At 34.6% G+C, this 72,089-nt stretch overlaps 1 long non-coding RNA gene and 1 pseudogene across 2 annotated transcripts; one reads left to right on the top strand and one right to left on the bottom strand.

Annotated features, from left to right (window-relative positions):
• Nucleotides 1-26,018: 26,018 nt before the first annotated feature.
• LOC133199792 (uncharacterized) lies at nt 26,019-27,058 on the bottom strand (annotated as a pseudogene).
• Nucleotides 27,059-43,025: 15,967 nt separating this feature from the next.
• On the top strand, nt 43,026-47,556 carry LOC133200065 (uncharacterized). Of its 2 annotated transcripts, none has more exons than XR_009722886.1 (3): nt 43,026-43,064; nt 45,901-45,972; nt 47,169-47,556. It is a non-coding gene; the product is annotated as an uncharacterized LOC133200065 (long non-coding RNA). The 2 variants fall into 2 exon arrangements; XR_009722885.1 differs by lacking the exon at nt 43,026-43,064 and adding an exon at nt 43,466-43,519.
• The last annotated feature ends 24,533 nt before the right edge of the window (nt 47,557-72,089 follow it).

The following is a 72,089-nucleotide window of genomic DNA, read 5'->3' as shown; positions in this document are numbered from 1 at the left end:
ACTGGATTCTGTTATCTATTCAACAATGGGGGAAAATGTACCCACAACCCCTGCCCTTTTGCCCACAAATGCTAATCATGCTCCCGTTCGGTTTCCATGCAAGAGTCAATTGTAGAGTTAAAAAGCAAACACAAACGGAAGTCCAATACAACCACTATGTCTTCTAAAATCACCCAACAAGCTACCCTCCTCAGTCAATCCAGAAAGTTTAAGTGGATTTTTAATTAAATGTAGCAGTGATAAAGCGTCATACCTGATGAATGCCTTTACAGATGGATTGAAATAAGAATGTATATCTGCTCCTTTACCATGTGTTCCCCAAAACCACATTGGAAGGCCCAGAAATTATTTAAATTATCTACAAACAGGATAATGCATACGATAATTCTGTTGAATCTCCATTAGGATTGATTCCAAAGGGCAATACAGTGAAAATTAGGGTAATTCATGACCTTTCTTTACCAAAAACAAGTCAGTCGATGCAAACATCCTGAAGAAAAATTAAACAGTGCAATGTGATTCCTTAGTCCAAATTGTTTTATTTAATTAAAAATTTGGGCAAGGTTGCTTAATGGCAAAGACATATTAAAGATGCATTTCGCGATTTTTTTTTCGGGGGGGGGGGGGGAGAGGGAGGGATATAACATTAACAAAAAAATCATGGAAATATGATTTGTATGTTCATTGTCCACAAATACTTATTTAAAAAAGTGAAGAATTATCTTAAACATCAAACAATTTATACAACTGATTATAACAAGCGTATCTTGTTACTTGCTTACAATTAAATTTGCCCTGAAAAGATAAGGTTATATAGGGCCCCCATTCCACTTGCCAGGATTTATATCATGCCAATTATTACATCAGTTACATGTTAACAAAAGTTGCTTCAGTCTGTAATGACAGCAGAATGCACAGGTTGGCGATATTAGTGGAGCAATTCACACATGCCAAATCAAACTGACTGATTTAAAACTTGCATAAATTAACCCTTGTTAGAATAAACTTCTTACTTTCACCAGGATATGATAGCCGACAGGTGATCTCTCATGTTCAATTTTTAAAGCGCTCTTCTGACTTGGACCAAGTGTTGACTAAAACATGAACACAGAAGAATATTTTTCCCCAAATCTTAAAATCGGAATTAAACATGTTAAAGAATCCAGAGTGTTTTGTACGTTTAAATTTGTTTAAAATAATGACAATTTTTTTTTTACTGTGCAATTGAAAAGATAGAGACTTGTGGCAGGGGAGGGGTCATGTTGAGGTGATTTGCTAGTTAAAAATCTAAATTTACGTTAAAGTACGAAATGAAATTAGAGAGAGGGAGAGAAGTTCAATCAGCATTTTCGCTGAAATAATAATTAAATTATTTTTGGGATGGAAGTATATAAAATATTTATCTTTAAAAAATGATAATTTAATAATCAAATCCATGCTGAAGTGAAAGGACGAGGAATAAAAAAAATGCAATTTATTACCCTGATAATCAAATCCATTTGATATGGATGTAAAGAGAGATAAAGATAAGAAACGGATGAAAAGGTAATGGCTACATGAAAAGAAAAATGAACTCATGAAGATAATGAACAGATTTCAATCTCGAAAGTAGAGTCTCAGGAAGCTCTTGCATTATACGATCTTATATGCAAATGAGGTCGGCCAACCAAATGGCCAGGATTTAGAGACTGATGAATCGGTAAATGGAAAGACTTAAAATGAAGGAGAAAATAAAATGTAAATTATATATACCATATATATTGTTTCAATTTAAAATTATCGTTCACAGTAGCTCAGTCGGTAGATCGGGAGGTCGTTGAGTTCGAATCTCGGCCGCGACAGTCCTAAGTCGATAAAAAATGGGTAGCAATTGTTCCTTCGCCATGCGCTCAGCACTTTGAAGTGAAAGTTGCGGGTCCTTCGGATGAGACCTTAAAAACCGAGGCCCCGTATCACGGCAGGCGTTGGCACGATAAAGATCCTCACTGCTCAATGGCCCTGAGTGTCGAGTAAAGGTCAAAATTTGAGACCCTTCACCGGTATATGGTGACGTCTATATATGAGTGAAAAATTCTCGAATGGGACGTTAAACAACATAAAATCAATCAATCAATTTAAAGTTTGAATGATGTCTATCAGTTGAAGTGGATAGAGTCTAGTAGATTCGTGTCAAAATGATTTCAGAATTAATTGTTCGCCTGCGTGGGGCAGTAATAGAAGGTCAGCTCTAGAATCGCGGAGTAAGGAGTTAATCCTTGCGTCGCGGGTTCGAATCCCACTGTGGGACGTGGAGACCGGTTCTTTGGATGAGAACGTATAAACCGAGGTCCCATGTCGCAGTAGGTGCTGGCACGAAAAAAGATCCCTCACTGCTCAATGGCCCTCCACCGACAAGTGGTGGCGTCTCCATATGAGTGAAAAATTCTCGAGAGGGACGTTAAACAATGGACAAAAAACAAACATGTTGCGCATTTTGATGACACTGTCATATTTTCTGAATCCTGGACATTTCATCAAGAGAATGTGAGGGGGTGACCATAGAGCAAACTCATGTAAGCACACAAAAACAAAATGTAGATATTGTGACAAAGTGGGGCATTTCGAGAGGGTGTGTCTGAAGAAAGAACGCGAAAATGTTTGAAAATTTATTGCTTTGATAGAGATGATAACGGAATTGACGACTATGAGAACAATGGTGGTTATCTGCTGCATTTCTCATACTACTGCAGAGATGTGAACAAAATCTCAATAGACCCAATCATTGTGACACAGAGAATTTCTGGATCAAACATTCCTATGGAAGTTGACACTGGGTCAGCTATCTCGATTGTTTCCCAGACTACATTGGACATTTCTTAAGACATACACCCTGGAGGATGCAGATACACGGTTAAAATTTGTACCTGCTCGTGGTGAAACAGGAGGGACCAACTCTCATGGGACTAAACTGGATGAAATTTCTACGACTTGATTGGAAGAAAATCCAATCAATCAGACTATCTAATGACAAACAGAACATTGTTGGGAAAATGACTGTCCACGAAATTCTGGAGAAACATAAGAAAGTGTTTGAAACAGGAATCTGGAAACTGACAGACATCAAAGGAAAACTTACCATGCAAGATGGTGTTCGACCAAAATATTACGAGGCCAGAGAAGTTGCATATTCACTCAGACCTCGGGAAGAGGAACTTGATCGATTAAAGCAAAAAGGTGTCATTTCACCTATTGAATTTAGGGACTGGGAAACCTCAATAGTGTCCTTACCCAAGGCAAACGGCAAACTGAGAATTTGTTGTGATTACAAGGTGACAGTTAATCCTGCTATGAAAATCGAACAATATCCATTACCAAAGATAGCAGATATCTTTGCGTACCTTAGTGGAGGACAGACATTTAGCAAAATAGACTTGACGCAGGCGTACTTGCAGATGGAAATTGATGACGCGTCAAAGAACTTACTTACCACTAACACTCACAGGGGACTTATCAGCTTTAATCGACTTTCCTTCGGAATCGCTTCCGCTCCTGCTATCTGACAAAGAGCCATGGACCAAGCCCTTCCAAACATTCCAAAAACTAAATGCATTTTGGATGACATGATTATTACAGGCTCGACAGATGAAGAACACTTACAGAATCTCAGTATTGAGAGACTCGAACAACAAAGGTTAAGGGCAAATCTGGAAAAGTGTGAATTCTTTTAAGGACAAAATTAGTTACTGTGGGCATGTAATAGACAAAGATGGTTTACATAAATCCAATGACAAAATAAATGCTGTCAAGAATGCCCCTAAACCTGAAAATGTGTCTCAACTGCGCTCATTCTTAGGCCTGTTGAACTATTACCATAGGTTTCTGCCAAACCTTGCTACAGTGGTTGGATCGCCGAGCAGCTGGAATGAGGAACTACTCAACAGAGTGGACGTGTGTCACCGCCTGCAGACAGTCCCCGTGTATCTTCACTAGTCTTATGGCATGCGAGCTAGAGTAGTTAAGATGATTAAGATGATGTGTCAGCGAGGACTTGGGAATATCGCCAGGCTGAGTCAGAACCTCGCTGAGCTTCATGAGGAAGAAATGTTGAGGAAAGCTCGCTACCTCAGTGACTGTCAGACCTTCACGAATGCGCAAAAGAGGGAATTCCTGTCTAATATCAAGTTTCCGCCAACCCTGACACCCCAAAAGATTCCATCTAGCCATTGGTTTCTTTCCATCTTCTGCCAAGATGTACTCGTCCGCTCAGAGGAAGTAACGGCAGCCAACTCTTCGGTATTAGGCAGGATATTGAAAGTCGATTCAACCAAGAAGGTAGTAAAAAAACCTGCAGGGTACAGCTGCAGAGACCGTTACTTGTGCCACTAATGTCGGAAATGAGCATGGCCAGGTGCTCATCTCCGTCCTTACAGCTGGAGAAGGAGCAGGTTTAGACATGATGTCTTTCCTGATACACTTTATTTTGACAAATAAAATATTCAACATGACTAAATTTTATTTAGCAAAATAAAGTACTAGTATATCAGGAAGGACAATGATGTTCAAGGGTCTTCAGGCCAGCTATAAAGACAGTGGCCTCTTCATAAATCCTCTTCAGATTTATACTCATGTACAAAGTGGTTGAGGGGTTGGTGCCTTCACCGTCTCCTCATTCATTCATAATAAGTGCCAAACCTAAACGCCAAATTAAACCGAGACATTTCAGGGACCACCATACAACAAACACGTGTGTGTGTAACAACAGCAAAGGTCTAGTGATACATAAATAGAACGTTCTATCGTTAAAATGATATTGTCCTACGGACCCGGTTTAACGATAGAATTCGTTCCGTGTATTGGCAATGTTGCAAAATAAACATGGGCGATAACTCGTACTCTGTGCATTTTCTATGAACAATCCAGAGAGTTTCGAATGTCAACATGGCGTTAAATTTGAAGCGAGGAAAAAACGCTGAGAAAATTAGTTGACTTTTCGTATTTATATGGCTTTTTTTTTTTAGGTTAAAAGACATACATTATCTCAAAAAGGTTTGTAATGATTAATTTGGTAGTTATTTTCAGTGCAACTCCTTTTGTATTCTTCAAAATCATTTCGGAGTGGATCCACTCCGATTTGCTACACTGTAAGTATATGGAACGTATTCTAACTGTGGTGAAGGCTTGTCCCGAGACACAGTTAGATTATTCTAACTAAGTGATACACAGCAGCAGAACGCCACAGTACCAATACTCATTTTTTTGTCGACACGTGTATACACTGGAACCACCTACTAGACTCGGTCGTGCATGCAAAAACTCTAAAGGGATTTAAGAACGTCCTATAAGAACATCGACGCGAGTAACATCGTGCGCTCTCTCTACCGTTGTAAAAAAACATCATTGGATTCTACTAAATGAAGAAACTATTTAAAGAACGAGTTAATTACCGGCTTCTTTATTCATATTTGTCAACTCGTTCTTTAACTGACTCTTGGCGAAATAAATGGAGACAACAGTAATCAAGCTCAAAAGTCCATTCAATACAAATTTTGGAGCAGAGCAAACACGGACCCCTAAATCATCAGAGGTGGGATTAGGTACCATCAAGAAACGTCAAATTTGGTAGGCACGTAGCTGTATTTTGGTTAGGGAGGGGGCTTTCAGGAAAATCCAGTGGACTGGTTGAAGGTTCACCAGGATGACACAGGCCAGGTGCGGTTGTTGATCCATGTCCGTTGGACATAGTCAACAACTTCCCTCAAGGGTCCCTCCTCCCCCACGGAGTTGCTTAACCTCTGGAAGGCATGAACGATGTGCTCCTCAGGGATGAGAAGGAGGGCCATCAACTTCCGGACACACTTGTTGACGTCGTCTCTCTCTCTCTCTGTATGCAACCTGATTAAAATAAAAGCAAAATTAATGTTCTGAGATTGAAATTTGAAGAGTGTCTTATGTCTTGAAATTTTATATATCCTTTTTTATATCATCTATCTTCATATATATATATATATATATATATATATATATATATGTTTAAAACATTTTTTAATTATATAATATATATTTAATTATATAAATAATATTTTTTTTAATATTTTACCTGTAGTCCATTCTCCTGGACCTTGGTGTACACTGCCTTAGACCAGTGGAAGACGAAACCACGGATCCTGGCCTCGAGGAAGACCTCCCGTAATCCCTTCCATATACCACGCTCAAAATCAGCCGTAAATAGCGTCACTGCAGAGGGTGTAGGGAGGCATTCCACAATGGACTGGAATACCTGAAATAAATAAACGAAATTAAAAGTGTGTCTTAAAAGTAGTAAGAAAAAAGTATAAGAATCTTATCCTATCAATCTTCTCTTAAAATTTTTTTAATAGTGCGTCTTAAAAGTCATAACATTGATATAAAAGTATAAGAATCTTATCTCAAGACTTTAAATATTAAAGTAAATTAAAGATGGATTATGAAAAATACCTTTCTATAGTCCTTTGCATGCTTTCCTGACATCAAGGCAAAAGCAGGTGGCACCTGCTTCAGGGCATCCCCGCTCCTGATGTAGGCATGGATGGACAGCAGCTGGGTAAAGGGCTTCCTGACCAACTTGAATGTGCCGTCCACAAACCACTGCTTAGACGAGGCGAGGACCTCCAGCTGCTGGTCGGTGGCAAAGACAAGGTGCCTACGGTCCTTCACCCGGATGTCCGCCCTGAAGAAACCGGTTTCGATGAAGTCCTCAGCAAACTGCAAAATGAAAGACATGTTATTCATTTTACAGATTCTTCTCTAAATTTTTTTTAAATACTTTAACATTAAAATGTAGTTATGTGCTGATAGTCTTATTCTGGTAATTGTCACTATTTCTTAATTTTAACCAGTATTTAAGGATTTTCTTTTTCCTGACCAATTCAATAGGAAATTTACCTTATTCACAATATACCATACTGTTATATGTATTCTGTCTAACCTTAAGTATTCTTTTACAAAATGAAAGGTGTACTTTTTCTATATCTTTAGCTTTGTGCCATTCCCAAATTTCAGATGCATAACACAGTACAGGGCTAATATAATTCTTCAATTAACATTTAACTTCACTTTATTATATCTCAGTCTTAAAAGTTTTTCTATTATTCCTTACTTGTATACTATATTTTCCTTGTTCAGTTATAAATATATGATCACAATTTTCTTGTTAATCCAACGAATTGATGTAGTTAATAATGTTTTTGAACTAAGAGCTATATATTAACTTTACAAAATGTTGTTTTCAATCTCATTGAAAACAACATTTTGTAAAGTTAAGATAATTTGAAGATAATTTTATCTTTCATCTTTAAGAGAAAAAATAAAATTATCTTCACTTTTGGCACAATACTGTATGAAAACCACATTTCACATCCATATAAAACTATTGAGCTAATTCTTTAATATTATTGTTAAATGATTGTTTACAATGTTTACAATATTTGTTAAATACATTCAACTTGTATTGTTTAGAATTCTGGTGTTATACCAGGATAAACCTTTTACATTATTTGAATTTGACTATATTACATAATAACATTTATTTCATGGAGTTGAACGCTTTCTCAATATAGATGCGTCTATATGTCAATATTCCTGAGTCAAAAAACAGTAGCAATGTTGTCATCTTATCATTTTTCAGAATTTTGTAATTACTTCAGACCAGTTGAAGAGGATATTTACTTAATTCATTAATGTTATATTAAATGTATTAAGAATAAATGCTTTAAAAGGTTATTTAAACACTGACATGACAGAAAAATTATAAAGAAAATTTGATATATTAAATGTATTAAGAATAAATGCTGTAAAAATTTTATTTAAACACTGACATGACAGAAAATTTAATTATTAAAGAAAATATGATATATTAAATGTATTAAGAATAAATGCTGTAAAACTTTATTTAAACACTGACATGACAGAAAAATTGAATTGTTGAAGTTAATCTATTAGATTAAAGAAAATTTGATAATCTAATCATAGTGACTAGTGTACACACTACATCAAACAAAATTATCTTTTTAAGGTCTTCCGTTTCCAACGGAAGACCTTCTACTGATTGTGATGATTAAGATTATTCTTTTTTTTTCCCTAGACGCCAACTTTGACGCTTCATATCTTCCTCATTTTTAAACAGATTTTGTTCAAATTTTCAGAGCTTTTAGACTTTACAAAACACTGTCAGAATACCGTAACACAATTCGGAAATTACCTTCTGTTCACGAGTTATTCCCCTTTGATTGAATTTTGCATGCCTCCGATTTCCAGACAAAGGCTCAGAAATGGTTATAATTGGAGCATAAAACCCTTTGAAATTGAAAAGAGGAAGCATTGAAGTTGTGCACATCGGTTTTTGTTTTTTGCATTAAAAATGGCGCTAGAGAGGGGTCAAAAGTTAGAACGCGGAAAACAGCAAAAAATTTGACATATTTCCTTTATATCTTGAAAACTAGAAATATTTTGTTAAGACATGTAGAACAAAAGTTGTGCATAATTGCAAGGGCTTTCATATTATACTATTTAAAAGGGGCTGGCCCCTATGATCAGGGATCTTGGGCCCTTAAAAGTTTTTGCTTTATAACTCAAAAACGGTAAATATTTCGATCTGGATCTTGGGAACAAAATTGTTCTTTTACACCTTTTTGATCTAATGAAAATGTTGTTTTGTTCGAGTATACCATGGGTATTGCATAATACGTATTAGAAAGCAGGCCAGGTAAACAGGTAACGTTTTTAATTCTGCAAGGAAATCAGACCTCTTCATGTGTATAACTGAAACAGACTTGCTATCAATAATATACCCTGCGGTATTTAATGTTAATTTTCTTTTTAATAAGGTTTAAAACGTGGTTTATGGTTCACTATTAAATTATTTATTACAACTAGTCTTTCTTTTCTTCTTTTTTAAATTAGGTTAATAGTGTTCAAAAGCGGAGAATATTAAATCTATCTTTCTACGTTGATTATTACAACAAACTTTGTAAGTGATTTTAAACTGTATGCATTGAATAATTCACGATCAATAGCTGTATGCATATTACGGTCTCCATGTTCAGCTCGATGTTTAGTTATGTAACCCAACGCGCGAATCCCACGCTGTTGATCGAGGTCACCAGTGTACTAGCCACCTGTGGCCATAAACAAAGCTAGTATTTGTGATCGCGTATAATGTCAATTTTGTACAAAGAGCTATTAATTAATGGAAAGTTATGTTTTTAATTATATCGAATCAGTAAGATTACTTTACCGACCTTTTATAACCTTAATTCCAAACACTGGTGCATAAAAATCATTTTGAATTTTAATCGCTGTTTTTGTCTGTTCACGCAATAATACATTTAAAAAAAGTATTGCTCTATCCCGTGTTGTTGTATTTTAATTCATCTGCAATTGTAATTGAATGGGGGCTTCGGTAAATAATTGTAATTACTACGCATGCTACGCACATATTATTTTTACCATTACTCTTGTGAATGTCCATTTATTATTTATAGAATTAAATAAACATTAACATAAATAAAAATTCCTTCAAATATACATGTACTATAATTCAAGTCTTTGTAATATAGCAAACAGTTTCATCCATCTCTGTCGCTTTGTGTCTTTAAGTGTTGTAGTCCAGTCCTCGTTTACATACACGTGGCCACAGAGAGCCGCGGGCACTTCGATGTTGAAATACATTGTTGCTCTACACCGCACAAACAACTAACGTGTACATGCAGTGTAGTAATTGGCAAAGATTGTTTGAAAAATATAAACTCGCATGTGTTCGCTACGAAGCATTCATTTTAAAATTTTATTTACATGTAGATACCTTATAAGAACAAAATAAAGTAAATGTATAACACCTAGAACAATGTTTAAAAATTAAAATACAAATATCGTGTGCTCGGAAGGGAAGATGGCTTGAAAGGGTGTGTCTGTGAATGCTTAGATCTAGCAACACACTTCGCAAAGTTAAGCATACTTGTGTCCAAATCCTTTAAAAGTGGGGGCAATCCCAATCCTCGCACCCTTCCTTTTTGAATCTAAAAATATATACCATACTGAGAGTTGTATATAGAGCGGGAATGTTATTTAATTAGTCCTTAAAGGCACAACTTAAGAAATGACTTATAAATTTTTTTTAGATAAGATTGTTTCGCGATACAGCTGTGATAAATCTTAGGAACTTCTAAAGTTATAACTTAGGCATATCTTAAGATAACTTAGGAAACGTTTTTGAAACAGGCATGTCAAGCATTCAGTCAGATCTATTACGACGTCCATATTACCATATAAGTGAATGAAATTTTGTTTTGTATATAAAGTGGTTATTACAAATATGCGTGTTACAAAAATGTATGTTGAAATCTTCAAAAGCTATCGAATTATTTGCATACGTGTACTCGTACATATGAACATTGATCAACACTGATCAAGTGTATACCGGGACCCGAGATAGTCTTATTATAGCTCTTGCTTTGTCAAATCATTACTTTCATACCCCTTGCATTTAAGAAAAACAATGTTATAAAAAAAAATAATAATCTGACATATAACAAGTATACATGTAGCGTGTGCAATTTATTTGGCTAGGGGCATGTACACACGTGGTTCGAAACTGTAGGGGGCTACAAATGCGGCCATAACTAGTATATTTTTGAGGTGTTATAAAAAACAAATAATACTCACAAAAGCTTATAAAATTGCCGTTCTATCGATACCTTATATGCCATGTTTCATCCACCAACAACGCCACGACATCGATGAGAAATACGTTTCTACACGGGCATTTTCTTCGAAAAGGATAGGAAGTTAATGAATTAAAATAATTAATTCTTTTAGTTAACGCATTATGTTTACCTCTTTATTTGTTGTATGCAATAAGTATAGACCTTACTAATAATGACTGTTTGGTTGTCACACCTGTGCATGTGTCGTGCGAGGTACAGCGGTAAGGTAAATTACCGAGAGTCGCGATGTGCGGGGTGATTCGGAATACCCTAAATGACTGTGGTCCATTGAATTTCTACTAGTAAATCAACCTGTCAAATCTAACACGGGCCCACATAATACGACTAAATTCGTTTCATGAATGAACTGGTTCTTAACAAATATATGTACAATATACAATATCTTTTCTTTAGATCTGTTTGTTTATTATTTTCAACCACAATCTGCAGTACATGTATAGTTACACGAAATCCATGCACAACGGCGCTACACCTGTCAATCAAAATCACTCGATATTGTTAACTCAGTCTGGTGTTACGGCAGCATTTCCGAAGTGATTCAAAATATTCTATCGGCTAATTCTAATTTTTCGCGTTGAATAATAGTATTTTGGAACAAAGTTGGAATTAAGGCTGGAGCTGCATGCTGTGAATTTATCACACCTGCAGTCTGCAGTCTTCCCTTACATGTATATGAAGCATCTGTTGAGTAATGAATCAGAGAGCATAATATGCGGAACAAGTTTGATTGAGATTTTTACTTTTCCTTTAAGATAAAATGATTAATAACATAATTTATGCATCTAATAGATACATATAAATGTACATGTATAGCTTTTTAAAAACAAGAATCTGCAATTGAAAATGTGGAAGTGAAGAGTTTAGGTAATAGTTCTTAACCAAAATTTAATGACAGTTCATTCCTTCCTAGTCTCTATATAACTTTTAATTACGGCCGTGCCCTCTCCCCTTCAAAAGATGTCTGATACATGCTTTTAAATTCTGTTTATGTATCAAGAAATTTCCACAGGTACTTGTGGACAGGATCTCCCCCCCCCCCCACCCCCCAATTCAACCCCAATGTTTGTTGCACATTTTTTTCCACAAATTATATTTATTACACTTATTCATCATGTGTACCATAGGAAAAAATCGAGTACAATACCTGTGGAAATTTCTATTTGCCCCCCCCCTTCCCAAAAAACTGAAATTGTTTTCTACGGGCTTGACAACAGGTACTTGTGGACAGAACCCAACCCCCCCCCCCCCCCCCCCGATATTCAACCCCAGGGCTTGTTGGACATTTTTTCCACAAATTATATTTATTGCACTTACTCATCATGTGTACCATATGAAAAAATCGTGAAAACCCCAAAATAATCGTTCCACACAAAAAATGCCCGTATTACATATCACTTGAATTAAGCATAAAGCAGAATATCTGTTCTGCGGGCTTCAAGGCCAGCTCAGGAACCTAAAGATGTCCTCATTTTCCAAGTCCAGTACAGAACGTAAATTAAATGAAATAAATCACACGATCACTGGGAAGAACTCAAAGAAAGAAGACTCTTGAGGAAAAGATATTTTGATTCGACTTATAGACTGAAATAAACCGATATTCTCTTTTTGCCACTCTTTCCTGGTGCCCTGGGACTCTGAATGTAGGATCAGTATTTTTCTCACAGGTCCGTTGTAGAGGGGAGGGGGGAAACCTTCTGAAAATAGTCTTTTGTTGTAGTTTTAATATGTAAATTTTGATTTAGTTGCTGCTTGCACCCTCCCCACTCTTTGTTTCTCTACGATCATACATAGGCGAATCCCAGCAAAAATGTAATGACCCCCCCCCTTCCAACACACACTTTTTTTTTAAATGTGTATTGCGATAGGACTTAAAATTGGAAAACATTTTCTGTATATCTCTACATCGAAAAATATAAAACAAATATTTTTTTTGTCATATTTCCTTTTTAAAACAACATAGCTAATTAAATACTGAATTAAATATTTATCTTTGCAGACAATATGCTCTGGGTTATAGAACATGATGTGAAAGCGTATTGTAATGCACCTTGTAATCCTTTGGATTTTCAGATTTAAGGCCAATGCGAAAACCCAAAGACGCCGACATTTTATTATGCTACTGTAATCGAAGATCCGGGGGGCATACAGTTTTTGTCCTGTCCACCTGTCTATTTGTCTGTTAGACTGTGTTAGCCTCTTTGTCCGCAAAAACTTGAACTATGCCCATAAAATTTGATTGGTTGGAACTACTGCTTTCATATTTCTTATGTGTATTCCTAGTAACAAGGATTTCCTTCAGGTACCAACATATTTGACCTCTTGACCTTGAACTTGGAGTTTGATCCTCTTTCGCAAAATTTTACCAAACTATAACCTTGGCCAAAACTTTTGAACAGTTGGTGCTATGGCTTTTATACTTCACATCTGTATCGCTTGTGATAAGTCTCCTCCTTGGGTATAAATATGTTTGACCTTGACCTTGGACTTTGACCATCTTTTAAACAACTTTAGCCTTGACAATAACTTTTGAATGACTAGTACTAGGGCTTTTATATTACATGGGTAATTTTCTTGTGACAAGGCCTGTCATTGTATATCTTTAATTTTGACCATTTTACCTTGACCTTTGTTTATGTCCTACTTTTGAAAAACTTTAACCTTGGTTTTAACTTTTGAACAGTTGGTGCTAAGGCTTTTTTAATACCACATGTGTATTCCTTGTAACAATTAAGACCTTCCCTCAAGTACAAACAATTATGATCCCTTGACCTTGGAGTTTGACCTTTTAAAGAAATTAACCTTGGCCATTACTTTTAAACTGTTGCTGCTGTGGCTTTCATACTAGTATATATTTCACAGTATATTCTTTGTTCAAGACCTTTATTTGGGTAATAACATTTTTTTTTTATCTTTTGATCTTGACCATGGAGTTTGACTTGCATTTGAGAAACTTTTAACTTTTGCCATAAGATGCCATATGGGGGCATCAGTGTTTCAAAAATCACACGTTGTTCAGTATCCAAATTGGACATAAAACATTTACAATGATCCTTTAAAGCAGTGGGTTGAACCTAATAAATTACGACTATAGAAATTATGATAATTTATTTCGATGTATGGTCTAAAAAAACGTTTATTATACCTCTGTGAAAACTAGCTTACAAGTGAAAAATCACTAGTAAAATAGAATTTGATTGGCCGAGAAAGTCACGTGTCCATCATGTTTGCCCTGCAACAAAACGTCGTGTTTCACGATTGTGGCGTCACAATTAAACGAGTGAGGAGTTAGATTGTTTATAGCGACGCTGCTAACTTCGTTCGCGCGGTAACAACAACTAAAAATTCACCCCCAAAAAATCACCTTAATTAATGGAATTGCATACAGATAGTAGATTAAACGTTCTTTGTTAAAATGTTTGCACTTTTCAAAATTCGTTTATGGAAATACAGCTAACATACGTCATGAGACGTCACAGTCTAGACGTTCCAAATGTCTCGTGCTGTTTGAAGAGGCGGATCTTAAAATTAAGTGAACAATGCACTCGCCCAACGGTCGCACCGTCAGCATATTATCGTTGATTGATTGTGTCGATTTAAATGTGTAAAAATGTAATGGTGTTTGAATGTTACTGGTGTGATCACACAAACTTGTCACGTAGGAATTTTTTTTTTTAATGAAACGAAGCTATTGGTGTACCTGTAACTTACATCTCTTTCATATCGTTCTCATCAAATGCATGTTTGCTTTATTCATTGGATCTCCTTTGTAATTCCTGAATTTTGGTTAATTCGGCATTATAAACAATTTATTGCATAATAGTGAGGGAGACATAAAGATTTCTTCGCAAATGAAAAATCATATTTCTCTCGGGCGTTGCCTTCGGGGAGTATGATTTTTCATGGGCGAAGAAATCTTCATGTTGCCCTCGGGGAATATGATTTTTTTATGGGCGAAGAAATCTTCATGTCTCCCTCACTATCATGCAATAAATGCAAACTGTGAACTTGTCAATTGCGAAACACTCAAAAGGGTATCACTGATATCATACAGAGTGTATCATTGCCTTGATCAGGCCCATAGGAAGCAAATTCAGGGGTTTTTTCTTTGGGGGGGGGGGGTCACAGCCATACATTTTCAGTTGACAGTTGAGGGGGCACTACTACCATAAATTTCCTGACAAGCAAAAAAAAAAGGTCACCCACTACCAAAAATTCCTTGACAAGCAAAAAAAAAGAAGGTTATCAGACGTTTCTATTGAGGTGGCACAAGCTATAGTATCTATGTCTACTATAGTAATCTATATATCGGCAAAATTATTGGGGGGCACGCCCCCCCCCCCTCCCTCGGTTCCTACGGCCATGTTGATTAAATTTAGGGTCACTAAGGAAAGAATGTTTTGACTGGATGAATGGTCTGAAAGAACATGTGTTAACTTGTCGAGTCGGTAACACATAGATGGGGTTTGCTTATAACCAGAGTGTGTCATGGTTTGATGCAAGGTCATTTGAACGAGGTCATCAACGCAGAAACAACATTCCATAACTGTCTTTCTACTGGTGAGACATTGCAAGTTGATACCCCTTACAAGATTGCTTATAACCTTAGAATGTGGCATGACCTTGACTCAAGGTCACTTCTTCCTGTTCGCAGCTCCAACGGAAGACCTACTCGTTGCTTTGCAACGAGCTCTGCTCTAGTTTTAAAACTAATTAAGTATTTTGTACTCATATTGACTTGTGTACACACCTATTTGATATACACACAATTATTTTTACTGATAATTTAGTATTTATACCCTTCATTGAACAAAATAGAATTCATCTCTAACATGATTCAACACATAAGTAAATCTTAAATAAAGATATAATGCAAATAATAGCACACACACATATAACAGTCATATTAAAATAATACTGTAAACAAAAACGGTATATATATATTTATAGATCTTAATCTAGCTTAATGTGACTATACACATCAAAGACACATTGCTTAACTATAACATATTCTCTAATTGTATCAACATTTTGGCACATGAGTTAACTAAATCAAGATTGTCAAATTCATTCTTAATTCTTAAATTAATTCTTAAATAAACGGAATTATCTTAAATAATTCTTATATTGTAAATTTAAATTCTTTATTTGTTAAATATGTAGTTGAAAAACTTAATTCAAATGGATTTCTAATTGTCAACAGAATTGATATACGTAGTTTTTATATTTCTAAAAAGTTTTCTGTTATGCAAGTAATGCATGCTGATGTAGAATATAATATTTTATAGCATCCTAATTTATTATGTTAAATAGATATATAGTGTAGATAGTTAATTCGATCTAAATACATGGTAAGAATTTAATGGTTTACTGTATAACACATTTTTCTTGCACTTATCTAAACTTAATTAAATGAAAAAAGTTTTAAAAACTTACCGTCTTGCTGCAGGAAAGACAACTCTCTCGAACCATGGTGAAGTATAAGGAATGAAGAAACTTGGAGACGTTTTCGATACATATAGTATCTCATAATTAAAGGATACCGAATTATGAGCATAATTAGCGTTTGTCGCAGATCCAAGAAACCACCGCGCGGGTGTTGGTTTAACAATACTTCTTTGATGTTCCTATCCTATCAGGGAAGTTGAATTATTTAAATATTTAGGGAAAAAAACTTTAAAAACTTAAAGAAAAGTAACACTTCGTGTTATCAAACATTATTTGTATAAAATTAAATCATAACGATTGTATATAAATGTTGTGTACGAGTTGACTTCTGGTTTTTGTGTACGAGTTGACTTTTTGTATACGAGTTGGTTTGTGTACGACTCGGTTTGTGTACGAAGTGACTGGGGTGGCAGAGGATAGTTTTTTTTTAATGCCAAACATGTGTCGAGGGGTTACACATATACATGCCATCCATAAAAACATGTACATGGGGACAGTCTTCCAGGGGCTAATTAATTACACTTCATATGCCCATGGCTCACAAATTATGTCAACAAATTACATGTAATCTGCCTATTAGAGTGCACATGTACCAAAAATGCACCTGGGGACTCCCCAAATTTTGGCTTGTTTTTCCAAGATTTGGGCCTTATTCACACCCATACAACCCACCCCTAGGCCCGAGCAAGCAGGATAAAACACCCAGTAGTCTGTAAATCAATGCAAGCCCTAATAAAAATTCACCAATTGATATGGGGCCATTCACCTTCCCTCTGAGATACACACCTTCTTCTAAGGCCTACTGCCTTTCAGCTGAATTTCCTCTGCAACTGACCACGTGTCTTAGTTTCGCATTTACAACTCTGTATATGATAAGCGTCATAGTGACACCTACATGTTGCACATCATTTTTTTCAGCAAGCACTCTGCTACACTGCAAATGTGTCCCATAATTATTCTAATCATTTTTCTACATAAAATATCACATCAAACAGGGGATATCTCAATTTTTTAAGAAATTTGACCGGGTCTTTAGTATGAAACTATCCCCTGCCACCTTTAACTTTCAAAGTTTGCTTTTCAATTAAAATAACTTTCCATATTTAGAAAGTGCAATCAATTCCGAGTAAAAATATACTAAATATGTCTTATTTCAATGAAAAATAAAAAAGTTAGAGGCAAATAAGTGACCCCACCAATTGTCGGTCAACCACCTTAACCACATATTCTTTGTGTTACTTCAAAAATGACCAACTCCTACAATCCAAAAGAAACTATTTCTTATCAAAACAGTGTTTAATGGTAACTTTGATCAATTTCAAATGCAGCTACATATAAAAAACTCAATAAGAATTGCATGCCTTGATGAAATGTACTCACATGTAACACATACTCTCCTATTTTTGATGTTTTGAGAAATCCCATTTTACCTCTTAATTGCTTGAATTTATACATCTATAGCTTGTTTGCAAAAAGAAAACCTAATCTATTTTTCAGGATATTTATTGTAATATACAAAAACCCCTCTTGCATCAAAGGTTCAAGAAGAAGTGTCCTGGAAATTGCAGTTATCTACCCTACCCCTCCAACCATTACCTGATTCTGTTGAAAATATACTGTGGAAATCTGATTTTCCTGACTGTCCTTTTTCTGAGTATATTTCATTCAATTTCAACATATCTGAATGATCAAATACATGCATTTGATTCCCCTGAGTATTTAAAGTGATCATCCTGTCCTTACATGGCATTTGTGAGTAAATTTCAGGTGCTTAGTAGAATCCAATAATTACATGAAAATGTACATATTTTTGATATTTTGTTCATTAAATATGCAGAAAGACCATCTGTTTTGTTATTATTTAAAGAAAAATATATAATCTATATGAAAATAATGAAAAGTTAAAGCTCTATCACATTATAGAAGAACAAATAAGGGGGAAAATGAAGGGGAGGGGTTAATTTTTAATGTAATCATCAATAGTAAAATGGGTCTAATTTGAAAAAAAAAATTAAAGCACAGCAATGCTTTGAATAAATGTGGTTCTGGGAACTGATATTTTTGCATACTGACTCATTCTTTTTTCAAAATAATGATATTTAGTGAAATACATGTAAAAAAGAGCAAATTTATGTAATTTCAGTGATATCGCAATAATTAAGCCCCTTTAATTTTAATTAATACTAAGTAATTGCATCAAAATTTGATAAAATATATGTGACAGTGCCCAAACTATTATTTTCAAGCAAATAAATTTTTCTCAGAAAAAAAATTGCCTTACTCTGTTAAGATTTGTTATGTCGATGCTTCAAACTCTTTGAAAATGTGTACTGGGAAAGGTTTACCCCCCCCTTGTGTTTAGGTCTCTCTACCTAAATGAATAAGAGTCAAATGAAAGAAATATGGTGAGTTTTAAAAATGGCATACATCAATAAACTTATTTAGAGAAGAATTCGACTAAATTACATATTTCTGAAAATTGGTGTTTTCTTGAAGGTGGCAGAGGATAGTTTTTTTTTAATGCCAAACTTGTGTCGAGGGGGTACACATATACATGCCATCCATAAAAACATGTACATGGGGACAGTCTTCCAGGGGCTAATTAATTACACTTCATATGCCCATGGCTCACAAATTATGTCAACAAATTACATGTAATCTGCCTATTAGAGTGCACATGTTCCAAAAATGCACCTGGGGACTCCCCAAATTTTGGCTTGTTTTTCCAAGATTTGGGCCTTATTCACACCCATACAACCCACCCCCAGGCCCGAGCGAGCAGGATAAAACACCCAGTAGTCTGTAAATCAATGCAAGCCCTAATAAAAATTCACCAATTGATATGGGGCCATTCACCTTCCCTCTGAGATACACACCTTCTTCTAAGGCCTACTGCCTTTCAGCTGAATTTCCTCTGCAACTGACCACGTGTCTTAGTTTCGCATTTACAACTCTGTATATGATAAGCGTCATAGTGACACCTACATGTTGCACATCATTTTTTTCAGCAAGCACTCTGCTACACTGCAAATGTGTCCCATAATTATTCTAATCATTTTTCTACATAAAATATCACATCAAACAGGGGATATCTCAATTTTTTAAGAAATTTGACCGGGTCTTTAGTATGAAACTATCCCCTGCCACCTTTAACTTTCAAAGTTTGCTTTTCAATTAAAATAACTTTCCATATTTAGAAAGTGCAATCAATTCCGAGTAAAAATATACTAAATATGTCTTATTTCAATGAAAAATAAAAAAGTTAGAGGCAAATAAGTGACCCCACCAATTGTCGGTCAACCACCTTAACCACATATTCTTTGTGTTACTTCAAAAATGACCAACTCCTACAATCCAAAAGAAACTATTTCTTATCAAAACAGTGTTTAATGGTAACTTTGATCAATTTCAAATGCAGCTACATATAAAAAACTCAATAAGAATTGCATGCCTTGATGAAATGTACTCACATGTAACACATACTCTCCTATTTTTGATGTTTTGAGAAATCCCATTTTACCTCTTAATTGCTTGAATTAATACATCTATAGCTTGTTTGCAAAAAGAAAACCTAATCTATTTTTCAGGATATTTATTGTAATATACAAAAACCCCTCTTGCATCAAAGGTTCAAGAAGAAGTGTCCTGGAAATTGCAGTTATCTACCCTACCCCTCCAACCATTACCTGATTCTATTGAAAATATACTTTGGAAATCTGATTTTCCTGACTGTCCTTTTTCTGAGTATATTTCATTCAATTTCAACATATCTGAATGATCAAATACATGCATTTGATTCCCCTGAGTATTTAAAGTGATCATCCTGTCCTTACATGGCATTTGTGAGTAAATTTCAGGTGCTTAGTAGAATCCAATAATTACATGAAAATGTACATATTTTTGATATTTTGTTCATTAAATATGCAGAAAGACCATCTGTTTTGTTATTATTTAAAGAAAAATATATAATCTATATGAAAATAATGAAAAGTTAAAGCTCTATCACATTATAGAAGAACAAATAAGGGGGAAAACGAAGGGGAGGGGGTATTTTTTAATGTAATCATCAATAGTAAAATGGGTCTAATTTGAAAAAAAAAATTAAAGCACAGCAATGCTTTGAATAAATGTGGTTCTGGGAACTGATATTTTTGCATACTGACTCATTCTTTTTTCAAAATAATGATATTTAGTGAAATACATGTAAAAAAGAGCAAATTTATGTAATTTCAGTGATATCGCAATAATTAAGCCCCTTTAATTTTAATTAATACTAAGTAATTGCATCAAAATTTGATAAAATATATGTGACAGTGCCCAAACTATTATTTTCAAGCAAATAAATTTTTCTCAGAAAAAAAATTGCCTTACTCTGTTAAGATTTGTTATGTCGATGCTTCAAACTCTTTGAAAATGTGTACTGGGAAAGGTTTACCCCCCTTGTGTTTAGGTCTCTCTACCTAAATGAATAAGAGTCAAATGAAAGAAATATGGTGAGTTTTAAAAATGGCATACATCAATAAACTTATTTAGAGAAGAATTAGACTAAATTACATATTTCTGAAAATTGGTGTTTTCTTGAAGGTGGCAGAGGATAGTTTTTTTTTAATGCCAAACATGTGTCGAGGGGGTACACATATACATGCCATCCATAAAAACATGTACATGGGGACAGTCTTCCAGGGGCTAATTAATTACACTTCATATGCCCATGGCTCACAAATTATGTCAACAAATTACATGTAATCTGCCTATTAGAGTGCACATGTTCCAAAAATGCACCTGGGGACTCCCCAAATTTTGGCTTGTTTTTCCAAGATTTGGGCCTTATTCACACCCATACAACCCACCCCCAGGCCCGAGCGAGCAGGATAAAACACCCAGTAGTCTGTAAATCAATGCAAGCCCTAATAAAAATTCACCAATTGATATGGGGCCATTCACCTTCCCTCTGAGATACACACCTTCTTCTAAGGCCTACTGCCTTTCAGCTGAATTTCCTCTGCAACTGACCACGTGTCTTAGTTTCGCATTTACAACTCTGTATATGATAAGCGTCATAGTGACACCTACATGTTGCACATCATTTTTTTCAGCAAGCACTCTGCTACACTGCAAATGTGTCCCATAATTATTCTAATCATTTTCTACATAAAATATCACATCAAACAGGGGATATCTCAATTTTTTAAGAAATTTGACCGGGTCTTTAGTATGAAACTATCCCCTGCCACCTTTAACTTTCAAAGTTTGCTTTTCAATTAAAATAACTTTCCATATTTAGAAAGTGCAATCAATTCCGAGTAAAAATATACTAAATATGTCTTATTTCAATGAAAAATAAAAAAGTTAGAGGCAAATAAGTGACCCCACCAATTGTCGGTCAACCACCTTAACCACATATTCTTTGTGTTACTTCAAAAATGACCAACTCCTACAATCCAAAAGAAACTATTTCTTATCAAAACAGTGTTTAATGGTAACTTTGATCAATTTCAAATGCAGCTACAAAAAAAAAAACTCAATAAGAATTGCATGCCTTGATGAAATGTTCTCACATGTAACACATACTCTCCTATTTTTGATGTTTTGAGAAATCCCATTTTACCTCTTAATTGCTTGAATTTATACATCTATAGCTTGTTTGCAAAAAGAAAACCTAATCTATTTTTCAGGATATTTATTGTAATATACAAAAACCCCTCTTGCATCAAAGGTTCAAGAAGAAGTGTCCTGGAAATTGCAGTTATCTACCCTACCCCTCCAACCATTACCTGATTCTATTGAAAATATACTGTGGAAATCTGATTTTCCTGACTGTCCTTTTTCTGAGTATATTTCATTCAATTTCAACATATCTGAATGATCAAATACATGCATTTGATTCCCCTGAGTATTTAAAGTGATCATCCTGTCCTTACATGGCATTTGTGAGTAAATTTCAGGTGCTTAGTAGAATCCAATAATTACATGAAAATGTACATATTTTTGATATTTTGTTCATTAAATATGCAGAAAGACCATCTGTTTTGTTATTATTTAAAGAAAAATATATAATCTATATGAAAATAATGAAAAGTTAAAGCTCTATCACATTATAGAAGAACAAATAAGGGGGAAAATGAAGGGGAGGGGGTATTTTTTAATGTAATCATCAATAGTAAAATGGGTCTAATTTGAAAAAAAAATTAAAGCACAGCAATGCTTTGAATAAATGTGGTTCTGGGAACTGATATTTTTGCATACTGACTCATTCTTTTTTCAAAATAATGATATTTAGTGAAATACATGTAAAAAAGAGCAAATTTATGTAATTTCAGTGATATCGCAATAATTAAGCCCCTTTAATTTTAATTAATACTAAGTAATTGCATCAAAATTTGATAAAATATATGTGACAGTGCCCAAACTATTATTTTCAAGCAAATAAATTTTTCTCAGAAAAAAAATTGCCTTACTCTGTTAAGATTTGTTATGTCGATGCTTCAAACTCTTTGAAAATGTGTACTGGGAAAGGTTTACCCCCCTTGTGTTTAGGTCTCTCTACCTAAATGAATAAGAGTCAAATGAAAGAAATATGGTGAGTTTTAAAAATGGCATACATCAATAAACTTATTTAGAGAAGAATTCGACTAAATTACATATTTCTGAAAATTGGTGTTTTCTTGAAGGTGGCAGAGGATAGTTTTTTTTTAATGCCAAACATGTGTCGAGGGGGTACACATATACATGCCATCCATAAAAACATGTACATGGGGACAGTCTTCCAGGGGCTAATTAATTACACTTCATATGCCCATGGCTCACAAATTATGTCAACAAATTACATGTAATCTGCCTATTAGAGTGCACATGTACCTAAAATGCACCTGGGGACTCCCCAAATTTTGGCTTGTTTTTCCAAGATTTGGGCCTTATTCACACCCATACAACCCACCCCCAGGCCCGAGCGAGCAGGATAAAACACCCAGTAGTCTGTAAATCAATGCAAGCCCTAATAAAAATTCACCAATTGATATGGGGCCATTCACCTTCCCTCTGAACTACACACCTTCTTCTAAGGCCTACTGCCTTTCAGCTGAATTTCCTCTGCAACTGACCACGTGTCTTAGTTTCGCATTTACAACTCTGTATATGATAAGCGTCATAGTGACACCTACATGTTGCACATCATTTTTTTCAGCAAGCACTCTGCTACACTGCAAATGTGTCCCATAATTATTCTAATCATTTTTCTACATAAAATATCACATCAAACAGGGGATATCTCAATTTTTTAAGAAATTTGACCGGGTCTTTAGTATGAAACTATCCCCTGCCACCTGGACACCTTCAATAGTCCTCTCCACACTTCGCAAAAGCTGTATTCCTTTCGTGGGGTTCTTAATTATGTATTGTGTAATTATACGAATATACAATAGTCCCATTCAATGTTAAATCTAGGGAAATCGTAATGACATTTAAATTGCAAATATGCAATAAAGAGCTGCGTCACCAGTGTTTAACAACATTCAACAAGTTTCGATTATGCGAATTTACCGCTTCAGAGTAACACCATCTTTGTTTTGTATGCTTAGAGTAAATATAGAACATAATTTTTTATTGCAGCTACTCAGCATGTACCACTAGTGTACCGACACAAACTTATTCGCCTGCTTATAACGAGAACTGGCCGCCAACAATTTCTTCTGAATCATTCACAAATGCGGAGGATTCTTTAGGTAAATCAATAAAAAAGACCTCTCCCTCTCGAGAATTTTTTACTCATATGGAGATGCCACCACTTGCCGGTGGGGGGCTGCAAATTTTAACCTATGCTCGGCACTTTGGGCCATTGAGCAGTGAGGGATTTTTTTCGTGCCGGAACTTACTGCGACACGGGACCTCGGTTTATACGGTCTCATCCGAAGGACCGGTCTCCCTGTCCCGACTATATTTTTTGAGAAAAAAATGTTAAGAAGAAATAAGAGAGATCTCTGAAACTTAGCTGCAAAGGTATATCTATACATTTATAATCGAGTAAATAAACACTGCTTTTTTTCATTTTTCAAAAAACCTCGTTCTCAAATGTACTCGTATATTAGTGTAGAGGAAGTATTGGGGATATTCATTATATTTAATTGAATTTACATACTTAAGACTTAGAAAAATCTAAGCAATATTCAGTTACGGAAGTCCAATTCCATTGACATGCTATGGTGACCTTAGCCCTCTAGTTTTTAAGCATCACTGCTTTATTCTGGGCTGCGGAAGACCTACAGGTAAATGGAGACCTTACACAACTGTGGGTTATATACATGAAATCAGACATGCTATTCTTATTCAGTATGTTTGAAATATAAAAGTAATCTTAAAATATTTCAAAGAAAAAGGTTTTAAGTTGTGTTTTTAGAGCTCGGTATGGGGAACTATTTTTCCCAAAACGAATTATCGCAAAAAAAGGTAACTCCCGTCGACTCATAAACAATCCAGTCAATGCGCCCCCTAACAAAACCGTCCCGGTCAAAGCGCCCCATGATCTTGATCATGTTTTTTTTTTGTTTTTACAGAAAAATGATGGAACAAAACCGCCCCAAATATTGGTCAAAGTGACCCTTGATTTTGGTCAAAGCGCCCCCTAATATAATTTTATAGAAGAATTCCGTTTCGAAACAGTCACCAAGCAATGGTCAAACCCCTGATTTTGGTCAAAGCGCCCCTTAGATATTTTTATAGAATGTTCGTTTGCAAAAAGCCCCCTAAATTTGGTCTCTTTACTAATTAATGCTATTTATTTCTTTTGTTTGTTCAGAGTGAACCATGAAATATTTAATAGATTAATATTAAGTTTGAATAATCTTATAGAAAACAATTGCAACGAAATGAGAATGTTCGCCAGTATCATTTAATTATCCCCCTCCCCCTAAAAAAATAATATCGATACCGGTCAAATGGAAAAGTAAGGACATGCATTCAGCTCCAAAATCCAAGTATTAAACCCAATTATTGCATGATATATACTCGATAATCTCTCAGAAACGTTTCCAAATTACGGTTGACTTTTGTTTGTTTTATTTTAATATAGAACAGAAATGTTTTTATCATACAAAAAATTTTGGAGAATGTTCTCCGGTATCATTTAATTAAAAAAAGCACCCCCCCCCCCAAAAAAAAAGATTGATACCGCTGCCCAGCTCTTGCCACGTGGATGCCTTCTCACTAAGAGCCATGATTTTGAAGAAAAATTGAATAATTTAAACCCAAAGATGAATTTTTGAAACAATCAGACTTCAAAATCCAAATAATTTAATCCAAACAGAAATAATGAAACTTTAAAAAATAATAATTTTATTTAAAAATGGATAATGAAACAATCGAACTGAAAAGGAAACGATTATTTATTTTCTAATACCGAATATTTAAAATAGTAATAATAAAATCGTGAGCTTCAAAACGATGTTTAATTACAATTATACAAGTAATTTAGCTTTATTTTTCTAAATAAATCAAATTGAAAAAAAGGAGAAAAAAAATTGAAAATCCTGAAAGGAAAACATGGTTAATTAAGTGTACAATAATTGTTATCTATGAAAAATTGCGTAAATATCTTTTTTACCAAAACATTCTGAATTGAGAATCTTTCGGAGCAAGATGGCACATAAAATATCTTAGAGAAAAAAGTACATAAAATACTAAAATGGAGACATTAAAGGCATATAAGATAAATGCTGTAAGTTACTATTTACAACTATGTACAACATCTGTCTGCAAGTCTGAAAAGTTTCAGATCCCCATGCATCACGCAATGTCGCAGGAAGGCGACGTAGAGATCGGATACTCATTGTCGAGGGCTCTTTAAAAGGTCAGCCACGTCTGTTTGTCAATGGGGCCTATATTCTTACCACACTTGGAAAGGAACCACAGGGAGCGAATTTCCTTGCACTCGTACTGGTCCCAGAGGCGGAAGATTCGCTGTTATTGTCCGGTCTTTCTCTGTCTACAGAATAACTTTTCTTCGGACACCGGGTTTCCGCTGAAGAGGTAGCAGGTTGGCCTCTTGGTGAAGAAGTGGCACCAGAACATAGAAGGGCAGCTGTCCATTTGGTGATTGGTCGTTGAGGCGCCGGTGTCAACCCTCAATGTCGTTGTTGGTTTGTATGGACTGCCTGAACACCGACCATGAGTGGGTGGGTCACAAGGGATTGTTTATCCAGGTCTCCTCCAAATAAACCATCAGCTCCTGTTGTTTTTAAAGAAAATCATACTTAAGAATATGCAATTTTAATCAAAGCACATTGTTGTTTTTTTTTTCCAATGTAAAAAATAGTAATACATAAAATATAAAAGAAAAAATACCTCAAGCACGGGGGAAAGCTTACCCGATGTGTGCCGAAGGAAGGAACGGCAGGCCAAGGCACATCCTTATCAAATCGTGCGTCCCGTCGTCAAGTCTGTACGCTGACGAGAGCCCAATAGAAGCAGCTTTTCGCAAGACAGCCTGGGTCCAGTGGAAGACACATCCATGGATGTTGAGGTCTGGTAAGGTCTCCCTAATGGCTTGCCAAAGACCTGCCTCGAAGTCAACAACAACGCTGTTAACTCGCGGCTGCCTTGGCAGGTGTTATAACAGAACAGAGAGGACCTGAAATAAGATTTTAGAAAAATAATAAAACAATTTTTATTCATTGTCATTACAATACTGACATTTCACACACTTTAACTTATTTTAAGTGAAAATAGGTGATGTTAATATACATGTAAACATCTTGAATTTTTCTTGGCCGATTAAAATGTGATTTACTAATAACATTCATTTATTTTGTGGAGAATACCTCGCCATAATCCCTTTACTGCTTCCCAGACATCAGAATGAAGACTAGCGGAAGCTGCTTCATGACATCGCCCGATTTGTTTTTCTTCAAGAAACGCACAGTACTCAATTTTTGGCACCAAAGTCTAAAAAGTTTAAGACGTCACGCACGATGTTGGTGTCAAAAAGTCATTTCCATTGCGGCAGCATTGCGCAATTTTTATAATTTTGAAACAATTAATTGTATAAAAAGTATATATCATTTGGTCGGTAATTGTATATTAAATGCATTTTAAAATGAATATTGGTCAACATATCCATTTCTTAAATATATTAATTCGACTATTCCGTCAATTAAGGTCTAAAACGCATGTAGATAGGTAACGGAACAACATAATGTTGATAACTTCTATCAAACAAACATAAAAGAACAAAAGTCAGTAAGTACCAAAATTGGCCTGATTTCAAAATAGGGCAACTTTGCCTCTGGACATATCTACAGACTATATAATTTTTGAAACCAACTGTCTTTTTTCAATACCTCTTACATATTTTCTGCAAGGGGTCTTCAAAATAGCATATGTATCTAGATGAATTTCGTACGTTCTACGGAACGTCATTATGACGTTGTGAATTCTAACACTTCAGAGTTCTCATAAATAAAGTGATATATATTTATTAATGGAATATTTTACAAATAATGTATATTATTATAATATATTACAGATAAATCTTCGATATATTGATAAGTAAAAGTTATAGGCCGAAAAGTGTCCATTCTGTGAGAAGAAAGAACGTGGAGGGCCGTTAGGCCCGACAATAGTTCTTTCTTCTCACAGAATGGACAGTTTGAGGCCTATAACTTGCTTAAAACATTGACTCTAATGTGTTCCTAATGTCCCCTCTTAGAATTGTTTCTCATCCACTGTATTAAGTAAGCATGGTCTACTTATTGGACTCTCTCAGGTGAAGATTGCTGACAATCAAAAGAAACTTGCATTCCTTGTTATTGTTAATAGTGGACAGTTACAGGTAAGTGCTTATTTTAAACGAATTAAGAATATTTAACCACAATGCTATGAGATTCCAAAACCATTTTCTTGTGATTGTCAATGTTGAAAGCATACCTTCTTCCGAGGGAGAAATCATATTTCTTATGCATATCATATTCAGATAGGATGAGCAATCTACTAATAATACAGATGTCATTTTTGGAGTGATTTTTTGGATTTTGAGCTTAGGATTCTCAAGATAATGAACTTTGAACTCCAAGTGGACATATTTTTCAAATATTTCTCAACTTTTGGCCAAGGCTATTCAAGGATGCAGAAAAACAAAGGGAACGTAGAAAGATATCCTTAATTAAATCAACAATATTTAGATGATTTAGAAAAGGCTTTCTACAGAAAATGTAAATGGGCAGTGACCGTGTTGTTTAACTGTCAGGGAGAATGTTGCACAGTACCCAACGTTGATGTTCTCATGCTTAAGGACATCACGATGTTGGGTGATAAAGAAATCAGAAAAATTATCTTTTCATCGCAGAGTCAGAAACAAAGCGGGCGAAGGCTTTTGACCAAACACCCTTGCATTCCTATAACAGAAGAAATAATGTGCTCCTGCAGAAAGTCAGCAAATTATTCGGAGTTCTAGTGAGAAAGAACTGAGTATCAATTGATTCTTGCCAGGAAGGCATTTAAAAGGAGAAGTGATACCCCCGAGCTTCTTGTTGGTGCAGGGTACATAGAATTCAGAGATATTTCCTTCAAATTAAAGTTTTGACATTCATTGTGATTTAGGAATATATATTTCATCATTTTCCATTTTTGTTTCTGTGACTGGGAATATATATTTCATTACATTGTGAAACATGTTGGATTCATTACTTCAAATATTTATTTGTGTCTATGTTGTGTTTTCTTAATCCATTAATCTACCTGTATCCGTCCAATAAGTTATTAAATTCTGTCCATTATTTTTAATAATGGACACATTTTTTTTAACTTATTGGACTGTCTTAGGCCTTTCAAGGAATAGAAAGTATTAAACGAACAAAGGATGATGTCATCCTAATGTTTTAAGGAAAGATAACTTTGAAATTATTATATCGAGTATAAACAAGCTTAGGTACACGTACGAGTGAAAATGACATCGTTTCCGTTCAGCGTGTGCAAATCGAGGTACACGGAAACAATCAAATAACGTGCGTATAATTAATAATATTTTATAATATCTTTATCAATGTTTTACACAAACTTTATATTATTGTATTTAATATTTTAATTAATTTGCACATCACATTAAGTCTATTTATGTTAATTTTTTTAATACTTGTCCAGTAACATGATTCCTATGTTCATCATTAAGATGATTTAAGACATTTGATGCCATTTTTCAGTTTTGGAGAACTGGAGGAATGACCTTTACATTCTTTCTGTGCAACCCTCATTTGCAGATATGATATGGTTCTTAGTAAGAAGCACATTGTCCAGCCTATGATCTTGAACGGATTTGTAATTTCACAGTCATTATAAGTTCTCTATTTCAATTTTTTTTTTTTTTTGCATTATATGTTTAGGTGACTGATACATCCATACCAATGGCACCAAGAGGAAGATAATGACGTTATCTGATGGGAATGCCACCATTGAGGTCAAGCTGTGGGGAGACTTGGTTGACACGCAGGTGTTTGAGGGCTCTACTGTGGTTGTGATGTGTGTACACGTAGACGTATATCAGGAGAAGAGGTCTTTGAATTTCTTCGGGAAGCACAACAGTAAAGGTATTCACATACTGAATGAATCAAAGAGTTGTGTTGTTTTTATAATAATAGCAAGCATTAAATGTTACAGGATTGTGATAAAAAAGAAATGCATATTATAATTAATGCAACTATTTCGATCTTCAATTGAAAACAATTAAGTTCAAATTTAACATTGTAGATTGCGGACAGTGAGGAAGAGTTCTCAGGCACAGTGAATGGAGTTTCGTTTGAAGAGTGAGTTATTATACCCATATGTTCCTTCAAAAGATATGGAAGAATTGTTTCATTTTAGAGGGGGTCAGGTGACCCCATCTATTACTTTACTGTCAGAGCTTTGAAAACGTAAGCCAAGATGATAACACATGAATTAAATCTATGCTATATCAAAGAGCGCAGAAATAGTTTTGATATAAATATAAACATTCTGTTATTTCTGTATCAAACTGTAGAGAGTGATATGAACTTTTTTAAAATCAAATTAATAAAACATTTTGTAATTTCAATTCAGGTGTTAGTTTTCAAACTGTATTGTTTTTAATTAACAGATCCAATTCCTCCATCCTCCTGGATGACGAGTTTCTGGCTTGCTCCTCGGAACAATTGAGAGAGATCTTTCCTGGAGGGAATTTTGTTGAAAACTTGAAGGTGAAGGGGAGGAAGAGGAGATCAGTGATAATGCCAATGTAAGCAAAATTTTTATAATGATCATATACTATGGAGTTAATGTTCAATATTTGGTGAAAGAGAAAAGAAAGAAATGGAGTTATAAGATGTTAATATTGATATTAAGAATGCAGTAGAATTTGTTGATGATTTAAGCAAATGGAAAGATTCATATATGTAATGGTAGAAATAGAGAGTTGAAATTGATTTTTGTGAAATGTTGCAGTGAGATGGAAGCAGAGTCTACTGGATGCAATGCTACGGAAGCAGAGCCTACCGTTCATAGTGGTGTCGCAGAGCCTTCTGTTCATACTAGTGGGGTGGACGCTAAGCCATCAAAATTGCAGTGGGGTGAATACAGAGCCAGACCTTTGCAGTGGAGGAAGCCTTCTAGAGGAGTTAGAAGCTATTTTGAACTGAACTATTGTGCTGTGAAAAACTTACATTACATGAAAAGGGCAGTAAAATGATCTTCATCCTGTGTTAAATAGAGTCTGTGGTAGGTGTATTGTATATAGTTTTCTAATTTTACGTTATGGCAAGAACTGCTCATTGTGTCTTTTTTTTGTACCTTGTATTAGAATGGTAATCACTTAAAAATTTTCTCAATTTTCTTAAGAGTTCCTTTCAACTATCATGAGAAAGAATTTCAAGTCCCTTTAAAGTGTGTTATAATAGTTTTGATGTATGTGCATTCCAGTATTGTAATATTTGTGCCAAATGGTTTTATTTATTTCAAAGTGGTTGTGATATCCAATTTCAAATATCCAAGTTCATTCCATATGTACCCTATTTATTTATTTCTAGTGCAAACCATACACAAGATTATATCTTGTATATAGTTGGAAAGGGAAGCAATGATTGTATAGTTTCTGTCTCTTAGATTCTAGTTTAAGATTTCACCGAATGTGTTATAAAGTTTTCTTGTTTTTTTATGAGTTGTATATTCTCTTTCTTTTTGTTTTAGATATGCTTATGTTTTCCTTTCCTTAATATGTGAAATATGTATGGTTCAATATCATATGACAAATGCTATTTTTCATGTGATCTTCGAAAACCAACTTCAAGGAGAGAACCTGTACAGGTATTGTACATTTTGAAGGATGGAAGATTTTTTTATTAAATGATTTACAATTTTGCATACTGTTTCTTATGTTTCATTAGAAGATGTCAATGGTAACAGTGCATGTATTTGATAAATTAAAGTCCAGGCTTTTTGATATCATTGACAGCTGCTTTTTCAATAAAAATGGAACTCGTAAATATACTTACCTTGTCATTGGTCATTTGCAAAATTATTTTGTCAAAAAACATTCTGATTGTTCACACAAGTATTCTGAAGTTGGCATTAAAAAGATGCTTGAGTTTCTGATTGAGAATATCTATGTGTTTTTTGGAGACCAGGTCTTCCAACAATCTATTGGAATTCCCATGGGTACCAATTGCGCCCCGTTATTAGAAGACCTTTTTTGTATTCATATGAAGCAGAATTTGTCCAAAATCTTGTACGTGAAAAGAAGAAAACACTTGCTGTGGCCTTCAACTCGACATTTAGATATATCGACGACGTATTGTCAATTAACATGGCTATTTCCATTTTCATGTCGATACGATATATCCTTGTGAACTTGAGATAAAAGATACCACAGAGTCTGACACATCTGTTTCATATTTGGATATTTTACTTGAAAAAGACGTTAATGGTAATCTAACAACCAAGCTTTATGATAAACGTGATGACTTTAACTTTTCAATCGTCAACTTCCCTTACTTATGCAGCAATATACCTTCATCACCTGCATACGAGGTATATATCTCTCAGTTGATTCGATACGCAAGAGCATGCTCTACGTATGTACAATTTCTAAAAGGAGGTAAATTATTGACAAATAAGTTGATGAAACAAGAATATCAGCTGTCTCGTTTAAAGTCATCATTTCGTAAGTTCTATGGTCGATACAATGACCTTGTCAGCAAATACAATTTATCATTGAATCAAATGCTGACTGACGTTTTTCACACTAATTGTTAGGTCATTATTTACACAATGAATTGTCGACGGATTTTTCCGTTATTTCCCGATCATGACAAGGAGCACACGGCGGGTGTGACCGGTCGGCAGGGGATGCTCACTCCTCCATGGCACCTGATCCCACCTCTGATGTTTGGAGGTCCGTGTTTGCTCTGCTCCTATTTTGTATTGATTAATGGACTTTTGAGCTTGAATACTGTTCGTTATCTCCATATATTTCATCCTAACAACCCTCGTAGACCCAAGGTATTAAAATCAGTTCGCAGAACGCTATTGGCCGATCTTATGTCTTGCATGAAATATTATTTTGTCCACATACTGTTTTCATTATCATTGTTTCTGACGTCTGCCAAAGCCTGGGAAGGTACGTTAATGATGAAGCTATAAACGACCCCAACAATAATGATGTAATGAAGTTTAAAGTATTTAACAACTACACCAGGCTTTTTCTCTGTGCAAAAAGGAAGAGGAATTCCGTCACCTTGGCTGCAACTGACACAGAGGACACCGATTTGACAAACCTTGCGTCTGTGAAGGATTATTACAAATTAGTCTCCCATTTAGAGCCATTCCATTGCTTGTTCTAACAACAGTTAGTAAGGTCACCAACACTTTCCCAATTAATGTGCAGAACTACAGGCAGCAGCAGAGTCAATTGCTAGCCCGTCTTCAGCATAATCCGTGGCAATGAGAGGTGTCCAAACACTATGGTGACAAATCAAGGAAAAGTCATTTTAGCTAGCTGACTAACATCAGTAAAATTGTGGAAAGAATACCAGACCAGAGAACGTTGTTAAAGTCAGATGATTTATTGTAGAGGTCAGAAAGAGTAAATAATGGTACTAAAGAAATTATGGTGTCTCAATAACAGAAGCTGGTCTCTCTGTTAAACAAATTTCGATTGGATGGCCTCTTAATAAGAGGAGGAAGTTTCTTTTTTCTCCAAAAAAATTAATACAGTGCACAATTGTGAACGATTACAGTCTACCCCCTCACCCTCGGGGGGGGGGGGGAAGTATTTTTGTAAATTCAGTATAAACATGATCACAAAAACAGTATACAAATGGTAAACATACACAGATTGTTACACTTTGCTACACAGTTCATGTTAAACAAACGTAATTGTTGTCCTTAAAATGATCCCTGCAAATGTAAACATAATTACTGGGAGGCACCAACTTTTCATACTTTGTTTTCCCACGTAGCTAGATTGAATCCAGGCATCTTTGTCCTTCTTATTTGATGGTTATATGTGATCCTTTTTAACCTTCTGGTACGAAACAGTACGCTTTCGACATGGTCTACAATGACAATGTTTGGATTATCTGACGAAAAGTAGGACCAATGCAGCGCTAGCGCAATCTATATGATCAGAACGATAATCGACGCGCGTTTGCCATACTTAATTTTCTTGTTTGTTGACCATGCTATTACACTTCTGTTCTCAAACTGGTCTCTGACTTTTCAGCATTAAGACGTTCAGGCGGTTTTTTCAAATCATTAGCCGTCTTCTCCGGCGCCTCTCCCTCTGGGATCAGATTCTAAAGGTTTTCTGTAATCTTTTTTGCCCTCCTTTTTCATACATTTATTTCCAAGACCTATAACATCAAAGATCAAAGTACTCAGAAGTACAGAGAACCGGGCTCACTTACAGAGTAGTGAACAAAGACCGTTTTTACATACTGTAATAACAGATGAATAACAACAAGTTCAGACACTGGAAGAAAATGTAACACAAAAAATATATCTCTGTAACAGATAGTATATATATATAAAAATGTTTAAAAAATTAAATAAAATGTAGCTAGAATTTAACAGCGTAAACAATTTATCACATGTATCGTTTTGGGGTCGTATATACCACTTACAGAAGTAAATAAACATTGATTGAAACAAGATTAAGGTCAAACGTCTATGCACAGATAGGTCCTCAGCGGGGAGTTTTGCATCAAAGTGTACATCTGAGGTGTGTTCAGCAGAGCGAGCGCTCGCGGACACTGTCGCTCGCGAGAAAAAACTGTCTACTGAACGGACGCGAGCGCTCGTTTTTATTCAATATGGCGGACGTTTTCACTGAAATTCTATAATGATTTTAAAATTGTTGATTTTTAAAAGATTAATCGCTGTACGGTTATTCCCGGAATGCATGATCGAAGGAGATTTCAATTTTAGATGCTTTGTTTACCATTACGACAAACCGAAAGTTGATTAACACCGGAGTTGACTCGAATACAAGAGGGGAAAAAGACTTCGACAATCGGGTCGTTTTTTGTCTCTGTAAGTTAAAGAAATACAGAGTAACAAATAAGTGGTTCTGTTGTCGAATGTCATTATCGTTTGCTCTACATAACCATGATAACCAAGCACGGCAAAGTACTTTGCATCAATATTTCGACTATACCAGTATACTTCTTTTCTCTCTCTCTTCTCAATTGCTAGAAAATAATAATGTCCTTGAAAATCGCCATCAGAGAAAGACTTACGTTTTGAAAAATTTAGAGTAATGGAAAACTGCATAAATAATGTTCTGTTATTTGATATCCTTGCACTGAAAAATTGAATACTTCTTGAGAAATACAGAATTTACTTTTCATTTAAATACTATAATATTAAATATTAAATTGATTCAAAATCATCCACCAGGATAGATTTTAGCACCATGATTTGGCTAGATCTGTTGTGTTTATGATGTGTAAATAATGTACCCAATATACATATTTAACTAATAAAGTAAGTCTAACTTTACATGTAATATTTTTATTTTTATTCCATATTGTTTTCTTAAGGACAGGTGATACAAACTTTTATCATTATAAAATTCTGAAAATAACAACTATATGTATTAAATCAAGTTTATAAATGAGTTAGATTAATAACTGCATATATTTTAATTTTTCACTCAACTTTTCACAATAATTGGATTAACATGTTTAAAGTGACAAAAAATTGTATAGGTTAGTAAGGATGGTTGCAGAAAGGTAGAATTTTGAACATCCTTGAAATTTAATAAATTTTCAATAATTTTTGTCATCATTTACAACTAAAATAGGAAAAAAATAATTATTTACAAATTAATCCATTTTTTTGTACCATCTGTCCTTCATACATGATACAACATACGGTACTAAAGAATGAGTAAAGATTTTATGTCATCTCATTTCATTTGCTGTTACTTTAAGAGATCCTTTTTTTTCAAAAGCTAGTGCATTTTAACCTCATTAACATTTGTGGTGCTTTGCATTGTGTATATTGATTTAGTGATCAGTGAACCTGACGAGGGAGACAGGGTTCCAAGTTCGATTTCTGGTCCAGACTGGACAAAAGTCTGAGCGTCTTAAATGAATTGTATACATATATCCTTTTTAATTAATCTCTTTCTCCACTAGGTAGAACCAAGCAAACATTTAGAAAGACCTGCATAGGAATGTTCACTGAATTAAAGTTTCAACTTATTAGTAAGTCTCTTTGATGTTTAAAATAAGTCACTTTGGGAAAAAAATTGTTTCCCTTAAAGTTTGATATCTTTTAATATTTCATATACAAGAACATGTATGAAGGAAAGTGAAGATGATATACGTAAATTTAACTTTGTAATTGCAAGAATCGCATGCACAAAAGTTCACAAAATGGTCTAAATATAGATACTTGTGGCTATAGTAAGACAATGGGGATCCCTAGTATACTGTTCACTACTCATGATCAGTATTCTAGATCATATGCATAAATATGGTGGGATTTTAACCCACAGATCTTTTGACAATAACAAAGAAGAGAATAGATAATAAATAGGAATGCCAATGAGATCATAGTGGATGATTTAAAAAAAAAAGAAAGAAAGTAAAAGTGATGAAGGAACGAATTTCAAATTGGATAAATTCAACTCTCTGTGACATTCTGAGGACTGATAGTGTTATGATTACCTTGTTCGTGGTTCTTAATCATTTACCTAATTTGCTCAAAAACAAAAAAAAATGACCTCAATTTCAATTTAGATTTAATGAATTTATGCCAGTAATGTAACATTTTACTGACTAAAGAATGAAAAATTATCAATTAAGTTTCATATTAAATGTTATTTAAAAACTCAAAGAATAATAATTCAAGGCAGGATTTATGACAGTATTTTAGTTGTTTTTCAAAAGCAACTTGCATCAATCTTCTAAACTGAAATTCAGATATATTTTTATTATATCCTTAGTCCAAAGTAGAGGAGGTATACTGGTTTACCCATGTCTGTCTGTCCATAAAAAAAGATTTCTACAGTTTTCTTAGCAACTACTCTTCCCAAATGCTTGAAATTTTAACACACTCTTTGTTTAGACATGCCATATGGTGGGTTTTATTTTTGTACAAATCTGATGTCAACTTCCCGTTTATCCATGCGTCTGTCTGTGCCAAACTTATATGAAAATACAACAATTATTATCACTAAATGTACATGTACTTATGTTTTTCATGACCCTCTATACACTTCACACTAAAGAGTTCTAATTCCATGGTACATGTACTTTCATCCAGTAAGAGTTATCTGCCCTCAGATCTAAAGTTAAATAAATTGAAGCTCTATATGTAATAAACTCAAGCATTTTATACAATTTATTAGGCCAAAATTAATTAATTGAATATTTATTTGCATGTATTTCCCCTTATTTAAATGAGCAACAGTGATTTGTGTTCATCAATACTACATTGTCTTTGAATTTTTTTCTTGAAAGCAAGTCACTAATTGGAAGGTATCCATGTTCAAAATGAAATAGACTGGGTCAGTATTTACACCTTTATATGCTTTAATTTTCTCAACGTCCAATAAATATTTTCATTCATGTGAAGAGGGTCTTTAGTTAATATCAATATATTATTAAGTTATTGAGTTAATATATATTAAGTTAAAACATTTTTTAAATCTAAAAATGCTTTTTATTCCTCTACCAGTGAAACCAAGGAGACTATTGGTTTCCTTTTTCGATTACACTAAAATATCGCCCCCCTGTTAAATTGACCAGTTTTGGAGGATAGCTTCAAGCTAATGAGCAATCTGCATGAAATTTTGCATGATAATAACTTGTTTCAAGATATTTGTTTGAATAATTTCCCGAAATTTAAGTCTTCTTTTTTGTATTTACCATATAAGAGTCAATGACATGCATTAAGCTTTTACAAACAAAGGTGTGTAAAAACACACACAAAATGTACTACTTTGTACATATAACCCATAACAAATGCATGTACTGTACATATGCTTAAGAAACATTATGCAATAAACTACTTGGACTTCACGCAGAAGAATTTGTAAAAATTGTATTTGAAATTTTGCACAAACATGTATGTCAAATTATATCTGGTTTATTTTGTGCATGTTTAAACTTAGTACATGTAAGTTTTAGATACTTGTAGAAAAGTAACCTAACCTACCCATTAATTATTTAGATTTTCTCTTCTTTATACAAATATTTTTTGATATATCATATTGAGCTAATATAGTATTATATACACCCATTCTGCATTGTGCAATTCAGATCCCAAAAGCCAAATCATGTATTAGACCTCAACAGCATGCAAAATTCATATCAAATCGTATTTTTTTCACATGATTAAATAGTCCTTACAAAACTTGTAAATTTTTGTCATGTGAAGTCTGAGTTCTTCTGCCAGGTGTCATTAAAGTGATCACAGCCTGCAACCTCATGGCACTCAGCTGACTGTCAAGGCCCAGGGACCTCTTGTTGATGAAATTGTTCAATAGGGTTTAGGAGAACAACAATTTTGCATATTCAAGACTCGCACAAATAATCTGAATTCCAATCTACTTTTTTTTAAATTCTAAATATTACTCCAAGTTAAAAAGTTAATCTTCTTGATTTAATGATCATCACTGCAGGTCCACATTTGAAAAATACAAAATGTATATACCATGTAGTACTCTCAGGAGGTATAGTACAACAGTCGATGTCTTTTAATATGGATTAAATTTAGGAATTTACAAGACCTTTGAATACAGTGATGATTTCTTTTCGTATATAGATAAGGATTGCAACTCACGAAAAATGGTTCACTGATGTTATTTTTTCAATTGATGTGTTCCAAAAAGACAGAGAATTCAAAGAATTCAGTAGAAAATGTGAGAAAACAACAAATAGGCCTTGGTCATTATTGTATGAGTTGCCTCGGTTAATAACAGGAAGAAGAGAATTACAAAAACTAATGTACCAACATAAAATGTGTAATATATCATTTAAAAAATCATGAGTTGAGACTTCATGCGATGACATGTAGCATGATGACAAGATGAAGAGAAAACTTTCAATATTTTATTATTGGATTATCTAGGATATCATTTTAGATGAAGTATAATTGAACTGCCTATGAACTCCCGGAACACTCAGTCAGTCGAACCCTTCTTGAAAGTAACTGTTTTGGAACAAAGAGCAAAGTAGAATTTTTTTAGATAAACGTTCATAATGCATGTAGGCCTACTATTTCTCAGCTACTTCAAATATACAGGTAAATTAAATATACAGGCATATATATGATGTTCATCATCTCGGACCAATTAGAATAATCTGTGTCTCAGGGCAGGCCCTCACTGGATCCATACGACATTACCATTTTTAACTTAGAACATTCTATCAACCTAATCCAAGAATCCGCTTCACTCAAAACATATTTATTACCACTTTTATATCATTAACATCATTAACATTGTCGCAATATAAAAGTAAGGGTTTGAGGATGTTGGATGAGTTTAAAGTTCTCTATAGAATGTGTTCATATATTAATTGACATAGTTTTTGTATGGTGTTACGCTCACTATAACTTGGTCACAAACCATGAAGTTTGGTCTTAAGAGTTTAATTATCAAGTAGATACGAGTCATGTAGGGTAAAAGTCATGGACATTCTGTGTCCCCAACTTAGGAGTAGGATTTCAGCCTTTCAAGCTCGCGATCGGCTTATAGATGTGATTTAAATGAAAATACAATGCAAAATGGCCACGTTGGACATATTCATCTTCCTTTACATTGATTTTATCTATTTATAATATGCATATATATATATACCGGTAACGGGATGTTTCGCACCTATGCATGGTTCGCGCCGCGATGTTTCGCGCCAATTCTGTTTCGCGCTGAGATGGTTCGCCCCGCGATGTTTCACTCCAAGTACATAAATGTGCTACTGACTTTAGTTCATTTTACAAAATTTTAGATTTTAAATATATGTAAATATAGAAATTTTTGGAACATTTTTTTTTAATCTAAGAAGATTATATTTGAAGTAGAGAAGTAAATTATTTATGTCTGTGTTTGAAGTATACATACATAGCATAATTGTGAATTATTATAAACGCCGTGCTAATTATCACTGGATGAAAAGTCCAGTTTCCGCAAAACTGAAACTATATGGAAACCTTGCTGAAACTTGACGTTGAAGTTTCCTGTATGGTTTCCGCAATGCGGAAACTATATAATAGTTTCAGTAAGTTTCTGTAGGGTTTCCGTTTACTAAAACTATTAGATTTGTTTCCTAATGGTTTCCGCAAAATGGAAACCAGCGTGAAATTAAATTTAACGACAATGTAACAATACTTATTAGTTTCAGGAGGTTTCAGGTTCCGGAAACTGTTAATTTCGATTCCTTATGGTTTCCGTAATACTGAAACCAAACTGAAATTCTTTTCATCAATTTGTTTTTTTAAAGAGTAGATAAATCAACTAACGTTACCTTTTTATTTACTAATGCATGTAAGAAAATTTAGTTTTTTTTTTTTTTTAATTAAATCTAATAATTCATATTCAGTTTACGACTTGTGTCTGCTCTGCGTATACTTATACATACCGGTATTGATATCAATTATAAGTACTGTTACTTGGTTTAATGGTTTAGATTTGATTTTCTTGTTTCAATTGAAAAATGGATATTTAGCAAATGAAAAAAAATAATGGTACGTTTTTAAATGAAATCAATTCCCGTCGCGAGGATTTTCTACAGTTCCCTGCTCGAGACCCCCCCCCCCCCCCTCGGGAATTGATTCTTTTCATAGCATACATCATGTACACAAAAATTACGTTTGTGTCAAGGGGTGATATATTTGGGGGGGGGGGGGGTATAATAATTCCCGGTTCCTCTATTTACAATAACAGATTTACAAAATTAAACGTGTTTAATAAATAGTTTGTCTTCATATTGCATGAAATACAGATAATTACCAGAGCAAACATGATCCGAGATAACAAGATGACTGCACGTAGGGTTATCAGACATGAAGTGATATACGTTTCCCCCTGCCGTCATCTGACTTCATCTTGCTGCATATGTTCCATGATACATGTTGAAATATTACTAATTATGTATTTCAAAAGTTCTCTCTTACACCGTCGATTATTATGTTTAATTTAGTTGTTTAGATACACGTGCACTTGTGTATTATATAATAAACGTGTTTAAAAAAAAAAAAGAACATATGTATAGTAATTCAGGAAACAAGAAAGCCCCATATGTTAGCTAAAATAAATTCATAATTATAATTCTGATACCACCTGTCGAGAAATACACGCTACCTTAGGAACTTAGGAAGCTCTTACATACGTGTCATTGTATGATTATAATGACAAGTGTGCCATACTGATGTTGTTTACTTGTTTCTAATTTTCATTGATAATGAAATAATAAACGTGATAATGCTTCAATAATTTAATCTGTTAAAAGCACAACACTACTGACTACAGGAATCCATTTAACTTGATGTGTAAACTCTTTTTACTATATATTTAGTGTTCGACAGAACTATATAGCGCAATAGTTAGATATTTTTATTATTACATTATGTTTAACATTATTTGTGTCTCTGTCCTCATGATCGAATACAATTTAACCGTAATTTAAAAGACGTTAATCTTATCCGTCCCCCCATGGAATCACTCATATTTATTTAATTAAGGAAGGCCACGGATTTACTGCATAAAAAATATTACGAGAAAACATGTCCTGAAAATTTGATGTAAATAATCTTTAGGATTTGCAGCATATTAATTTTTATCAAATTTGCCTACATGATTTTAAGGACAGATGATACAAACAAAAAAGGGATGCCTGGATTGGTATAATATTTTTGGGCCTATTTTTGTTGCAAATGATGCAAATAATAAATTTCTAAAATATTAAGAAATTGTAAACCTTCTATGATGTTCAAAATTTTACCTTTCTGCAACCATCCTTATTAATCTTTACAATTTTTTTCACTTCAAATCCCGTTATTGTGAAACTTTGAATGAAAAAATAAAAAACTACGCGGTAAAATTTGTTCATTTTACTCATATAAACATGACTCAAGTTGTTATTTTCATATTTTTTGACAAAAGTTTGTATCGTCTGTCCTTAATGCAATATTACTGTAAACGCGGTATAGCTTTTAGCAATGTGTTTAATTATATTCGTATTGAGAAGCCTATTGTGCTGAGTATATGTGATTTAAAATGTAGAAGTAAATTTCTTATAATACCATGCAGTGTGTAAGTTGATCATATTTTCAATTATTTACGTTGAACCTCACTCACGGGCACCTGTCTTCACGTGCCACAGGTGAGGACACGTGTCGCAAAGACACCTGCTTCTGTGTTAGTGTATTTTTTGTATATTCTATGTGATTTGAGAGGTTTTTCTACCTAAGAGGAACAATGGACTGTGACCAAGCGTATATACATCAGCTGTATATGGTATACACACACCAGTAGCCTTAACTAGTGACACCAAGGTTACTGAATAGGCAAATTGAAAAAAAATCTAGCACACACTAAATAAAACTTTACATAAAATCACACACATCAAATTGTTACAAAAAATATATATAATTTTTTTATATAAAATGTTTCATACAAGCGTAAAATGTCGAGTAAGATTTTTTTAAGCGTAATTAATTGATTAATGTTGATTAAAAGAAAACAAAATCATCCAAACCGTTTAGATATTTTTCTATCAATCTAGTATAAATCTACCGGGAATCGGAAAATATTTGCTTGTTCAATATACTATTTCAAAATTTAAAGATAATATTTTTAAAAATTGTATGAAAAGAAATCGGCAATCAGTGGTATTCCTTGTTTGCCACCATTTTAAACTTCAAATGTTGAAAATATAATGAGAATGTGAAAATACAGTCTATCAGTGTTTTTTTCATGACTTTTTTTATTTGGTAATGAGAGTACACGATTTTCTACTATCAAATTTAGGGCACTCCGTTCCAACAACTAGTTTACATAAGCAGGGTTTACATGTATATCCCCCGCGATCCCATGATCAATTTGATATTATCATGCAGAAGTGCTAATTCTGTGATATTCAAGAGAACTTTTGCAGTAAAAACGTGAAAGCTTTCTTTAAAAAAAAAAAACAAACAAACTGCAAAAATTATGTTGAATTTTCAATGTAAACAATGGACGGCCATTTTTGGTGAATCACTAGGTGGCGTATCGCGCCAGTATGCTTCTCGCTCATTGGATAGATTCTCAGTAGAAGAAAGAAGGACAAAATGGCGAAGGAAATACCAAGAATTTGCTCAAGAAAAATAATATCTAGATGAGAAGACCTTTTGATTCTACATAGACGAAAAGCATACCAAATGACAGATTGGATACAGGTAGCTATTTCCTATAGCACAATGACCTTCATTTTTGAGTTTATTATCTGAAATTGTAAAAAAATAAGGTTGGGCTGAAATGGCGCGTTTCAAAAATTCAAAATGGCCATAGTACAGTTTTCATAATTGTGAAAAAAGTTACTGGTAAATCATTCTCAGCTTAGGTAGTAATATATAATTTATCGTTGATAGAAAGTCTTTATTCAGTTTGTACCATTGTATTGATCTTTCATGTATTTCGTATGATAAATAGAATATGCTATTGTATTCTTTTACATCATGTAAATCTTTACAACGTCATGTAAATTTTCTTTACAACGTGTCGTAGTATTCCGGAGTTTTAAATGCAGGTTGGTTTTTTAGACTGTAATAGCGTTATGTACTTAGATCCGGTGTTAACTTTTTCATTCGGAAAGGCGAAAGATCAGACCCCACGCTTATTTTTTTCAGAAAAGGTGGGCTATAGTGTTTATTATTCCTAATTGTATTCATTATAATTCATAGAAATAGGTTTCTGAACCCAACGTTTATTTTTGCTGAATTGTGTCGTAATTATTGGTAGTAGACTGTGCTGCATTCCGGAGGAAGGGGGGTCATTTTTTTTAAACATAGAATGGTAAATATTAGATCATGTTGGGATAATACCCTCACTGTATCATGTAGTATTGTGTCTCTGTGTAATGCCAATTTGTAGTTATGAAAGTAACATTTCTGAGAACCTGAAGAACTTGGGCTTAAGTTTCCTATTATCAGATTATCAACACAAAACTGAGTTGATTATAATATGAAAGTGACTTGATAATTTTCAGAAGCCTCATAATGTTCAAGTTGAAGTATTTTATTAAAGTTTCGAAAGCTATGATCATATATTAAACACATGTTGAAAGTGCACAATATACATCAGCATCTTGTCTTACAAGGTATATGATTATAAGAAAATATTTTAATAATCAAACTTAAAATGATATTTATTTAGATCAAGTGTAATTTTAAACTGACACATAAGACATATGCATGTTTTGATCTTCTATGAAACAATTAGACTTGATTTTGTAACATAAAACTTGATTTTGTAATTGTTCATCATAAATACCATGTTTTTTATTTTCACTAGAACTGTTTAAATGTGGTTCAGTTGCTTAATATATCATAAATCACTGTAGAGTCACAACCATCTAAAACACTCTCAGAACAGTATTATCGGGTAATATGAATTCTGCATTCTATAAATAGAGTATGTGGTCTGATGTAATTGCCATTTTCAATCTCTAAAGGTAGTGATCCATAATATTTGTTTGTTTGTTATATAACGTCCCTTGACTCCATTTCGATAATTTTTCATTCATGCCACCAACACAGTCTCATCTGATGGACCAGACTCCACCTACCACAGTGGATTCGGAGCAGTCGCTCTGACCACTGGGCCACATTGGCCATATGACCCATTATGAAAATTTGACATAATACTTCTATGATCTTTTTCTTTTTGACTTGATAGAATGACTGATACAGAATTAGATTTTTGTACTCTATATGTTTTTAACTGTTTACCATTTGCCTTATTTGTATTACTAAGTCAGTTCTAAACAATGGCCACTAGAGACTCCTAATTCTGACTAATTATACAGATAGAGTGATCTGTCCTTGATGTAAAATGCAATAAAAGAAAATTAAATAAGTGGCCATGTCCTTATCCTGTAGATTATAATCTTGAATCTGGAAAGGCGTACATATCTTCAACAAACTTATACATGTATGTAGTCTTGCTTTTATGGAAAAGTATAATTTATTTAATTTTTCCCACTCTCAGAGTATGATTGCATATCTCTTAGATGTTACAGGTTACTTGACTTAAAAAAAAAAATAAATATTAATTAAATCCAATTGTAAAAAATGATTAAAATGATTAGGGGTCTTACATAATTTATAATTAATATATTTTAATATTACAAGATTTACATTTCTATTTTATACTACAGTTTGCTATTTTATTCATTCTAGTATTTAATTGATACAAAATATACTTAAAAGTTAAGCAGATGGCTTGTATATATGTCTTGAACATTGTTATCTAGTCTCTGAAGTCTTTGAAGTCAATTTAGTTAATCCCCTGTGCAATTATCTTTTGTTACCCTGAAGACAGTATAGGTGTCACAGAAATTAACACTTTACCTGTCCACATCAGTCTATTGTAAAGATGTCAAACAATCCTGAGTAAATTAAATAATCGTTCAATTCCCCTTAAGGCTGAGATTATATTTTATAAAAAAAAAACCCAAAAAACAAAGAGATAATCTCAGTTGTAGTAGTGTGGCAGCTGGAGTCGTAGTTTTAGCTGCAAGAGAGTTAGGAGTTAGGGCTAGAGCAGGCAGCTAGCAGACCCAGTTTGACATATGTATATAATGTACATATTTCAGTAATAAAGACTGGAAAAGGAATTCTCTTATGTCTTAATCCTTGACGGATCTATGTCAAGGACAGTAACCTTGTCTAATGGTTACTGAGTGACCGAGTGTTGAGGCCAGGTTTGCACGTGTGTGCAGTGTGCACTACCTATTCTGGGTGGACCCCTACCCTCCCCAGATCAGCGGTCACAAAATTTCAAGAACATTTAAATTGATGTTTTTATTTGGCTGTCACTTAGAGTGTGTCCATTTTAAAATGTTCCGAGTTTCCATCAGATTTTTTTCTGTGTCACAACTGTCCATCAGAGTTCATTGTAAATGAAACTGCATGCAGGGTGTGAGGAAATGGATATGCAAGTGGTTTTCAAGTCTTTTCTGAGCTCTTTTAAATAATTATTATTGTACTATCGTAAACTCTATTTTCATTTCAGATTCTACATGTAGTATCCACCTAACAAATCATCTGAAAACGTAAAGAGGATGAAGAATACTTCTGATAAAAAGTAAGTCTTAGTAAGCACTTATTATTTCGCTGTAATTTAGGGAATAAGGACTAAAGTACAAAATATTTGTTTTGATATTTTTATTGTCTATTGTATTCTAACTATATCGAAAATTTGAAAATTTCAGAGTTTTAATCTTTTTATCTTTCAGTCACACTGATGGTTGTCAGTGTGTGCAGGGGTGGGGGGGGGGATAGGCTGTTTTCCTTTACTGTGTAAGCTTTATATGTATGATTTTTCTACCAAATTAATAGCATTTGTCCATGTTTTCTAAGGGGGTCCAAGTAATTTTTTTAATTACTTTCCTTTGTACATTTAATAACTTACCTAATGCCAGAGTGGGTGGAGGGGGGGGGGGCAATTTTTTGAACCATGTTTGGAATTAAGCATTCTTTGGTCAGTGGGATTCAAGTATGTTTAAATGAAGTGCCACACCCTCTTTGAAAGAGAAATACATGTATCTTGGAAAAGAGGTAATAATTTAGGGTAACATATAAATTTTTATTTTCAAAAACATAGATCTGCATGTAGTTATAGAGTGCAGATTCATTTTCATTCAAATCATATTCCCTGGGCCCATGCTGAGGCCACAACAGAAGGTCAGAATTTGACATAGGAATAAAGAGGAAAAATTCAGAGATGAACAGAAATATTAAGTCATTTTAAAGGCTGTCCAAACATAATTCTGTTTGATGTCACACACATACTAATGTATTCAATTAAATAAATGACCCTTTTAATAAAAAAAAGAAAGCAAGTATGTCAACCACACTTTGTGAGCTACCTATTAAAATTATATGAATTATTTTTAAAAAACAAGTATTTAACAACAAGCCTATTTATGTTATTCAAATATCATGAGTCATGGCCTATGGGTTAAAAGAGGGGGTTATATTTTGATGTGTGAGTAAAATGAAAAAAGAAATCCTTTATTTACTCTGAGACTCTGGAACAAAGGGATAACACGTGATATCGATATGCATATACATGTGTGTATTTACTCATGTACATTTAGATTAAATTCAAGTTTGTTTAATTTTATTGTCCTTAGAATTTAAAAGAGGCAACTTTAATAGACTAGCAAGTACACATAAATTTTTAGATTATTTAAAATCATTCTAGTAAAAAAATGCTGAAATTGTGAAATTAATAATAATTAGGGATTCTGTTAAACTATATTCATATATTTTCAATAGGTTCAAATAGCTGATGAGCAGGTCAATCCAACTTGAACATGACATTATTTCTACAAGGATGAAACCAAGTCTCTTGTGCACTTCAGCATTGACATGTTAGAGTCAACAGAAACGGGAACAGGTCATACATGCAGACTACAGAGTTGTGTTGCACAGTTCAGAAAACATAAAGCCACCGCTAACATAAGTGCAAGCGAGTCGTCAAGAACTGAAGTCAACCACTCAAGGACTTTTCTGTTGGATTATGTTGGACTACAAACTGATTATTTGACAAAGGAATCCACCTTGATGCTTGTTCGCTACCATTGATGTGAAATTAAGCATTTATTATCCCAATTACTTTTACATATTCTTGATGATATTAGACATGCATCTTATTGAAATTAAATTAAAAAAAAACATATGATTTGTTCGAATTGTTTTCTGAAATTGACAGTTTATGTTTAGTGAAGGAGGTATGGTCAATCTGCTGTAAATAGAAATTAATGATCTACACTCATGGCAGGGCTTGAAGAAGCAAATAATAAATTTTGTTTTAGTTTTCAACTACCATCATGAAAAAATGCCAAGTAGAATCTTGACAAATAGTATAAAATATCAACTCTTAATTTATCTAATGTGGAAGTTGAGACTATATATATTGAACTTTCTTCAAGTTTCCACAATGCGGAAACCATAGTATACTAATTGTATATCAAATGTTTAGGCACACTGAAACCATTCATATACTTCAAGTTTCATCAAGATTCCGCAATGCGGAAACCATAGTATGCTGCATGTATATCAACTGTTTACGCATGCTGAAACCTTACATATTCTTCAAGTTTCATCAAGTTTCAGTTGCGGAAACCATTTGGATTCGTGGACACCTTAAGTTTCCGCACTGCGGAAACTTGATGAAACTTGAAGTTTCAGTACTGAAACTTTGCGGAAACTATTAGTAAGCTTAAGTTTCCGCAGAGTTTCAGCAGTGTTTCAGCCATGCGGAAACTGTTTTTTTCATCCAGTGTTACGTATTAGTAGATAATTATAATACCGCCATCTAATTAAGTAATTATTGCTGGCTTGGACAACCCACACATCAATTAAATTCTCACCTTTGATCTCCAACTTATTACAATTAAATCCTCATTGAAACAGAGACAGTGAATTGTTGAACAGACACGCTGTCAGAGCAAACGGGCACCGTACGATCCGTTAACTATAGCAGTGCATGTTATTAAGTCATGAATTTGAGCACACAAAATATTTATATCATATTTGATAAATAATATAATGTGATGAAATATTTAAAATAAAACGTGAGATGTTTCGCGCCCAAATCGGCGCGAATCATCCTGGCGCGAACCATCTCAGTGCGAAACAGAATCGGCGCGAAACAGAATCGGATTCTATATACATCTCAAACATGATAAACAACAATGCATGTGTACCTTGGTTCGTCGGGAGCTGTTCTTCTGATGGAACCAGACGTTATAAAGATGTGACAGACTAACCACTTATTTGTAACTATGAATATCTAAAAAAGTATTACATAGACACAAAAAGTAGTAAAATATGTCACTCCTCCTTTTTAGGTCACCTGAGTCACTAAGGTGACCTATTGCTATCCGTTTTCGTCCGTCGTCGTGCGTTGTGTGTTAACATTTGAACATTTTCAGCTTCTCTAAAACCGCTGAACCAATTTCAGCCAATTTTGGCATATGGCATCTATGTGTGAAGGGGAACAAAATTTGTGAATTTCATGGTCCCTGCCCCCCTGGGGCCTGAGGGGTGGGGCTAAAACCACCAAAATTAATGCAATTTTTAAAAATCTTCTTCTTTACTCCTGGACAACAAGGGGTCAAACTGTTGGCATGATTGTAATAAGCATTGAGCCCTCTACCAAAATTGTGAAATTCATGGCCCCAGGGTCAGGGGTTCTGGTGTTAGGGCGGGGCTATATAGATCATAGAGTGAAAGTGCATTATTTCTTTGAAAATCTTCTTCTCTACTCCTGGGTATTATTGAAACAAATTGAATACATAGTTATGATAAGCAAGGGTGACTCTACCAAAATTGTGAAATTCATGGCCCCAGGGTCAGGGGTTCTGGTGCTAGGGCGGGGCTATATAGATCATATTGTGAAAGTGCATTATTTCTTTGAAAATCTTCTTCTCTACTCCTGGGTATTATTGAAACATATTGAATACATAGTTATGATTAGCAAGAGTGACTCTACCAAAATTGTGAATTTCATGGCCCCAGGATCAAGGGTTCTGGTGAAAAGGGGGGGGGGGGGCTCTATTGATTATATGGTGAGAAAGCAAAATTTCTTTGAAAATCTTCTTCTCTACTCCTGGTTATTATTTAAACAAATTGAATACATAGTTATAATTAGCAAGAGTGACTGTACCAAAATTGTGAAATTCATTGCCCCAGGGTAAGGGGTTCTGGTGCTAGGGCAGGGCTATATGGATCATATTGTGAAAGTGCATTATTTCTTTGAAAATCCTCTTCTCTGCCCCTGGGTATTATTTAAACAAATTAAATACATAGTTATGATATGCAAGGATGCCTCTTCCAAAATTGTGAATTTCATGGCCCCAGGATCAAGGGTTCTGGTGAAAAGGGGGGGGGCTCTATTGATTATATGGTGAGAAAGCAAAATTTCTTTGAAAATCTTCTCAACTCCTGGGTATTAATTAAACAAGTTAAATACATAGTTATGATAGGCTGACTCTACCAAATTTGTGAAATTCATGGCCCCAGGGTCAAGGGTTCTGGTGAAAAGGGGGGGGGGGGACTCTATTGATTATATAGTGAAAAAGCAAAATTTCTTTGAAAATCTTCTTCTCTACTCCTGGTTATTATTTAAACAAATTGAATACATTGTTATGATAGGATGCCTCTTCCAAAATTGTTAAATTCATGGCCCCAGGGACAGGGGTTCTGGTGCTAGGGTTGGGCTATATAGATCCTATAGTGAAGGTGAATTATTTCTTTGAGAATTTCTTCTTTGAGAATCTTCTTCTCTGCCCCTGGGTATTATTTAAATAAACTAAATACATTGTTATGATATGCAAGGATGCCTCTTCCAAAATTGTGAATTTCAGGCTCCCAGGATCAAGGGTTCTGGGGAAAAGGGGGGGGGGCTCTATTGATTATATAGCGAAAAAGCAAAATTTCTTTGAAAATATTCTGGTTAAAAAGCAAAGAAGCTAAGTGTATAGTTATGATGAGCAAGAGTGCTTCTTCCAGAGTATTGAATTTCATGACCCCCTGGGTCAGATGTGCTGGTGTAAGGGTGGGGCTCTTGATAATATAGTGAAAATGCATTAATTCTATTAAATAATCCTGTCTGCTCTTAGTGTTAAGCAGACAAACAAAGTGATTACTTATGATGAGCAAACTTCTGGTCCCAGGGTGAGAGGCTCTGGTGTTTCTCAGTGGGGAGAAGGGGGGGGGGTGCTCTATTGATAATATAGTGAATCTGTAGTAAAAATGCATTATTTCTTTAAAAATCTTCTCTGCACCTGGGCATATCAGAGGCAAAAAGAGTAAAAGTTTTAATAAGGAAAGGTATTCTTACCAGATTTTTGAACATCTGGACCATTTGTTCAAGTGTTCTGGTCCTGTCCAGGGCTCTATTAATTTGTATTCTACTGAGAGGAGTTATTCCCCTTTGCCATTTACTTTTGATAATTAATCACTATAAGTAATGTACTTGAAAGGTTAATAGAATAGGAGAATTATGCAAGAATTGTTATTGTATAATACAAAAAGTACTTTCTTAGTTTTAATGATCAGGTAGACATGTAAGTAGTAGATAAATAAAAATCAGACAAAAATAACTTGTCTTATGAAATGTTCATCAAAGACCAAGAGAGGCCAATGTAAGAGATTTCAACAAGGAATGAAGCACTGATAGTTTGTTAATATACTTATGGTGAGAGTGATAAATGGGGAAGAGATTAGAACCTAATTTATGAACTGTTAATGAATACTAGACTAATTATTTTGTTGATCCTGATCACCCTATTTTTCTCGCTTTTGGGCAACAAAGGTTCACCTTTTAGTTCATTTTATACTCTATGGATTCTCTAAATTGTTGTATGATACTCAGGTGACCGTTAAGGTCCTTGGGCCTCTTGTCTTTCAATCAAATTTATCGTAAATAATCCGCCGCATTGTCTTTCTTGACTTCCGTCTTAGTTGTGAGGTGCAGATAAAGTTGAAACCTACTCAAAATGGCAATTCCGGATTATACAGTTCGCCTTACTGGCTCGTTTTCATAAAAAAATAAAATGCACATCTACGAATCGACACATTCGACGCCATATTGGATTTGAGGCGAACTACCTAAGAAGCAAGTTCGCGAGCGCTCGCGAACGCTGTGGCGATCACCTCCGTTCAGAAGCGAGCGCTCGCGAACAACCGCGAGCGCTCGCTCTGCTGAACACACCTCAGGTCACATGCTCCCGACATTAGTGTTTGCCTAGTAACACAACCTTGAATTATTTATAGAATGTGACGCAGACAGGGGGACCTGATAAAAACCCTTCGCATATTTTAAATAGATAATTAATCGGAGAAGAGGGGAGAAAGTATACTTACCATAATTTTTTTTTGAGAATGTTATATTACTTTTGTTTAACTTAGTGATTGTATTGCCTCAAAGGTGATTGGGCATACGTACTATATTCTTACTCGTAAATTTGGCGGTGAGGAAGCAGCATATCCGGTTGAACACCGTAACAAAAGCCGGCTATTGCTCTACGAGCAATGAGCCCGGCTAATAATATGGCAGCTATCAAGGATTGGGACCTGACTAAGCTCCCTGTATAAGTAACAAAATACTATATTTAACCCTACAGCACCACTTAGGGTTCTTTCTATCTAAATACTATTACACATGATAATGATGAATGTTGTATTCGTTCAAAAACCAACAATTACATTGTAAAGATATAACAAAAATCTCATTGCATAAATATTTTTTATTACACTCTTCATCACTCGAATAATCAATTTCCTGAAAGAATCACTGATATGCGTTTACAGAACAACCTTATTATACCCCCGCTTCGAAGGAGAAGGAAGTATACTGTGTTACTCTTGTGTGTCTGTCAGTCCGTCCGTCTGTGTGTCTGTCCGTAAAAAAATTTGGTCGCAGTTTTCTCAGCAACTACTCATTGGATGCTTGAAATTTTAGCACACCCTTTGTTTAGGCATGCCAGATGGTGGGATTTATTTTTGTACGAATCCGATGTCAACTTCCTAATGATCCGTGCGTCTGTCCGTAGCATACATAACAAATTTTCTTCGCAGTTTTATCAGCAAATACTCATTGCAGATGCTTGAAATTTTAGCACACCCTTTGTTTAAGCATGCTATATGGTGGGATTTATATTTGTACGAATCTGATGGGTCGCCCGCGTGGCGCAGTGGTTAGAGCGTCGGCTCTACAGTCGCGAAGTAAGGAGTTGATCCTTACGTCGCGGGTTCGAATCCCAGTGTGGGACGTGGAGACCGGTCCTTCGGATGAGACCGTATAAACCGATGTCCCGTGTCGCAGTAGGTGCTGGCACGAAAAAAATCCTTCACTGCTCAATGGCCGTAAGTGCCGAGATAGGACAAAATTTGCAGCTCTCCACCGGCAAGTGGTGGCGGCTCCATATGAGTGAAAAATTCTCGAGAGGGACGTTAAACAACATACAAGCAAACAAACAAACAAACGAATCCGATGTAAACTTCCTGTTGATCCGTGCGTCTGTCCGTAGCATACATAACAAACTTTGGTTGTAGTTTTTTTTTTCAACAAATACTCATCGCAGATACTTGAAATTTTAGCACATCCTTTGTTAACAATCAGCAATTTATTATTTTTTTAATAAAATTTCATGTGAAAAATTTAGTCAACAATTGATTTTTTTATTTAATGTAATCAACTTGCATTGGGCAATATTATGCCAATATAGATGTATTAATGTTTTAAATCCATCCTGGGATTTTCGTAACTGACATGAAAATATACCAGTGATGCTCACACGACATGCCTTTATTCCAGCCTTTCTCAGAGCGACCACTTTATCTTGCATAAGAGATGTCAAAGGGCATACAACAATCACTGTCATTTGTTTGTCTTTCTGATGCATGCACTGGGCAAACCACGGTAAAATCTGAAAAATTACACTCTTTCCGTAACCTGTTGGCAGAAAGGATAAGCAGTCATTTGCTTCGTACAAAGCTTTCAGTGTCTGTAGTTATTTATCTTTCAATTTGAAAGTCTTCTCATGTAATGAGGGACAATTGTGTACTGCAAATTGTGTAAACATTCGTCAAAGGACGCCATTTTTAAAAAAAACTTTACTTCTGTAGCGTCAATTTTGAGTAAACCAGCAAACGCATCACAAAAGCCCGGCGTAGTGGAATATCAAATTAAATCATACGGCCGAGGTTTGGTGTAGGGTATCGATTTGAAGACAAAGATTCAATTGTATACATGCTATATGTAGCATTGCCGGAAGGATAGGTGGCGCTGCGCAACATGAAAGTTGGGATTTCGCGGGAAAGTGTCCCAACGAATACTACCCTTGAATTACGGCATTTGACTTGTTCCCTGTAGATTCTGCTGATTTCTTTGGTTGGTAATTTTAGAGTAGTGACCTTTACCTTTATGTAATGACAAAAAACCGGGGAAAATCTCACAATAGTATGGTAATTATCGTCGTTGAAAATCTTGGATTTGCATTTTTACTATCTTAACAATTTATTACAGTGCTTCAACACATTTGAGTTTAATCAACAAATACCTCTAAATATAATTGGCACCCTTTTTAATGTCATTATTGGCCGTAATATATTGAAAACACTGTGAAATATTCAGGTACCCTCAAACCGGAAGTGACTTGTTTAGGGAAATTCGAACTGTAAACAACGTGATGACAAACACGAGTACTGACTCTAAGTCAGACTACGAGGTACATATTTCTTTTAAATTCTAAAGAAGATTTTGTAGACATATATTGCGAACTTGAAGAGTCAAAATTAGAATTTTTAAAGCTATGCATGGCGTATCTGAACTAAAAAAAAAAGTACCTGTACGAGATTGAGTGTAGATATAAATATTATTTATATGTAATCATTCTGAAATAATTGTATATGCCCCCCTGAGGGCCCTTGATTGGTGAATAAACATATAAATAACGTTCAAATAACAATTTTCATAGCTTTTTAATTTGAATATCCTCACATTTTATAGTTAAATATCTGTTATTAAATGTAGAGTCGGTAGTGAAATAAATCGGTTATTGTGTTAAATTCTTGATATCTGTTGAAAAGCGGTATTGATTTAAATTTACATTACAGAAAAGTTCTGTCTTTATACAATTTAATAAAACACATTTTAAGATTTCTTTAATTTTATTTATCTGAACTTATAAAAAATATGCAACACATGACTTTATATATTTATTATTAAATAAATAAATTTAATAAAAATGTTTGAATGTTACGCATTTATAAATATACTGTTCCCCTTTGTATGTTATGCTTTTACCATTCAAGAAGAATGGATTTTTTAAAACCAATTTTGATGGTGATGGTTCTTCAGTATGATTTTTTTCCTACTTTGTTAATTTGAATTCAAGTTGAAAATCCTGTTTTATACCCTGACCAGAAATATATGTACTAGTAATATTAATAGTGACCTGTTTTCAATGTCACAATCACTGAGAATTGGAAGAATATTTATAGATGACTTGTAAATAATTAAAATATTGAAATTCCATCCATTTATCATTTATACAAAACATGTTACATGTATAATTATTGATGTCAGTAGTAAATGAAATTTATGCAAATTGAATACAGTGTATATTGTACATAAATTAGTAATATAAATACAATATAATATGTATGAATTTCATTTACTTCCCACATCAATAATTATAACTTTTTTTAATGAATGAAATATGGATGGCATCTCAATATTTTACTTAATATATATAAAGTAACTTTGTTGTAATACAAGTTTTCTTTCAATTTTCGTTGATTGTAACATTGAAAACGGGTCACATTGCTCATTTTCAAAGGACATTCTGTACATTAAATTAATATTTGGTAAGTGGTTACTGCCTTATTTTATAGGAAGGAATGTATAAAAACACATTAATGAAAAAAAAATTGCCAGAAATCAAATATTTTTCAAGTTTCAAAGCTGGGACAACTTTCTTTGATGAACGGGAAAAATGCTTCTTTTACTGCCGAGGGGGTTACCCTAAGAATGTGTCTAACAAACACCCATTATAGAATATTTTATTAATTTTTTTTAAGAAAAGCAATGTTTTATCATTAAACTACAAAATACAATTGCAGAAAACTCTACAAGCATACTTTTAAATTTTGGTCTGGCATTGCTACTATATGACGAATTCTTTTTTTTAAGATTTAACAAAGGATAGTCTATCGTTGTAGAGGCCGCTGAGGTAAATAGGAATGAGGTCATGACATGCGACGAGCAAGGTAATGCGACCAGGATGCGCATCTCCTTAAAGTGAACGATTACGAAAATTTCAGGAACGATGTGATAAATCGCTCTCTTTCTCGTATATGGTAAGTCGTTCTTCAACTGGCTCGTGTATCGGTGTACTGTACAATGAACGTCCTCTATCTTTCAATATCATATGAATAATATTTCAAAATCATCATTGTATGTATTTAAAATACTACTGAATTACTACTATTATCTCATTTGTATGTTCTGTTTAGTAATCATATATGTTACATATCGCTCAAAAGGGCCCTTATTTCGAATAATAAATATACAGTAGTCATATTATTCATTCCCTAAACGTTCTCTTCGCAAAGGCATCCGAGGTATTTTTAATCTTCTTTAACAATGAGAATGTTAAATAAGCATTTTTCAGGTTTATTTTTATTAACCAGTCATATCTCATACTTGATCGATTCCTTTACCTCTAGGAAAATATGTTTCTGGATTTTGATTGGCTAAAAAGCTGTTTTTAAAATCACATCGGAAAATTATCTTACTGTTGTAATGGAAAATGAAACGTAAATAAAATTTATTTATTCACTGCAATACTAAATCACTGGAATTGAATTTTTAAACCCACTCAGGTGACCTGTTGCTATCTGTTTTCATCCGTTGTCGTTCGTCGTCAATCGGTCGTAAACTTTTGAACATTTTTAGCTTCTTCTCTGGAACCACTGAACCAATTTTGGTATATAGCATCTATGGGTGAAGGGGAGTAAAAATTGTGAAATTCATGGCCCCAGCCCTCCTGGGGCCTGAGGGGTGGGGCTAAAACCATTAAAATTAATGCAATCTTTATAAATCTTCTTTACTCCTGGACATCAAGCAGTCAAACTGTTGGCATGATTGTAATAAGCATTGAGCCCTCTACCAAAATTGTGAAGTTCATGGCCCCAGGGGCAGGGGTTCTGGCGCTAGGGTGTGGCTTTAATGATTTTATTGTGAAAATGCATTAATTCTTTAAAACTCTTCTCCTCTGCTGCTAGGTATTTAGCTGATGAATTAAGTACATAGTTACGTTGATCGCCCGTCTAGAGAGATCAGCTCCATTTTCATCTTCGATTAGCCTCAGAGTTCAATCGGGTCAGCCATATTTGATTCCTTGATCAACTAGTAATATTATCCAATCGTCTTTCACCGTTTAAACTTTAGTCATTCCGTGCGGATTTCATTCAATATTGTTGACCCGATTGAACTCTGAGGCTAATCAAAGATGAAAATGGAGCTGATCTCTCGAGACGGACGATCAACGGCTCCACAAATATTGTGAGGATGACCAAAAGCAGTTATATTTTTAAAAGTTGCTCTAAGAAAGAGTGCAACAGATGACAAGTGCGGAAAAATTACGGTAATGCACGAAAATTGCAAGGAAAAAATGGTGTAGGGTTAACGACGGCGACCTAATTCTCGGAAGTTCGAATATTTTTTTCTAAGTTTTAATGAAGTCAGGTAAATGACCAATTTATGAGAATAAAGGACAACATTCTGTCTTTCGACTGGCAAAACTTTTCGTGGGTTTTGTTGAATAAAAATCGAAGTTTTTTAGAGTTTGAAGCGAGGCACCGAGGAATTAATGGCGGCTCGTTGGGTCCCCTATTATACCATATACCCAATTTTACTAAAATTGTCTCTATTAAATTGTGTAGCTTCTGTCAGACATGTGAGGAAACAATTTTTAATATTATGTGGGAATGCCAGAAGGTTCAAGAACTTATAAATAGTTTTACCATTCTTTGTGAAGCTCATAATATAGAATTTCCAATAGATAGTTGTACATTCATACTTGGAAACCCAATACCCAATAGTAAGGAATTAAATACAATACTGTTATGTATTAAATCATTTATATACAGAACTAAATGTCGTAATGAGGTTTTGAGATTACAAGGATTACTTGGAGATGTTAAAACATTACTATCTACCATGAAATATAGTGCGACAAAAAGTAATCAAATTAAAGAGTTTAATAATAAATGGAAAAATTGGCTTTCACGTATGTAAGACCCTGCGAATAGACACTTAAAGACATTTTGCACAATGCTTGGACACACCCTTACCAGTATTTCAATGAACAAACATTTATCTTTGATCATGTCTTTTTTTTTTTTTACCTTTCTCAACCCCCTTACCTCTCTCTCTTCTCTCAGTTGTCACAATTATAATTACAGGCCGCGCAAGAGCGCGGTCTGTCACACGAGTTTTGATTTTGTACATGCGTTTCTGCGGGATTAAAGGGTTTTCAATTCATTAAACTTTAGCTAACAAAGTACAACTCTCTTTCCTTTTGTGTACATATTTTATTGTTTTTCATTATCAAAAAAATATTTAAACATGTTTTAAGTTCTTCTATGTATTAAAATTATCGTTATATTAATGCCGCATAAACGAAGGTTATTGTCTGACGTCATGGCGTCAGACAGTACTAGATTTAGTCAAGGCTTGTTGGTCAAGTCGTTCAATAGAATTCTTGTGATAACTCGATCTTGGAAACTTCATACTATCTTAACTATCAATTGGAGAGCATGAGGAGTAATGCGAACATGCTAAACACCTAAACAACAAGCCAGTGCATTGGAGCTGATGTCATTATTACCACATTATACATTACAGGTTACATAACATTTGGCCATTCTCGAATGCATCATTCATGTCCAGCAAATCAGCAGGAATGAAGCTGGTCAGGTCAACACTTGTCGAATATCTTTATCAGATTAACCAATGGATGTTTATTTTCAATGCATACTCAGTCTCTTTACGTTTAGAAAATTTATAAAGTCTACACATATTTATAACTTGCAGACGTTTGATTTATTCATAGTTAAAGAAAGATAAACATATAGATGTTGAACATTTATAACACTTTTATTTTATTCATAATTATCAAAACTGTTCACAAATTGATGTTTAGATTTTTATGTGTTGTAACTTTTTTCTTTCAAAAGCACCGGTTTTATCTATGTATCCATAAACAGGTCCGTTGGGAAAAAAATTCAAGGGGAGGGGGTGCACAATCAAAAATGTTCAGTTTAGGATGAGCATTATCAAGGAAAAATTTCCTCCATGAAAAAGTTTTCAGTCGTTATTATTTGCATGTTTTACATGATTTAGGGGACACAAGCATAAAGTAGCTATGTAGTGATCTGCAAAATTATTGGGGCGGGGGACACGCCCCCCCCCCCCTCGTTCCAAAAAGGAGATTGCAAATAATGTAGTGTATATATAATAAATTCATGTCCAAGTTTTATTTTATGTTGATGTCACTGAATTGAACTTTTCTTCTTTCTTAACAAAAGAATTCATTTCTGGACTTAGAATAGACACCGCCATTTTTATTTTCGATTCCACTTAATGTTCCAGTGGAAGTTGCTGAAATGAAATTGAATCAAATTGCAACCTTACTTCAGTTGATTAAGATAAAATAATTGTGAATACTAAATATACATAATCTTCTCTAGAAGTACACGTCTACTTGCACATAACATAGTACTTTCCTGGAGCAAAATCCATCATTCCAGGAACAGGATTAAAACTGTAAATGATCATTGTAAAAGAAACTTTATTGCATGGTCGAGTGCACTGCAGTATCAAATGTTTCCCTTGGTCCAGTGAACATAACTGAAATTCTCTTTCTGATGCCTAAAAATGGAAAATTTTGACTTATTGTATGAAGTAATGTTGATCACGTTATCAAAAGAAACAGTAATGGTATTAATACTAATGGTATTTAGAATAATTGTTTTAATGCATGCAAAAAAAGTTTTGTAAATGATGACTGCTTATCAAATTTTTATGCATACATTTCTGTGATTTCATCTATATATACAGTGGCATAGTTCAACAGAAAAAGGAAACAACAGTCTCTTTTTTAAGAAAGAAGAATAGTAAACACATTCAATTGTTCAATTCTCTTCTCAACTATCAATACAAATTCCTTACAGGGAAATACATTTTAATGAAATTTAAATGATCAAAACTTACCAAAAATAAATAATGAATGTGGCTTTACAGAACAATGCATTGCATTGAAGCATTTTTTTTTATTCCAATGAAGAAAAAAACCCAGATTTCTTTCAAGTTGCACACTAAAATTGTGTTTGTGTCATGTGAAACTTGACACTGGTATACAATTTATTTTATACTAGCTATGTCATACTCTGCGGCATTATATGGAATTCAGACATTTATGTTGAATTAATGATTGACACAAATGATACTTACAAAATAAATAACATAATATTCAAAAAAGCATAGTGACTTGTTTCATTATATGTGGGACATATAAAGTCTATGCCATCCCCAATGTTTTAAATTCATTCTCCTTGTCTTCTGTCTGAAACTAGTATTATGAATATACAGTAAGTCTGTAGAATAACAGTAGGTGTGATTAGTGCATCATTCAATACTTTAATTATAACAATTAATGCTTACATTAGATTGCTTGAATTCCAGTAGAGACGAAATAGTGTTCCTTCACATACACTAACTGCTAATGTAAAAATGAGGACACAATTTAAAAAAAATCCAGAATAATCTTACCTTTAAGTTATCCATCTGTAACCACAAACTTCAAAAATACACGGAGAATGAGAGGATAAAGAGAATGAAATAATGTACATAGGTTATGGGATGTAACATATGAAAAACAGATGCCTAAAATGAACCAATCGCAATCAACTCAAAATAGAATCAAGAAAGGATTGCCATTTACTTTTTTTCCAGCTTCAGTAATATTTCTCCATGTTGGATTTATTCATGTATTTGCCATAATGGAATCATTCTGAGTTATTAGCAATGAAAGTCTAAGATATGGCAACTTTCACTAACTAAATGTTTTTCAATCTTTAGGCCACCATATTAAGAATCATGTGTCATATTTGTGAGACATGATGCTCTGCAATTTGTTTGATGATATTTAAAAGAAAAATCAAACAAATATATTATACAAAATCAAATTAGTCTAAATAACTGAATCTATACCAAATTAATTTTGAAAAATTTACATTTAATTAGTTATAATGCATCATTATAGAGCAAAAAGGTTTTACAGAAACTAGATAAAAATAGATTCATGGTTTCATAAAGAGGTTAATTTATAGTATACTTTTGTAGTGAGTACAACTATTTGTTCTCTTTTAACTTCAAAACTTGCCATTAAGATTATATTAAGTGACGAATACCTGTCGATTTTTTTCTCCGTGTTCTTTCGAGCTATTTAAGATATAAATTACCAATAAAAATGGGACAATATCATGATTTTAGTTTGCTGAATGAGTCTTATAGTAAATTTAAACAATAAAGAATATAAATTAACAAAAAGCTATTAATACCGATATTAAGTAGATGAAACGCCTGTTTCGCTTGTGATTCCCTTTCTTGAAGTACGTAGTATTTCGTTTGAGTATCAAACGAATGGGACATATGACCAGCGACTATTCTTAGGATGCTGTCAGCATAGCTGACTACCTAAAATGGGTATATATAATCGTTAATGAAAGCCAAGTACTTATAATACCAAACTTCTATGAAAGAGAAAGAGAGAGAGTTTCATTTTACCACAGTGGCAGAAAATTGTCTAAAGCTTGTGGCTGACACAGGTTTTGTCCAGTTTGCTATCCTGCAACACCGGCTTAAGTCCTGATTTACTGTAGAACTTGTCATCTGTCGACCAGATGTTGTAAGGAAGAAAAAGTTCTCGCATTCCTCTGGTCGCCATTTAACAAATTCTCTCATTTCTACCAGGGATCTTTCAAGGACAATATGGGCATCTCCATACGTCTTTGAGGTTTTATGTCGTTTGACCTTCAAAATAAAGGTATTACAATGTCGTGAAATCTTCAATGCGGATATATAATACAAAGCGGTTAGTTCTCGCTTTAATCTAGAAGTAGATTTTTCAACTTGCACCAAAATATGCAAACCAGACCATGGCACATCTCTCTCCTTGAAAATGAATGCGAAAGATCTTAAGGGTCTTTGTGAAATTGCGTGTACAAAATTTTGTAAAAAAAAAAAAAAAAAAAAAAAAACATAAAAAGAATGAAATAATAATTAGTGAAGTGTGTATTCACTATACGATCTATCGCTAAAATTGAAGACCTGAACAATAATAACAATAAATTTAAATTATCCTGATCATTGATACATGTTGCATTACACAAACAGTTTTCAATTATTTATGGTATACAAAATTTATGCTAATAGTGCTGGATTCCTTAATTGTTTAAGTATGAGGCCGAAAATGTAGATTTTAATTTACCGGGTATTTACATGTACCTTTATGATGTCTAATCCTTCCGGGTAGTCCTTCCGGCTTTTAAATTGTGAAACAGTCATGTTAATGACTGCTCCACATCTTTGCCCGTTAGACACCAGTATCTTGTATCTGAGCATGGCTCGTACAGAGATGTAGTCCTTTCGGTCCATTTTTTTTATATTCGACGACAATCTTTTGAAGTCCAATGAATTCATGATCTTTTGTATTATATTTGATGGGATAAGGTTGTCTAAACCAAAAAAACAAAACAAAAATAACATCTATTTATATTTATCTAATAGAAGAGAAACAGAGAGAATACAATTATACAACCGCCAAATTTGTACCTACCCATTTGCTTTTCTTTTAGATCAGTTATTCTGACTTTTCTCTCTTTAGATGTTGCCTTCATCCACTCCTCTTGGGAGGCAATGGTGTTGGTATCAGTATCAGTACATATACTGTTGTCCGAAAGAATCACCAGTTTCTGCGACAGCAGGAACTTAAAAAACGCTTTTAAAGCGTGGAGTGAGGAGTTTAAAGTTCCTGCTGCTCAACCCTTGATGTTATGCTTCATTTTCGTGAAGGCTGGCAGAAACCAGGACTCTTCCAGACTCCTATTCGGTGTGTCTTCGTCTGTTGTTTCTGAAAAAATAAGGCCCCTTTGAAGTTCCTGTAGAATTTGAATGCTCGAAAGGATGAGTGCTATGCCATTTTAGCCAAGTCTAGCATTATCTTTGGCCTTTACGCATGACTTACAGTAATATCATGTGCAGTCTTGATCTATATGGAATACTGATAAAGAAACCTCATCCAAGCTTAAAAGACATATAGTAAGGGAACCAAATGCTATGTGCATGATTTAAGATCATAGAAATAACATGTTATTATAACTAATCAAAACAATTGTTTTGTAAGCAAAAAAAAAAAAAAAAATACGAAATCAGCGATTGAAGTTAATGCAGTCTTGTTCTTACCAGGACGGAATAAATCGATCCAAGTGATTTTCAATTCTTTTAATATGTTTCTGGCTATTAAAGCGTATTGCTGTGAGGTTGCCTCCGTTTTTGCTCCACCTGAGGTTTTTTTTTAGGTATTCCTCAAACTGCTCATAATCATTGTCTTGTTTGGGATCTTTGAAAAAGATAAAGAAAAATTGGTAAAAGAAAGGTGTTCAGGAAATTGAAGTAAATAATTGTGTGCTATTTTGGTTAAAATTGCCAACATTTTCTCTTTTTCCGGTTTGTCTCTAAAAGATCAACTGCCCACTTGTACTCCGATGAAAAATGTAACAATGATATGTAGTTTTTAACAGTAATACACATAATCACCAAGGATGCTTCACATAAAAGCTATAATAATAACACAAGTGTTAAGAACTTGAAATAGGCGGCTTATACAAGGTACACGCAAGGTCAAAAGGTCAAAGTTCTTGGTAGCCAAAGGAAGGCCTTGTCACATAGAAGACATATGTGAAGTTTGAAACCCCAAGCACCAACTGTTCAGAAGTTATGGTCAGGCCAACGTTAAAGTCTCATAAAATTTTGCAAAATTGGGTCAAACTCCAAGGTCAAATATGATGGTACCCAAAGAAAGGTCTTGTCACAAGGAATACACATGTGAAATATAAAAGTCATAGCTCCAACCAATCAAATGTTATGGGCAAGGTTAAAGTTGACAACAGACAGGACAAAAAACAATATACCCCCGGGGTCTTTCGATCCAGGGGCATAAAAATTTGATGAAGATTTAGTGAAATTTTATGCTAGTGTTCTATCAGATAAAAGCTTTTTTCCCTTCTACCAAATAACAGACTATCAAGAAAGAGGTATTACAGCACAGAAAGAGAGCAGAAAGAATCCAACCAATTACTCCAGTTTGATCATTGAAAACATGGATTAATCTCAAATCAACTTGCCAAAATTTCCTGAGAATTTCCAAGAGAAACTGACCACCGCATATAATTCATTATTGCTGCGATCACTAATAAACTAAAATAATTAATGCATCCCCGATCACTACAATAATAATTTAAAGTATCCGTACTGGAACCCTGATTTTGACCTAGTTTTTTAACATAGCAGAAGTAAAAGAAATGCCGAGAAAATGAATCCACGGTCCCTGTTGGGTACACCCAGCTGGTCGAGGGGCACCGACTCTATGTTCCGGTCATCTGGTTGAGTGATGTATGGAAAGCCATCAAGAGCAAAACCAAATCCATGTGCTTTCAAGCAAATGATAAATGGTTTTGAAAAAGGACATCAATCAACCAAGCTTGTTGTAAATTTACTAGGGCCCGACACTCTAGACCACTTATTAGTTACAGTATTAAATAAAAATGATATAAGGAAGCAGAGTGTTTCGGCGGTTTTTAAAGAGAAATATGATTTTTTTGCTCTCAAGCCCGCCATCATCAGGAGCCCACTTTTTTTTAGGTGTCTTAAGCTATTGTAAGCGTGACTTGATTATCATTTCGCTATGTTTTTGTGTTTACTGTAAGCGATTTTTGGTTCATCGATAAATATCTCTTTGCAAATTGTGTCTGTTTGCAAGATGTCCCAGTGTTTGAGAATGCGTATTTTTAAACCCTTAATTTATGGATTGTATTTGGTAATCATAACATTGGTTGACGCTTTTTTTCTTTCAAGATTTTTTTGTGCAAGTACTTTTTTCTGTTTGTCTTGCCCATTTCAGTGATGGTAGGATCAACTTCCTTATATTTTACTTTTCTCTTGAAGAATTCGCACATCGTCGGTGATAATTTCAAATTAACATCCCTTGGTTGCTAAAAGATCTTTTCTAAACGTTCTAAATGTTCTTCGTAGGTTTTGGAGAAAATTATCAAGTCATACAGATAGTTTTGTTTGTTGTTTAAAGTCCTATTGAGAATTTTAAACTCATATGGAGACAAGGGACCTCGGTTTATACGGTCTCATCCGAAGGACCGGTCTCCACGTCCCAGTGGGATTCGAACCTGCGACATAAGGATCAACTCCTTACTCCGCGACTATAGAGCAGACGCTTTACCACTGCGCTACGCGGGCGACTAGTCATCCAAATAGATAAATATATATCTAGATGGAGCCTTTCGAAACATTCCTCCATAAGCTTGTGATATGTGGCGGTGCGTTGAATGAACTTAATGGCATGCGATGGTACTCATAAAAGCCCAAAGGTCCAACTGTAAATGCGTTTTTTATCTTGCGACTTTAAAGAAGCTCAACTGATGATACCCACTCTTCATGTCCAAGATGGTAAAAAAATTGTTTCCTGCGAAAGCATCCAAAATTTCCTCTATACTTGGCAATGCTGAGTTCTTTATCTTTTCATTTATCTACGTTTAATTCATTATTAATAATATATTCTAGACATTAATTATACATTTTGGACACCTTTTGTGCACTTGTGACATATTTGGAGGAAAAGATGTCATATTCTGAGTGATAAAAAAAAAATAGGGAAAAAATTAAATTCTATCAATAATGGCTATCCTTCAAAACGAGTATTTTTTTTTATACAGAAACAAACAAGTAACATTTATATTCAGAAGCAAACACCAATATGCACATACAGACACACTCTCACATACAGGCACAGACTCGCATACAGGCACAGACTCACATACAGACACACTCTCACATACAGGCACACACTCACAATTCAAAATAAGTATGCTTAGTAAATGTGCCTACCACCTCTGTGGGAGAAGGGGGATAATAATTTGAAAACATTCCTAAACAACACTAAAACAAAATACCTTGTTGAATTCTGGAGTATTCTGTTCCACTTGCATATCGTTTTTAGCTCACCTGAGCTGAAAGCTCAAGTGAGCTTTTCTGATCACTCGTTGTCCGTCGTCCGTAAACTTTTCACATTTTCAACTTCTGATGAAGAACCACTGGGCAAATTTTAACCAAACTTGGTACAAAGCATCCTTGGGGGAAGGGGAGTTTAAATTGTTAAAATGAAGGGCCAAGTACCCTTCAAAGGGGAGATAATCAATAAAATACCAAAATTGGGTGGGGTCATTAAAAAATCGTCTTCTCAAGAACCAGTGGGCCAGAAAAGCTGAAACTTATGTGGAAGCATCCCTGGGTAGTGTAGATTTTAAATTGTTCAAATCATGACCCCCGGGGATAAGGCGGGGCCACAATAGGGAATCCAAGTTTTACATTGAAATATGTAGTAAAAATCTTTAAATGTCTTCTTCTTAAGAACCACTGAGCCAGAATGGCTGAAACTTACATGGAAGCATCCTGGGGTAGTGAAGATTTTAAATTGTACAAATCATGACCCCGGGGGTAGGACAGGGTCAGAATAGGACACAGTCTCTCATCCTTCTTTGGTTTAATTTTAACAGAAAGGCCTTTCGAGCTCCAGGCCCAACACTTAGCCAAACATCCCTAAAGCCGCAGTGAAGTAAGACTGATTTAAGTTTAGATACCGAGTTTGGTGTTGAATGGCTACTACACAAAATGTGTCGTTTGGCTGCACTTGGCTTCAGCCAAGTGCTTGCACTCCGTGACCCGGAATGTTGTTTACATTAAAATACGTGGCGACATCAGCTGAGGATCGGTTTGGAAAAATACGGCAAACAGGTAATCTTTTAAAGAGGACAGTAATAAAATAACAGATTCGTTTATCAGATAATGTAGATATATGTAGAGAAATCGTGGAGTACTGAGACAAGGGCAGATATTGCTTGTGAAGACTTTCAAGGAATGTTTTCTTCTGTAGATGGCCTATGATATTTTTAGAAGAATGACTAAAATATTTTTAAAAAAAAGTACCAAATTAAGAAAATGATCTTTAGGAAGCTCCTGCAGAGGCAAGTAATGCAGATGGAATTGTCTTCCTCTAAATTTTACCGTTCACGGTAGCTCAGTCGGTAGAGCGCTCGCTCCGTGATCGGGAGGTCGTGAGTTCGAATCTCGGCCGCGACTGACCTAAGTCGATAAAAAATGGGTAGCAACTGTTCCTTCGCCATGCGCTCGGCACTTTGAAGTGAAAGTTGCGGGTCCTTCGGATGAGACCTTAAAAACCGAGGCCCCGTGTCACGGTAGGCGTTGGCACGATAAAGATCCCTCACTGCTCAATGGCCCTTAGTGCCGAGTAAAGGTCAAAATTTGAAGCCCTTCACCGGTATATGGTGACGTCTCTATATGAGTGAAAAATTCTCGAATGGGACGTTAAACAACATACAATCAATCAATCAATCCTCTAAATTTTCTTACATCTTAAGTAATTATGATGAAAAGGATGATCAGAAGGACTGAAAAAAATAGAAGTATGAAAACTACATTATCTCAATAGTAGAGCAAGCAAGGAAAAAAACAAAACAAAACAAAAAGCTACCTATTACGGCTGTGAGAACATAGTTACCTCCCAGGGCTCATCATGAAGAGAGGGTCTTTGCGCAGTGGCCGATGTAGAGGTTACAGTGACAGTTGTAGTTGCGGTTGTAGGTGTTACAGTAATGGTTGATGCAGTTGGAGATGGATACACAGTGATGGTCACAGTTGACTGTGTGGCTTAAATTGTTGAGAAATCCACCATCGTGATAGAAAAGTTAATTAATTGTGAACAGTTACAATGTTGAATCGTATTTGTTCTGATGTGTAACCAAACGATGTGGATGTGATATTAAGATTGGAATAGATAGAATGGTTTAAAGTACAATAAATAAAATTAAGATTAAGTAAAACTACATTTCTATCTTCCGATTTCTATAAATCCTACTTGCACATCTTATTTTGTTTACAAACACAGCAAAATGCAGCGGTGCAATTGTGTTACTACAGAGAATGTCCCCTCCCATATCTTGGCTAAATTTCCTGTGAAATCATTAGGGACGAAAAGAGTAGCGGAGTTTGTTAGCTTTCTTATTATGAGCATTTCCTCTTTGATTTTCACATTTGCTGACTGACTTTTTCATACTAATTGTTAGGCCATTATTTACACACTGAATTTCGACGGCGGGTATGTCCGTTCGGCAGGGGATGCTCACTCCTCCAGTTTACAGTTTTATGAAATAAGTAAAAAATCTAATTAAATAATACAAGATTAACTAGTTAATGTTCTTTACACATAGCAGATTGTAAACGATTGAAGTACTTCACTTTAAAATCAAATCCCCATCAATCGATTCTTAAGTTTTATTGTTTTCTTACAAACTTTTTTTTATTTCTTTTTCCCAGGATCTGAACGTTTTTTTTTCTCATTTCAGAAGAAATTATCAGTTCGTTAAATGCTTTGATCGAGGCAAACGGAATGTCTTAAACAGCTATTTCTTTTTCCCATCACAGTATTCATGTTGACTTTTTCCACTGTCAAGTCAAAGTACATTCGCAAATGTGTTAAGGGAGTCTCCATGATGCAAGACTGTTGCACTTGGCTTGGGTGATCAACAGAACACCTTTAACATTCTTCAATCACAACTTCATTCAACACATCTAAATTTTCCATCACAAAAATCATGTTGTAAATCTGTAGCATTTGTTTGCGATGGCCCTCGTTAACTTGCTCCATTTGGGGATGTTTTGAGGTGTCAAGTTTAAATAATATAGTTTAAGAGTTCGCACTTTCTAATAAAGTCATGCGATGAAGGATAAATATATCTCAGTTTACCCCTGGTATCCGGAGAAGTTCCTCTAAAGACTCTAGATCAACCTGGTGGGATTGATTTGTACTCCGCATTGTTCTGGTACATCAGATGAGGAATGTAATTTTTGATCACTGACGTCATCTTTCAGTTTTTCCAACTTCACTTTGTTAAATTTCACTCCCTTTGTAGTAGGTACGACGTCTCCGGTTTCCAATAATGACGGAAATCTAGTAGTGAATATTCTTTAGAGGCAGTTATGTAAACGTCATTGCTTAGGTACCATGTTTCTTCAGAATCTCGTTCAGAATAATTTTTCAAAGCTACTTCCATACCATTCTGAAAGTTTTCTAACATTAACCATTGTGTAGCGGACATTGTTACGCTTTTCTTGGTTTGTTTGTTGTTTAACATCCCTCTCGAGAATTTTTCACTCATATGGAGACGCCACCACTTGCCGGTTGAGAGCTTCAAATTTTGACCTATACTCGGCACTCAGGGCATTGAGCATGAGGGATCTTTTTCCTGCCACCATCTACTGCGACACGGGACCTCGGTTTATACGGTTTCATCCGAAGGACTGGCCTCCACGTCCAACAGTGGGACTCGAACCCGCGACCTAAGGATCAACTCCTTACTCTCCGACTCTAGAACAGACGCTCTAACCACTGCGCCACGCGGGCGACTACCTTTAAAAAGAAAAAAAGGGGGCTTATGTCAGATGAGTGTGGAGGCCAGCTCTTGAATTTGAAAGAGATGAGTCGTCCTCCAAACATTTGTTCTAGCCAGTCCAAGGTGCAAGATTCAAATCATATTTCAGCATCCAATATACACTTGATTTTTACGTCAAAATCGTTCAAAAGCTCATTTATTTTACTAAAGGATTTCATGCGAGTCTCTGAAACGTCTCAAACATTTTCAATGTTTTCATGTGTTCTAATTGTCTATTCTTACATTTTTTTCCTTTTCTTTCCACATGCTCCATTAGCTCCAAAAATTTTAATTACTTTGTACAACATCGACAGTAAATTGGAATAAGTTTTTTTGAATTCTGGATACCTCTTCATTGTCCTAATCATCAGAACTGGAGACATGCTTTGATAGAGCAGTTTCAAAACTTCTGATAATTGCTTATTAAATTCCATATTAAAAGTGAAATCTACTGTTTTTCAGTGATGTCAAATATGACGTAATAATTAATTCAAATGATAACTATTTCTCAATTAAAAAGTTAAGCCTTTTATGAGTAATTTTTTATAAAACTTTTATATGTTTCTGTTTGCATATCAATCAATACTAGCCATACACGGACAGTGTCCACTTACAACTATCCCATCGTCTTCTTTTATGATCCACTGTAGCAGGTAGGCTTCATTCATTCTCTGTGAATGCTTTACTTTTCCCCGCAACACACCTTTACCGTTCGTAGAAATATGGCCAACTTCTTCAAGAAATCCACCTATAAAATAGTTGTATTACTGGTGGGACTTGTAGGCTTTGAGTTCTGATAAAGTGTAGACACTTTGTGATGGTCTTGACTTGGGGAACTTGTAACACCTTGTTGCGAGTCAATGTAAGAAGTCCTATTTCAGCTTCGAATGGGTTTCCTTCAACTATGGATGGTAGAACATAGCTTCCTCCCAGATCTAACATATCGTATAACGCTTCAAGATTGCATTTGGCTTCTTCAATTTCGCCTTTTGTGCTAAGAATCATTTCGTTTGCGTTGAACTCTGCTTCCTGCTTCTGCAAACTTGAGGCGAGGCTAGACTGTAGAAAGGCGTTCTGAATGTTTCAAATTATGACCGAGTCGTCCAGACGTTGTCGTAGATAAAGGCTTGCTCTGAACCTTGATACGCTTGATAACATCACGTACTTTAGTCTTTGTGCTATCCACAACTGCTTTCCACTTAGAATTCTGTTGTCTTTTGTCCGTTGTCTATTGTCCGATGTTCTCAGGGTACTCAGATAAGTGAAGAATTTGGCATATAATTTCTCGAAATTACAGATATGTCATGATGTACAATTTATTCATGAGGTTGCTCCCACGTGATTTACTTCTCATTAATATTCATTAGATCCTGCATAAACTCGAAATATTCCATTTCTTTACAATTTTATTTTAAAACCTGCAAGCACAGTTTGTTTTGTTTTTTTTAAGCCTCCGTCTTAGTTAATTCGGCAGAATTTTGGGTTATTAACAGTGGACACCTCATGAAACCATCTTTTATTGGTAATAAGTAGGTCACACTTATGCAAGAAATTGCCGTTTTCAAATTAAAAAGGCGGTCGTAACTCTTCTTGAAATGATAAATCATCTGTATTTTATAAAAATAGGCATTCGTCTGCACATATTAATCGGCGGAAGAACTCAGTCAACTTGCAATTAACACTTACATTTAATCATCAAAAATGATAAAGACACCAATTCTGTGCTCTTTCCTTCATTAAAACATTATACTCTCGCTTCGGAATTTCAAATCAAAAAGGCGGTCGCAACTTTCACTTTGGCATAAACAATATAGTCATTTCCGGTAGAAGATATTAAGAAAAATCTAAATATCGGCGGGAGAACTTTATCCGGCGGGTTTTTGTTCGTTCTCTGTATAAACCTTTATGGAATCTGTCGGCATTATAGCTCCAATATGGCCGGTATGTTAATTAGAAGAATGAAAACCATTTCTCCATATGTTGTTCCAATTTGTTTATGATACTGTTCACATCTCTAAGATGCAGTTGACTCTGTGTAACAAACTCCCAAATGTTGTCAATTTCACCTTTGAACTGTGATAGCCTCTTGGAATATGACCGATCAGTCTGAATGTATTATTCCGATCCAAGTTCAGAGAACTCTCTGTCTTTCCGAAAGTCGTAGGACTTCTCAGGATCTGTTTCTTTAGTAAATCCGTCAGCCATAGAGAAGAGAGAGTGAGGAAAGCTGTGCCCAAGATTTTCACTATAAGCGTATGACGCAACAAATCTTCGGAAAAGTTTATTGGCGAAAGTGCTTACTGCATGCTTTCAAACCTCTCTCACCGAGGATGGAAACTGAAATATACAAGTGAGGACAACATTAATTACATAATATAATCTCAAAAGACAGTATAAGATAAACACACTATCGCTTAATATCAAAACATCAAAATTCTTAAAACCGAAATATCTCCTGTCTGATGTGATATTTTATGTAGAAAAATGATTAGAATAATTATGGGATACATTAACAGTGTAGCAGAATGCTTGCTGAAACAAAAAATGATGTGCAACATGTAAGCTGTCACTATGATGCTTATCATATACAGAGTTGTAAAAGCTGAACACGTGGTCAGCTGGAAAGCAGAAGGGCTTAGATTGATTGTATGTTGTTTAATGTCCTGTTCGAGAATTTTTACTCATATAGAGGCGTCACCATATACCGGTGAAGGCGCATAAGAGCTAATAAACTCTACACAACTTATATAATAAAAGTGAAAATATAAACTCTTACCAATTCCATCAACAGTGTTTACATCATGGCCACTGCTGTATTTC

The sequence above is a fragment of the Saccostrea echinata genome, unplaced genomic scaffold, assembly GCF_033153115.1.
Source record: "Saccostrea echinata isolate AGI-Se365-2 ecotype Australia unplaced genomic scaffold, CSIRO_AGI_Sech_v1 ptg000036l, whole genome shotgun sequence".
Lineage (NCBI taxonomy): Eukaryota > Metazoa > Mollusca > Bivalvia > Ostreida > Ostreidae > Saccostrea > Saccostrea echinata.
Note: the sequence above shows the minus strand (reverse complement) of the source record. Positions and strands in the feature narration are given on the sequence as shown.